A 72,089-nucleotide genomic window follows, 5' to 3' on the forward strand; every position below is an offset into this window, starting at 1 on the left:
ACAATGAACAAACACTGAGAGAATTTACCATGAACAGATCTCGTGATTCAAATTGCCAACATCCACTGGTTCATAGAAAAAGCAAGAGAATTCCAGAAAAACATCTACTGCTTTGTCAGCTACGCCAAAGCCTTTGACAGTGTGAATCACAACAAATTGTGGAAAATTCTTCAAGAGATGGGAAGACCAGACCACCTGACCTGCCTCCTGAGAAATCTGTATGCAGCTTAAGAAGCAACAGTTAGAACCGAACATGAAACAATGGTCTAGTTACAAATCGGGAAAGGAATATGCCAAGGATGTATATTGTCATCCTGCTTATTTAACGTATTTGCAGAGTACATCATGCAAAATGCTGGGCTGGATGAAGCACAAGCTGGAATCAAGTTTGCCACGAGAAATATCAATAATCTCAGATATGCAGATGACACCACCCTTATGGCAGAAAGCAAAGAACTAAAGAGCCTCTTGATGAAAGCAAAAGAGGAGAGTAAAAAAGCTGGCTTAAAACTCAAATTCAAAAAATGAAGATCATGGCATCCAGTCCCATCATCTCATGGCAAATAGATGGGGAAACAATGGAAACAGTGACAGACTTAATTTTCTTGGGCTCCAAAATCACTGCAGATGGTGACTGCAGCCATGAAATTAAAAGACACTTGCTCCTTGGGAGAAAAGCTATGACCAACCTAGACAGCATATTTAAAGAGCAGAGACAATACTTTGCCAACAAAGGTCCATCTAGTCAAAGCTATGATTTTCCCAGTGGTCATGTATGGATGTGAGAGTTGGACTATAAAGAAAGCTGAGCACCAAAGAATTGATGCTTTTGAACTGTGGTGTTGGTGAAGACTCTTGATAGTCCCTTGGACTACAAAGAGATCAAACTGTCCTAAAGGAACTGATGCTGAAGCTGGAACTCCAATCCTTTGGCCACCTGATAAGAAGAACTGACTCATTAGAAAAGACTCTGATGCTGGGAAAGACTGAAGGCAGGAAGAGAAGGGGACGACAGAGGATGAGATGGTTGGATGGCATCACCGACTCGATATGCATGAGTTTGAGCAAACTCTGGGAGTTGGTGATGGACAGGGAGGCCTGGCATGCTGCAGTCCATGGGGTCGCAGAGTGTTGGACACAACTGAGTGACTGAACTGAATTGATTCCATGAAGGAAATTTAAAGTATATTCTTCAAGAAGAAGAATGGTTGGAAATGGAAGAAGTAATGGTGAACCAAGATAGTGTTAAATGTATGGGTAAATCCCACAGAATATTTACTGTGTACATCATTATAAATCAAGTCTGATTTGTAGAGCTCTTAGACAGCAAGATAAGACTCAATATCGTGCAATAATAACAGTTTGGGGCAGAATGATGGAATGAAGGTGTTCTGAATATTTTGTGTCATTTAAGAAAAAGTAAAGATGTTGATCAGTCTTAGAATGTGGTGGTGGATTACATATAGAAATGATGCCAATTCTTTGCCCACTTGTATCTACATCCTTTGCAAGTTGGTTTCGTTGCTCTTGTCATTAAGCAGTGGAGTCTTATTTCTCCACCCCTGGAATCTGGGTGCATGCTGGGACTTGCTCTGGACATTAATAGAACATGGCCTAGGCCTCCAGAGGCCTTCCATCCTTCCACTTGCTCTCTTGGAAGTCACCCCAGCTGCCCAGAGACTGAGCACAGACTAGCCTGCTTGGTGATGACAGTACTCAGTCCAGTGCTCCAGTCAACAGTTAGCCAACCTCCAGGAGCTGAATCATCCAGCTGGCCTGTAGTGGACCCCAGACCCGCAAGGGCCCTGTAGGGAACAGTAGAACCATACGGATGACCCAGCTTAACTTGTGACCTGCAGAATCTTAAACTGAATGAACGATTGTTTTAAGGTACTAAGAACTGGAGATGATTGTTATGTATGAATAACTAACTGATGCACTTGTATTAGAGCTTCTCAGGTGGAGCTAGTGGTGAAGAATCCGCCTGCCAATTCAGGACACTCAGGAGATGTAGTTTCAATCTCTGGATCAAATAGATTCCCCAGAGGAGGAAACGGCAACCCACTCCAATATTCTTGCCTGGAGAATCCCATGGACAGAGGAGCCTGGCAGTCTATAGTCCATGGGGTCACAAAGAGTCAGACCCAGCTGAAGAGACTTAGCAAGCATGTATGCATTTGTGTTAAGTAAACATGTTAAAATATGTGTGGGGGGGCACTCCTCAGAAAGAGAGAGGCAGTGGAACTTCCCTCAGCAAAGCCGAGGGGTCCCGAGGAGAGCTGAGCCTGCTGTCCGCCAACCCAGCCCCTCGGCGAGCGAGACAATCAGATGCGACAGGGGTTCCATCTAAGCAGTTCCACTTTATTGCTACAAACTCTTGGTTTATATAGGCAAGCAGGGGGGTTTTGCGAGGGACTTTCTATAGTTGCACCAATCACGTTAAATGTCAAATCATAATATGCCATAGTTGCACCAATCATGTTAAAGGTCAAATCGTCATGTGCCTTCATTATAACAGGAGTCTATGGTGATCACGCACTGTCCATGTGCACGGAAATCAAGAGAGCCAATCAAAAACTAACATAGACCACACCCCTATCTCTTCCGCCAGGCGCCATGTTAGTTTCCGACTGCAAAGCTAACCCATTTTTAAGGTTTCCCATTTAGGGCCCCACAAATATGTTTCTGCTGACTCCCTATTAGCTGCAACAGTGAATATTTCCCTTACATGTATTTTTCCCCCAAGTTTACACACTCCATTTCTCCAAATGCATGGTGTAGCGTATGTAATTAGAAAAATCTGTATGTGTATGGTCGGATTTACATTCAAGTCTTGGTCCTATCATGAATTGCCTGAGAAGGGCATGCTAAAATTTGTGGACTCAGGGTCAAAGTACAAATGGAGGCATGGGTTGCAGGCTGGCTCCTCCACTTTCTAACCAGTTCCATCCTCCCCAAAGAGTCCTGTCCCCTAGCGGGAGGGTGCTCAGCTGCATCAACAGCCCTGAAGCTGTGAGTTGACATTTCAGGGGGAGGCTGTGTCTGTGACTTCTGGAGAATCCATTTAGCAGCTGCGTGGTCAGACAAAGCTATAAGAGAGGCCATGATTCCACGGGATTTTATTTTAAAATCTAGAAATTCTGGGGCCCTGGAGAGATGGAGAAACTAGAACAAGATTGCAAGATTCCCATTAAGTTTATGGGTCTTTGGTGCTTGAGACAAAGCAAGTCTAAACAAACAAGAAGGCAGTGAGGATGGAGACAGAAGACTCCCAGGAGAAGATGGAGGATGTGATCAGTAAGACTCTTTCCCAACAACTCTGGCTAACCACCTGCTCTTTGCACAGCTTCTGGACTCCATGGCATGGTGGCTGTGGGGAAGGGCTTAGAGAAAAGCAGTGGTGCTCACAGCTGGAGCAGGGGTGAGACTGGGCGAGGGGTGGCGGGGTTGGTGGGAGGTAGGGGGAGTGTCGGGCAGGAGACTTTGGGTAGCTACTGAGAGATAGGAGGGGGATTTAAGTCAGTCTTTCCACATGATGTGGAATAAGTCATGCTGTGTATAGAGAATTCATAAAGGATTAAATAAAGGATTTTCCTTCTTTTCTTTTCAGTTTTAGTCACCCGGCTGGCGTTTTCTGAATACCACACCTTACAAAGGTGAGCTGTGCAAGAGGAGCAGGAAGGTTCCAATTTGGAAACTTCACATGATCCTAAAGCCCCTGGCTGCCACACAAGGATGAAGCCGTGGGTGTTTTGTAAGAGTTTGATCACGGTGGCGGAGAAACTGTGTAGAAAGGGTCAAGGTCAGTGTAGGGAAGGAGACTAAAAGTTCATCAGATAGAGAACAGATTTGTGGTTACCAGTGGAGAGGAGGGAGGCAGAGGGAAGCAATGGGAGTTCGTCACTAGCAGCTTCTAACTATTATATGTTGGATGGATAAACAACAAGGTCCTGCTATATCACACAGGGAACTATATTCAATAGTCTGTCTGTCTGTCTGTCTGTATGTGTAACCATCACTTTGCTATACAGAAGAAATAAACACAACATTGTAAATCAACTATATTTCAATAAAATATTTTTAATTAATAAAAAGAATTGTAAAAAGTTCATCACGATAGTCCGGGGAAGAAGAGGTGATGGCTTGGATCAGGGCTGGAGCAGGATGGACGGAGAGAAGGGGAAGGATCTGAGGTCTGGAGGGAGCAACATGGGCATCTGATGGTTGCTGGGTTGCAGAAGTGAGAGACACAGGAGTCAAGGATGGTGCTGAGGTTTCACTGGAGCAGGTGGCACCTCATTCACTACAATGACAGGAAAGAGGAAGGCGTTTCAGGGGACCTGGAGCCCCATTCTGGACACGGGGGATCTGCCTTGATGCCCAGGAGCAGACTGGGGCCCCAGGAGAGATACTGGCCCCAGCTGTGGATACAGAGTTTTCATTAGACACAGAAACCCCCAGTCACCAGGGAGAAGTCCACATGTTTCCTAGTGACCCCCTCTGCTGCGTTCACCTTGCACAGAGCCAACCAAGAAAATGAGCCCAGAGCCAGCCAAGCAGCACAGGTACCTGTGCCACCCTAATTCCCCTTACGGGAGTTGAGCATGAGGTGCAGAGCCCTGCCGTTCCTCCAAGTCGTCTACATCTACTGACGGAACTGGTAACACTACTGTATGCTATCTCCTTTCCTTCAGAGAAAATGTCTACAGCATATACGTTTTAATCGCTTATGTTACCATGGTCCTCAAAACCCTAAAAATCTGTTCACTCCTTATGGTAAAGTCACTAATTCTTCTTTTTTTGAGTGCCAAGACACATATTAATTAAATTAAAAGACGCTTGCTCCTTAGAAGCTATGACCAACCTAGACAGCATATTAAAAAGCAGAGATATTACTTTGTCAGCAAAGGTCTGTCTTCCAGTAGTCATGTATGGATGTGAGAGTTGGACCACAAAAAAAGCTGAGCCCCAGAGAACTGATACTTTTGAACTGTGGTGCTGGAGAAGACTCTTAAGAGTCCCTTGGACTGCAAGGAGATCCAGCCAGTCAATCCTAAAGGAAATCAGTCCTGAATATACATTGGAAGGACTGATGCTGAAGCTGAAGCTCCAATATTTTGGCCACCTGATGTGAAGAACTGACTCATTCGAAAAGACCCTGATTCTGGGAAAGACTGAGGGCAGGAGGACAAGGGGATAACAGAGGATGGCATCACTGACTTGATGGACGTGAGTCTGAGCAAACTCTGGGAGTTGGTGATGGACAGGGAAGCCTGGCATGCTGCAGTCCATGGGGTCGCAAAGAGTCGGACACAACCGAGCGACTGGACTAATTGAAAACACATCTGCTCTCCTGAGGTCCCCTTTGGGCTCCAAGATCTTGGCCACCTTCTTGTCTAGGAACGAGGCCTGCCATGTGGTTTGCAAAATCAATGAACGGAGGCCAGTGTTACGTTCATCATATCTGTTCACAAAGGGTCCCTTCAGGGGCAGGAGAAGTGGAAACAGTTGGGGTGGGGTCTGGAGTGACTGCCAGCCACTCTGCTTTTCCTGAGGACAAGATTCCAGATAACATGCTGGGTCTCAGCTTTCCATATCAGCACGATTCTGCCCACAAAACCCACCAAACTCAGTGATGAAACCCCAGGAGAAGGGGATGGGGGTTAAGTTTCCTTCCTCGCGTCGGGCTGGTGCTGTGCTTAGTCACTCAGTCTGTCTGACTCTGCGACCCCATGTACTGTAGTCTGCCAGGCCCCTTTGTCCGTGGGCTTCTCCCACCTGGGAAATCCACTCCAATAGCTCAGGGCCCCCTGGTTTGCCCCCAAAGGTGCTCAGGTCTCTGGGTTCTCTTACAATAGACCCACACTCTGTCGGGCAGTTCCCAGGCTTTGGAGACAGACGCCAGCCTTGAAGGGGATAATTGATAGAGGCCACGTGGGAGGATGTGGAAGGGGACGAGGAGTCTGGGGCATCCTCCTTCGGTTCCAGGTGGAGGGCAGCAGACGTGAGAAGGGCAGAGAGGAGGCTTCTGTGGACAGGTCAGAGGACAGGCAGGAAGGAGGCTGGCCTGTTTCTTTATCTGTGCAGTGGGCTTCTGACAGCCCTCCTGCCTCCCCGCCACACTGAGGATGACCCAGTTCCCTCCCTTCCTTCAGAGTTCCTGCCCAGTGAGTCACCCAGGTGCAACCAGACACAGCACACCTGGGAAGGACAGAATGATGGGGCCAGTGGTGCAAGTGAGCTCTGCCTCGTGGGTGAGTCAGGGGAGTTGCCGCCAGGATAGCACCCCAGGACCACTTCCTCCACACCCTGCGAACAGGGAGGGCGAGTGCTTTCTCCACGCGCGGCACAACTGTGCACCCACCAGGAGTCAGGGAGCATCCCTCATCCCCCTCTGCCGAGTCACTGTCCTTGGGCGCTGGAAGCATCAGGAAACTGCCCTTGAGTCTACAGCGATGCTAGGCAGGATGGACCGGAGCTGGGGCAGCCCCAAAGTGGGCGATGAACGAGGCTGGAGCAGGGCCTCCTGGTCCATCAGGAGAACACTCCAAATGTCTCTATCTCTGTCTCTGTATCCCTGCGTCTCTGTCTGTCTGCACTTATAATGGTGACCTGAGGAAGCTCCACTGGAGAACCAGAACACATCCCCAAACCACCCAAACATAGAGCCGTGCTGGGCAGGTTACAGGAGGGCCAGCAGCCTGTGTGTACTTTCTGGGCAGGGAAGAGATCTGCGAGGTGCCTGCCTTTGACCCACTTGGCCTGGCACTGTGGTGACATGCCTGGCTTCCCCAAGCAGGGGACGTGCCAGGGGCCTTCCCCAAACCCAGGACTGCCTCTGTTTATTACTGACTTATCTTGCTCAGGGGTTTGTAGACGTCCAATAGCATTTGAAGATACAGTCAGAGCTGGAGAAGGGAGCAAAGACAGGAAAAGGAGGGAGCAGGGTTGTGGTCGGACCCCAGGCCCCTCTCCCCAGAGGGCCACCCATCTGCCTGTGAGGAGGCACAGACCCAGTGTCCACCCGGTGACAACGGATTCTTCAGCTGAAAGCAGCATTTCCATGTGACCTCAAGTTCTTCTGGCTCAGAGGTGCTTTCCCAGCTCTCCCCATGGGGGTCCCTCATTCCCAGGCATGGGCCAGTCTTGGGTTTGGAACCCAGACCCTCATAAAGGATGGAGGGTCCAAGAAGCCTGAGGCCAGGGAGCTGGAGGCAGGGCAGTGAGGCTTTGAGCTGGCCCCCAGAGCAGGAACCCGGGGCAGGTTAGGCCTGAGGCAGGAGGGACGGGTACCTGGTCTCAGGGTTGCTCACCACCTGGGGAGGCACAAGCTGACCTAGGCAGGAGACGGCAACACGCGCATTCAGATGGGTGGATCTGGGACCAACTCGGGAAGATGCTGCCAATTCATCAGCAGGCCCTTCCCAGCTCCCACCCCTCAGAGGACCCGGGCTCATCTGAGGCAGACACGGATGAACTGTGTATCCTTCCGGGGTGCTTTATCCCATCACTCATCTCCCATTCTGGGTTGTGTGACTCAGTTTATCAACACCTCGGCTTCCCCGCTGCCTCCAGAGACTGAGGTCGAGGCGTAGCCTCACTCTGGTCAATGACCACACACCTGCAGACCACAGCCCTGGGGGGACCCTTGCCACAGGTGGGTCCTGTCTAGGGGAGCATGTGACAGTGTGGCCTGGGGACTCACGGGGTGGCCAGGATCAGTGAGAGCTCCAGTTTCCTCCAGCATGCAGGGCGGGCCATGTCACAGCCATCCATGGCTGATGCGAGTCCCCAAGGTGGTGTCAAGAGTTGCCTCTTTTTGTCGTAAGTTTTCAACAACTGGAATTCCAGTTTACACTTCAGGGATAAAAGTAGGTCAGGGAGACTGTATCCAGAATGAGGTCACGGTGAGGGGTGAGGTCGCCCCACTGTGGTCAAAGCCAGAGTGCCTGGATTGAAAGCAGCACACAGCAGGGTCAGGCGTTGGGACCTGGGAGTCGGGGTGGGGGTCCCAGGGGACCCCCGTCCAGCCCGGAGACCCTCATCTGCATCCAGGGAAGCTGCCACGCTGCAGACACCCCACCTCTGCCTTTTGCTCAGAGTCTCCTGCACCTATCTCTCAGTTCCCAGTGTGGGGAATTCTCCAGTCATCCTGGACAGAATCGCATTTTGCCAAATACGCCAGCATCTGACATCGGTTCTTTATTTTTTTGGACCACGCAGCACGTGGAATCGGAATTCCCTGTGTGTTGAGTTGCTCAGTCAGGTCCGACTCTTTGTGACCCCATGGACTGAGGATGCCAGGCTTCTCTGTCTCTTGGAGTTTGCTCAGACTATGTCCATTGAGTCGTTGATGCTATCTGACCATCTTATCCTCTCCCGCCCCTTTTTCCTTTTGCCTGACCAGGGATCAAACCTGGACCCCTACTTTGGAAGCTCAGAATCTTAACCACTGGACCACCAGGGACGCCCCATGTTAATTCTTTTAGACTAAACTCCTCTGAACAGGCCTTGAAGAATGAGAGAGTTTTAGAAGTAAGACCTATAAATTTTCAAAACACAAAGCATACAGGGCCCAGTGGTGTGTGCAGCCCCTCCTCACAAAAAATTTACTACTTCTCATTGCACAGACCTCCCCACTGGGTGGAAATTCCTGTCTCCTCACTTAGCCACTGGGCAGGCACTGTTCATTGCCAGCCCAATATCCATTTCCCCACATCCCAACCAACAGGATCCCAATTATGCCCAGGCAGGTAACGTGACCAGCTAAAAGTATTGACCTCTTCAGACTCACTTGAAGCTACAGGTGGCCACGTGACACTTCCGGCAAACAAAGCATAGACAGAAATCTGCTGGTGCTTCTGGGAAAGCATTTCCTTCTCTGACTCAGGGACTACCCTCCCTTCTCCTGTTCTTTCCTCTTCCTTGAACTACAGAAGCAATGTCTGGAGCTGCTGCAGCTGTCTTGCTATCATGAAGCAATGATCTGGGGATGAAAGACAATATTAATGGTGGTAGAGCAGAGAGACAGAAGAACTAGAGTCCCTGCTGGCGTTGTTGAGCTTCTTGCCTAAATATGGGGCCTACCATTTTCTTATAATGTGAGACATACACATTATTAAACCTGGATTAGTTGGAGGATCTGTTATTTGTAGCTAAATGTGCCTAGGATGTACCTGAGTTTATAGGGGAGGCTTTGTGATATGATCAGAATAGATCTGGACTGAAGTCAGGAGGGCATTTTGGCCAGTCACAAGTGTACTGTTGCTCATAAAGACACAGGGGGCAAGCACATACAGGCTTCCTGGGCAAGTGTCCATGGCTGAAGCTGTGTGGCCAGGTTCTGGTGTCCCAGAGTCCTGCACAGTGACTGTACACCCTGGGGTGGTAACGGAGTCCCATGGAGTCTGCTAATGAGTCGGGCAATACTAAGGCAAAAACTCTGTTTCTTGGGAACCTCAGTTTTTGTCTTTCGATTGATTTTCTTTCTTTTTTTTTTTTTTTTTAGCATAAATTAAGTTCCTTTCTAACCTGTCCTTCTCTGTGTCTGGCCAAGACTGGCAAGATTGCCAGTAAGAGGAGATGGAAAGGGTAAAGAGAGATTTCATTGGAAAACCTTTTCTGACACTGGTAAGATAACCATGTATTGTTGGAGGTATAGGTTGGGAGATATTTCCACATCAGTTCAGTTGAATTCAGTCAAACAGTTGTGTCTGATTCTTTGCAACCCCATGGACTATAGCACACCAGGCTTCCCTGTCCATCACCAACTCCTGGAGCTTACTCAGGCTCATGTCCATCGAGTTGGTGATGCCATCCAACTGTCTCATCTTCTGTCGTCCGCTTCTCCCCCTGCCTTTAATCTTTCCCAGCATTAGGGTCTTTTCCAATGAGTTGGCCCTTCACATCAGGTGGCCAAAGTATTGGAGCTTCAGCTTCAGCATCAGTCCTTCCAATGAACACCCAGGACTGATCTCCTTTATTTATTTATTTATTTTTTTGATCTCCTTTAGAATGGAGTGGTTAGATCTCCTTGCAGTCCAAGGGACTCTCAAGAGTCTTCTCCAACACCACAGTTCAAAACCATCAATTCTTTAGCACTCAGCTTTCTTTATAGTCCAACTCTCACATCCATACATGACTACTGGAAAAACCACAGCTTTGACTAGATGGATTTTGTTGGCAAAGTAATGTCTCTGCTTTTTAATATGTCTAGGTTTGTCATAGCTTTTCTTCTAAAGAGCAAGCAACTTTTAATTTCATGGCTACAGTTACCATCTGCAGTGATTTGGGGGCCGAAAAAATAAAGTCTCTCACTGTTTCCATTGTTTCCCCATCTATTTGCCATGAAGTGATAGGACCAGATGCTATGATCTTAGTTTTCTGAATGTTGGGTTTTAAGCTAACTTTTTCACTCTCCTCTTTCACTTTCATCAAGAGGCTCTTTAGTTCTTCTTTGGTTTCTGCCATAAGGGTGGTGTCATCTGCATATCTGAGGTTATTGATATTTCTCCTGGCAATCTTTATTCCAGCTTGTGCTTCATCCAGCCCAGCATTTTGCATGATGTACTCTGCAAATACGTTAAATAAGCAGGATGACAATATATATCCTTGACTTATTCCTTTCCCGATTTGTAACTAGTCCATTGTTCCATGTCGGGTTCTAACTGTTGCCTCCTGACCTGCATACAGATTTCTCAGGCAGGTCAGGTGGTCTGGTATTCCCATCTCTTTCAGAATTTTCCAGTTTGTTGTGATCCACACAGTCAAAGGCTTTGGCATAGTCAATAAAGCAGAAGTAGATGTTTTTCTGGAACTCTCTTGCTTTTTTGATGATCCAATGGATGTTGGCAATTTGATCTCTTGTTCTTCTGCCTTTTCTAAATCCAGTTTGAACATCTGGAACTTCATGGTTCACATACTGTTGAAGCCTGGCTTGGAGAATTTTGAGCATTTTTTTGCTAGCATGTGAAATGAATACAATTCTACAGTAGTTTGAACATTCTTTGACATTGCCTTTTTTGGGATTGGCATGAAATCTGACCTTTTCCAGTCCTGTGGCCACTGCTGAGTTTTCCAAATTTGCTGGCATATTGAGTGCAGCACTTGAGGATTTGAAATAGCTCAACTGGAATTCTGTCATCTCCACTAGCTTTATTCATGGTGATGCTTCCTAAGGCCCACTTGACTTCACATTCCAGGATGTCTGGCTCTAGGTGAGTGATCACACCATCGTGGTTATCTGGGTCATGAAGATCTTTTCTGCATAGTTCTTCTGTGTATTCTTGACACCTCTTCTTAATATCTTCTGCTTCTGTTAGGTCCATACCATTTCTGTCCTTTATTGAGCCCATCTTTGCATGAAATATTCCCTTGGTATCTCTAATTTTCTTGAAGAGATCTCTAGTCTTTCTCATTCTATTGTTTTCCTCTATTTCTTTGCATTGATCACTGAGGAAGGCTTTCTTATCTCTCCTTGCTATTCTTTGGAACTCTGCATTCAAATGAGTGTATCTTTCCTTTTCTCCTTTGCCTTTCACATCTTTTATTTTCCCAGCTATTTGTAAGGCCTCCTCAGACAAACATTTTTCCTTTTTGCATTTCTTTTTCTTGGGGTTGGTCTTGATCCCTGCCTCCTGTACAATGTCATGAACCTCTGTCCATAGTACTTCAGGCACTCTGTCTATCAGATCCAATCCCTTGAATCTATTTGTCACTTCCATTGTATAATCGTAAGGGATTGGATTTAGGTCATACATTCTGAGAGAGATGGGAATACCAGACCACCTGACCTGCCTCTTGAGAAATCTGTATGCAGATCAGGAAGCAACAGTTAGAACTGGACATGGAACAACAGACAGGTTCCAAATAGGAAAAGGAGTACGTCAAGGCTGTATATTGTCACCCTGCTTATTTAACTTATATGCAGAGTACATCATGAGAAACGCTGGGCTGGAAGAAACAGAAGCTGGAATCAAGATTGCCAGGAGAAATATCAATAACCTCAGATATGCAGATGACACCACCCTTATGGCAGAAAGTGAAGAGGAACTAAAAAGCCTCTTGATGAAAGTGAAAGAGGAGAGTGAAAAAGTTGGCTTAAAGCTCAACATTCAGAAAATGAAGATCATGGCATCCGGTCCCATCACTTCATGGGAAATAGATGGGGAAACAATGGAAACAGTGTCAGATTTTATTTTTTGGGCTCCAAAATCACTGCAGACGGTGACTGCAGCCATGAAATTAAAAGACACTTACTCCTTGGAAGAAAAGTTATGACCAACCTAGATAGCATGTTCAAAAGCAGAGACATTACTTTGCCAACTAAGGTCCATCTAGTCAAGGCTATGGTTTTTCCAGTAGTCATGTATGGATGTGAGAGTTGGACTGTGAAGAAAGCTGAGCACCGAAGAATTGATGGTTTTGAACTGTGGTGTTGGAGAAGACTCTTGAGAGTCCCTTGGACTGCAAGGAGATCCAACCAATCCATTCTGAAGGAGATCAATCCTGGGATTTCTTTGGAAGGAATGATGCTAAAGCTGAAACTCCAATACTTTGGCTACCTCATGTGAAGAGTTGACTCATTGGAAAAGACTGATGCTGGGAAGGATTGGGGGCAGGAGGAGAAGGGGACGACAGAGGATGAGATGGCTGGATGGCATCACTGACTCGATGGACGTGAATCTGAGTGAACTCTGGGAGTTGGTGATGGACAGGGAGGCCTGGCGTGCTGCGATTCATGGGGTCGCAAAGAGTCAGACACGACTGAACGACTAAACTGAACTGAACTGAATGGTCTAGTGGTTTTCCCTATTTTCTTCTTTCCTATTTCCACATAGGACTGTTTTTATCAGAGAAGTGTTTTGGTTTTCTTCCTGTTTGACAAGATTGCACACCAAGTATCACTGACGTTGGCATGAACTCAGCATCCTGAACCCAAATATTTACATTCCACGTGAATTAGTCTGCTGGGTCAGCTGAGGTACCACCCTGCACATGGGAAAGGATGCCCTGCCGGATGCAAGGCTCAGGGCCCCTGAGGGCAGGCTGTGAAGCCTTGGCCCTCCGTGCCCGGTGAGCCTCCTGTTTTGTTCTGTTGCTCAGTCGCGTCTGACTTTTGCAACCCGATGGACTGCAGCATCCCAGGCTTCTCTGTCCTTCACTGTCTCCCAGAGTTTGCTCAAACTCTTGTCCATTAAGTCAGTGATGCCATCCAACCATCTCATCCTCTGTTACCCCCTTATCCTCCTGCTTTCAATCTTTCTCAGCATCAGGATCTTTCACACTGAGTTGATTCTTCACACCAGGTGGCCAAGGTATTGGAGCTTCAGCTTCAGCATCAGCCCTTCCAATGAATATTCAGGGTTGATTTCCTTTAGGATTGACTGGTTTGAACTCCAACAGATTCTCAAGAGTCATCTAACACCAGTGTTCGAAAGCATCAGTCCTTTGATGTTCAGCCTTCTTTGTGGTTCAGCTTTCACATCTGTACATGGCTATTGGAAAAACCGTAGCTTTGAGACTCCTGAGAAATCAGTGACTCTGTTGCCTTTGCTCTGCAAATACACAGCCATGGGCCAGACCCAACCTGTCTGCATTCTGTGAGCTGACTGCACAGCAGGACACAGGTCACAGGGCAAGCGGTGAAGCATCCACTGTCTCCTTCAGGAAGAGCTGCTCCCAGCTTCCCAGAGGGCTGGCGGCGCAGAGGAATTCAAACCCCATGGGTTCTGTAAGGCAGGGCTCTTGGGCTTCCGAGGAAGATGTCCTTCAGCCGGTTCCCTGCTCTGTCCTTCCCTCCCCACCCCCACCCTGGCATCCCAGATTCAGCAGTGGGGCCGTCTCATCCACCCCTGGTACTTGTCGTCAATAGAATTTGTGTTTCTGTTACTTCTGCAGACAAACCTGACTGCTGTTAGAGCATCTGGGGGCCAGAGATAGAGGAAAGAGTCTGGGGCTTCTGTCTCTCCAACAGCAGAAACTATGTTCCTGACCCCAATCCAGGTCAGCCAACCAGGCTGCACACCCCAGGGAAGTCAGGGTCAGGCTGTTAATCTGTATCTCTGGCTTTAGGCATAGTGCTCGCATACAGTAGGTGCTCAATGCTTGTTCAATTGAGCCATCCTTCTCCTATTTGAAATAAAGACATCATTCAGCTTTGATGAGAAGGGCATTCTTTGTTTTTTGTTTTTTGTGTTTTTTTTTTTTGCTTTTGAAACTCAAAAAGAGATCTGTAATGCTCTAATAATTTAAGCATCTTCATTTACCTGGAGGTTTTCAGATAATTCATGTTGCAAGCTGTTTGATGATGTTCATACTAGGTCCATCTGGGACAAAGTACTAAACAACACACGTACACACATCTTAGACAGGCCATCTTTTCTCAAGATCTTCCATAGAAGATACTCCATTATTTTATGGAATCTAAGCAGAAATAGTGGCTTCCAACTAAACTCTGCTATGCCATCATTTGGAAGCTGTCTCCCCATTTCAGAGATGTTAAAACTGGCCTTGACTTTCAACAGCTAAGTCAAGGCTCTCTCTTGGTAAATGACACCTTGAACTTGAAAATATGTGGGTTGGTTTCAAATATCTTTTAATATTGATTTCTAAGATAATTCTACAGTGATGAGAGAAGAGACTCTGTATGATTCCAATATGATTAGACCATGAAATTTTTGCACCTTGTTTAATGTCCTTGGATATGTTCTAGTGTTTCTTCATTTATAGTGTATGAGAACTTGAATAGAATTTGTATCCTGCTGTTGTGTGAAAATTACATAAATCTTAATTACTTTGAATTTGTTCATCGTGCTTTTCAGGTCTATCATATCCTTCTACTTTGCTGGCTATTCATTCTATTAATTTTTGAGGGTTTGATATTGAAATTCCAACCGAAAATCTTCAACTACTTACAAAAATAATTGTAATATATAGTGAAACTATACGTAACTTTGTTTTGTATTTTCCAAGTCTCCTGTAAATGTGTTATCATACTTTCATAATTTAAAAAATAAAAAAAGAAGAAAAGTCTGGCATTTAGTCAAGGAAGTATAGTAGTTATTTATCTTGACTTGACATGTGCTATGATTTTTATACCTGAAATAAATTTAAAAACTGAGATGAGACAGTAATTATGAACCATGAATTATGTGTTTGGGCATAGGTAATGTGGGAATTCAGAGGGGAGAAATGCCAGCTAGTGCTGAGTCATATCAGGGAAGGATTTGAAAAGAAGATGAAGTTATCTGGGCCCCAAAGAGTGAGACTCTAGCTTCAGGGAAACTCCAGGAAGTGGCATCATGGAAAATCCTCAGAGCTTAGGTGTGGGGAGGGGGTCAGGGTGGGAGGCAGGGGAGCCAGTCAGAGCCATCATACCAGTCAGGTATGATGCTGAGGACGCTCACTTGTGCACGCAGCTCTTCACACTCACCGTGTTGCAGCCCTGAAGGTGAGGCAGATTCCCCAGGAGCATGCATTATGTGCTCAGGAAGTGCTCCCAGGAGAGCCTGGTAAAGGGCTGGGACCACCAGATCTGGGACTGGAAGAAGGTGAAGCCCTAGCCGGATCCCACAGGGGCACTGAGTGCACATCCCATCTTGGAGAAGGAAGCTGGGTGCTCGCCTGTCCGTCTGGACGGACCTGTCACGCGAGTGTATGTTCCTCGGTTCTTTGTCTCGTCACAACAAAGATTTGGAGTGACGGACATTAAAGCCCCCTCGGCGTGTCACAGCTCTCAGGTCTTGGATAGACTGTGTTATAGCTCTCAGGTCTCGAATGGACCGTGTTATAGCTCTTAGACAAATCAGTGTTACAGCTCTATTTTATTTAGAAGACAGCAGGAGAATCCATCTTTGAGGTGCGAGGGCACGTCGATCCAAAGACGCTAAGAGCGCCCCAGCGCGGGAGAGAGAGAGAGAGCTGGCTTTGGCTCCTCTTTGATATGTTTTTTCCCCTGGGCCTGTCCTGTGTAAACTGGGCCAGCTGGGAGTGCTGTTTGTTTTCCCTGAGGTCCTCACTCCGGTCCTCCGACCTTCCTTTGCTCTATTTTTGCGGGCTTTTCCCTTCTTTGTCTTTTAGCCACCGCCACTTTCGACTCCTTTTCCCTATTCTACCTACCTACCTACCAAATCCCCAGGCACTGCAGGCTAAGATGTGTGGCAGAGTAGCTCCCCCAAGCAGTCCTGCAAGGAGACCTGCAGGTGAGGACTGCTCTGAGCAAGCCCAAGAGGTACACAAGCGTGGGAAACGGGTGGGGAGCATGCAGGCACAGCCCCAGTAGTGTCGGCCCAACAGGCTTAATTACCCCCTTGTACAGACGAAGATGACCATGGTATCCAAGGTGACACTTCTGGAAGCTAGAAACAGACTCTCTGACTCTGAATAAAGCACTTCATGCATTTATTTATCCATTCGCTGGGCAATTACTTATTTTTTTCACCTTTTTTTTTTTTTTGCTAAAGCTACTGCTGAGAAAAGGCTTTGATTGCACAGTAAAGAAACCTGAATTAAAATGAGAAGGACAGAACCATCAGTGAGCTGTTGAATTTTTCAACTATCTTTAGGTGTCCCTTTGTTCTACATTAAAATAGACATAGATAGATAATTGATAGATAGATGATAGAGTGATAAAAAAAAAATAATACCATAAGGAGAGTATAAGACAAAAAACTAGTTAGAGGACTTCCTGGTGGTCCAGTGGTTAAGAATCTGCCTGCAATGCAAGGAACATGGATTCAATCCCTGGTCCGGGGAGATTCCACATGCCTCAGAACAGCTAAGCCCATGCACCACAACTACTGAAGCCTGAAAGCCTAGAACCCACAAGCTGAAACCACTGAGCCCAGGTGCGGCAGCTACTGACGCCGGAATGCTCCAGAGCCTGTGCTCCACAACAAGAGAACCCACAGCGAGGAGAAGCCCGTGCATCGCAACCAGAGAGTGCCCTCTGCTCACCACAACTAGAGGAAGCCTGCGTGTAGCCAAAAAAAAAAAAAAAAAAATTAATGTTAGGGAAAAAATACATGTAACTTGTGAAACTCCAATACTTTGACCACCAGATGTGAAGAACTGACTCACTGGAAAAGACCCTGATTCTAGGAAAGATTGAAGGCAGGAGGAGAAAGGGACGACAGAGGATGAGATGGTTGGATGGCATCAGCAACTTTACGGACATGAGTTTGAGTAAGTTCCGGGAGTTGGTGACGGACAGGGAGGCCTGGTGTGCTGCAGTCCATGGGGTAGCAAAGAGTCAGACATGACTGAGCAACTGAACTGAACTGAACTTGTACCACAGAAAATGTGCTATTTTGCTAATATTTAAGAGCTGCCAAAATCAGGGGGGGAAAGACCAACACATCAATATTTGAAGTGGGCTGGAGATAATGACATCAACTCACAGAAAATGAAATGCAAATGGGTTTGAACATACAAAAGGATTCTCAAAGTCATGTTAAAAGAAAGGTAAATATTTTGAAAACCGCAAGAGATTCTATTTCTTAGCTATCAGAAAGACAAAAAGCTTGATGACACACGCAGTTGGAGAAGTTGTATAAAATAGACATTCTCACACACTACTTACAGGAGTGCAAAAATGGAACAACCCAATACAGAGGAGAACTTGATAGGCTCTACTAAAATTTCATGTTGATCAGGCAGCTCAGGAGTAAAGAATCCGCCTGCCAATGCAGGAGACGCAAGAGACATGGCTTCAATCCCTGAGTTGGGACGATCCCCTGGAGTAGGAAATGGCAACCCACTCCAGTATTCTTGCCTGTGAAATTCGATGGACAGAGGAGCTTGGTGGGCTACAGTCCATGGGGTCACAAAGTCAGACACTATTGAGCACCACCACCCTCAACCAGTGATAAACAGTAAGCATTAAAATCTAGAATTGCATCCCAAAGATATACTGGCAAAATTAGTACATGAGACCCTGATGCTGGGAAAGATTGAGGGCAGGACGAGAAAGGGGAGACAGAGGATGAGATGACTGGATGGCATTATTGACACAACAGACACGAATTTGAGCAAATTCCGGGAGCTAGAGAAGGACAGGGAAGCCAGGCGTGCAGCAGCCCATGGGGTCGCAAACAGTACGACACGACTAAGTGACTGAACAGTGACAATCTGTTCACTGCAGTGTTACTCAAAATAGTAAAGTACAGGAAGAGAAACAACTGTCCATCAACTAACTACGCTGCATTCATACATGAGTGTGGTGCGGCTCTAAGGAGTGAAGAAGGTCTCAGTACACTGCTCTCGAGTGGGCTCCAGGATATGCAGATGAAGGGAAAAGCAAGGTGCTGACCAGGGTATATGAAAGGCCAACCCTTTTGTAAGAAAGGAGAATAAACAAACACAGATTTTTGGTCACATTTGAGAAAAATAATGGAAAGATAAGCCAAAACTTAATAAACTATTAATCCATAAGGGGAATTAAAAAAACAGGTGGAGGGGACTGTGATGCAAGCCAGACCTCTGTGCATGAATCTTGCAGGGAGTTATTGAAGGTGGTTCTCAAAACACAGATTTCCACGGGGAAAGTGATATACAGCCAGTCAGATTACTGCCAGCAACCTCACTGGAGCCATCTGGAGCTGACTCGTACTAAGTGGCAAGAGTCAAGCATTTACTACTCAGGAATGTCACAAACTGGCTGTTAAACTACTGGTAAGTTGATCAAGGTGTTCTGGACATGATCAAGGTGTTCCTGCTTGAGGAACACTTAGATCCGGCTCGGATCTAGGAGCCGGGAGGGGGATCAAGCTTTCTATTGGGTTGACTCCCTCCCCTTCCCATTCAACCATCTTAGATTTCTGCTATTTTAGGGGGTTGGTTTGGGGGGTGGCTATTTTGTTTTACAGATTTTTGAAGAGTATATGAGTGATGGAAACTAGCTTCCCGAAAAAAGATGGTGATTTGAAGTGTTTGCCAATTTTCTTGAAAGTGCTTCCACCTCGGAAGAACCCTGCAGTCAAGAGGAGGGTGCATGCATGCATGCTCAGTCACTCGTTGTGTCCAGCTCTGTGCAACCCCATGGACTACAGCCCTCCAGACTCCTCTGTCCACGGGATTCTCCAAGCAAGAATACTGGAGTGGGTTGCCATTTCCTCCTCTACGGGATCTTCCCAACCCAGGGGTTGAACCTGCATCTCCTGCATTGGCAGGCAGATTCTTTACCACTGAGCCACCTGGGAAGCCCCAAGACAAGTTTATGTAGTAAGAATTATCCCAGTTTTCCCCCCACCCCCAGCATTCACCCATGCAACAACACAAGGGAAGAGAAGAACCCCAACATTTCAAGGATGGCTGAGCTCAGAGTTCAGTCCTGAAACATCATTATGGGCTCTGTGTCCATAGGACAGAGGGAAGGAACGTCTTTATTCAAGTCCAGGATACATTCAGCTCAGAGAGGGTCCACCAGGCCCACAGACCAACCCAGAGGTCATTCTCACGTCTCTGGATGTATAATTGGAATGGAAGTTCCTGATGTTTAAAACAACCCCACATTCATTCCAAGCTTTGGAAGGAATTCTCATATTAAGAACGATAAGCCTCTGAAACTGCTTCTTCCCCTGTGCCCCAGGTCAGGAGAGTGCTTCAAAACCAGCACTGCAACCTGGGAGCAGAGGCAGAAATTAGTGCTGTTTTAAAGACCTGAGGATGTGGGGGTGGTTCCCCGTAACATCTCCATTCACTAGTCTACAAAAACCAGTTGGATCCTGGGAAATGACAAAGAACTACTGCAAACCCACCAATGAGTAGCTGCTACACCAATTGCAGCTGCTACAACACATGTGCTGTGTTTGCTGGAGCAGCCAAACCCAGCATTCAGTGCATGGTAAGCAGAAAAATCAGATCTCATCAGCATTTTAAAAGTCTATCAAAGGACACTGTCAAGAGAGGGAAAAGACAACCCACAAGATGAGGGGCAATATTTGCAAAAAATAATTCTGATCAAGGGCCTAGTAGTCAGAGTACATAAAGAACGCCTATAACTGGACAACAAGACAAACAACCTAATTCAAAATGGACAAAGTGCTACCATAGACATCGTCCCAAAGGAAATACACAGACAAGCACGAGAAAGGAATGACAATGTCATTGGCCGTTAGGGAAATGCAAGTTAAACACAAGGAGATGCCACTTCACGTCCACTAGGGTGGCTATAATTTAAAACAAACAAATAAATGAATAGAAAATAAGTCTCAATGAGCATGTAAAGAAATTGGGATCCTTGTACATTGCCAGTAGAAATGTAAAATGGCACAGTTGCTATGGAAAATAGTCTAGCGGTTCCTCAAAAGTTTGCCATATAACCCATCAAATCTACTTCTAGGTATACACCCAAAAGACTTATTAATAAAAAGAGATATTCAAACAAAAGCTTGTACACAAATATTCATCACACCTTGTTCACACTAAGAAAATTGTATTGTTGTTGCTCAGTCACTCAGTCCTGTCTGACTCTTTGCAACCCCATGGACTCCAGCACCCCAGGATTCCCTTGTCCATCACCATCTCCTGGAGCCTGCTCAAACTCAAGTCCACTAAGTCAACGATGTCATCCAACCATCTTATCCTCTGTAGCCCCCTTTTCCTCCTGCCCTCAATCCTTCCTAGCATCAGGGTCTTTTCCAAAGAGTTAGCTCTTCATATCAGGTGGCCCAAGTATTGGAGCTTCAGCTTCAGTCCTTCCAATGTATATTCAGGGTTGATTTCCGTTAGGATTGACTAGTTTGATCCCCTTTCAGTCCAAGAGACTCTCAAGAGTCTTCTCCGACACCATATTTCAAAAGCATCAATTCTTTGGCACTCAGCCTTCTTTATGGCCCAACTCTCATATCCATACATGACTATACGGGCCTTTATGAGCAAAGTGAAGTCTCTGCTGTTTAATATGTTGTCTAGGTTTGTCACTCCAGCACTCTGGCCCAGAAAATCCCACGGATGGAGGAGCCTGGTGGGCTACAGTCCATGGGGTCGCGAAGAGTTGGACACGACTGAGCGACTTCACTTCACTAGGTTTGTCATAGCTTCTCTTGCAAGGAGCAAGCATCTTTTAAACCAAAAGGTATAAATGGCCCGAATGTTCATCAACTTACGGGTAAATAAAATGTCTATTTCTATGAGGAATGTTATTCAGTCATAAAAAAGGGTGAAGCACACATGTATGCCAAGTTGGAGTCAGACACAAAAGGCCAACTATTGTGTGATTCCTTTTACATGAAATGAGCAGAACAGCCAAAGCCATAGAGACAGAAAGCAGAGTGGTGTTTGACAGGGACTGGGGAGGGTCTACCCAATACTACAAGATTTCCTTTTGGGGAATGTCCTGGGACTAGATAGTGGTCATAGTTGTACAGTGTTGTGACTGTACTAAATGTCCTTGAATCGAACACTTTAAAATGGTTAATTTTATATTATTTGTTACATGTAATAAAAAAAGTACCTGCTAAGGATTTCTAACAGGGAGGCCCCTAGAGCTTCCCTGGTGATCCATTGGTTAACAATCCACTTGCCAATGCAAAGAACATAAATTTAATCCCTGGTCTGGGACTAGCCCACGTGCCACAACTACCAAAGCCCATATGTCCTAAACCCAGTGCTCCTCAATAAGATAAGCCATTGCCAAGAGCAGCCTGCCCACTGCAACAAAGAGTAAGCCCCGTTTGCCACAACCAGGGAAAGCCTACATGCAGCAACAAAGACCCAGCTCAGCGAAAAGTTAACTAATTTTTAAAGAAGAGTGAGGACCTCAGACTGTGCAGCACTGGGTATTACCAGTGTTGTAAATCTTGGCTGATCTTGCAGGTGGGATATTTGTGTTTTAATTTAGAGACTTTAATTATCAGTGATATCCAGTAGCTTTTCATATGTTGATTGGAAATTTGAATGAACTGTGTGCTTGTGTTTGATTCTATTGTATCATATCCTGCTTTAGTTGTAAAGACTTTCAAATTTTACATTGCAAATATTTACTAGCAGTTCAATATCTTCACTTTATATGCCAAAAATATTTCTTTTGGGTTCTGATTGAAGTTACATCAGGGATGGATTGATCCAGAAAGAGTGGTAATTCAGTCTGAGTTTCTTGCTTACACCTCTCGGGTCCCAGTGGATATATGTTGTGTGTGTTCTTTGATCAAGTTTTCTTTTTTTTTTTTTTTCATTTCTTTTATTTATTTTTTTTTATTTTTTTTATTAAATTTTAAAATCTTTAATTCTTACATGTGTTCCCAAACATGAAACCCCCTTCCACCTCCCTCCCCATAACATCTCTGTGGGTGATCCCCATGCACCAGCCCCAAGCATGCTGTATCCTGCGTCAGACATAGACTGGCGATTCAATTCTATTTCGCTCACAACTTATCTTCTTAGTAATGCTCTTAGGTATCGTTTGGGCTGCAGTAACACTAGGCATCTTTCCCTATGTATTCTCACACTGTCGAGGCTGGCGTGAAGTGGGGAGCGGCTGCAGTCGCTGGGAACTTGTCTCACGCTCAGCCCCTCCCTCCGTGAACGTGACTTAAGAACTCTGGCAGTTATTCAGCAGAAACTTGCGTCTTGCATCCTCCACAAGTTTTCTGGAGCCAAACAAAGAACAGATGGGAAAACAGACTCTTGCAACGTACTCACATGTTTAATGAGTAAAAGCTAATTGTAGAAAACACAGCAGCCCTAATGAGGGTCAGCTCCACACAGCAACAAGGAAGGGAGAGCGTGGGAGCCTCCAACCAGGGCCACGCGCATACCCAGGGCGGGTATAAAAGCAGACGTCCCCAGCACTTCACTCACACACTCACACACGCTTACACCTCCTCCAGCCCTACCACCTCCACCATGGCCACCTCCGCCCTGTCTGTCTGCTCCAGTGACCTGAGCTACGGCAGCCGGGTCTGCCTGCCCGGGTCCTGTGACTCCTGCACCGGCTCCTCCTGGCAGGTGGACGACTGTCCAGAGAGCTGCTGCGAGCCCCCCTGCTGTGCTCCCAGCTGCTGCACCCCGGCCCCCCGCCTAACCCTCCTCTGCGCCCCAGTGAGCTGCGAGTCCAGCCCCTGCTGCCAGCCAGCCTGCAGCAGCTCCTGCCCAGCCTCGTGTGGCCAGCAGTCCAGCTGCCAGCCCTCCTGCTGCACCGACTCCCGCTGCCAGCAGGCCTGCTGTGAACCTGTCTGCTGTGAGCCCGTCTGCTGCAGGCCCGTCTGCTGCATACCTGTCTGCTGCAGGCCTGTCTGCTGCACACGTGTCTGCTGTGAGGCCTCCCCCTGCTCAACCTCCTCATGTTGCCAGCAGTCTAGCTGCCAGCCCTCCTGCTGCACCTCCTCCCGCTGCCAGCTGGCCTGCTGTGAGCCCGTCTGCTGCAGGCCTATCTGCTGCACACCCGTCTGCTGTACACCTGTCTGCTGCAGGCCCGTGTGCTGTGAGACCTCATCCTGCTGCAGACCCTCCTCTTCCGTGTCCCTCCTCTGCCGCCCTGTGTGCCGCCCCACCTGCTGCGTGCCCGCCTCCTCTTGCAAGCCCAGCTGCTGCCGCCCAGCCTCCTCTGTGTCCCTCCTCTGCCGCCCTGCGTGCCGCCCCGCCTGCTGTGTGCCCACCTCCTCCTGCCAGCCAAGCTGCTGCCGCCCGGCCTCCTCTGTGTCCCTGCTCTGCCGGCCTGCATGCTCTCGCCTGGCCTGTGGCATCCCCACCTCAGCCCCGGAGCCCTGCTGCTGACCGGCCAATCACCCGCCCTCCACAAGCTGCTGTCTCTCTCACAAGCTCCAGGAGCCCCTCTGCTGGTGCCAGGACCTCCCCTCTCCCAAAGCTGGACATGCAGCTGCTGCCCAGAGGGGATTTGAACTTGGCATCTCAGAAAGCCCTTGACAGGGTGGACAGTGGGGCCCTAGGAGCCTCCTCTGCAGGACGGGCTGCTTGAATCCCATATGACAAACATCAGCTGCTCTAATGAATAAAGCGTTTGTGTCAGGAAATATGGACCCATGTCTGTTTTGCCCTCCTCCCTCGGGCCCCCTCGGCCCCTCCAAATTTAACCTGTAGGTGCTCTGCTGGCAGAAGCCAGGCAGTAAAGACGCATTCTCCCATCCGAGTTCAAAGCAGCTGAGAGACAACAGGATCTGAAAGCTGGTGCCATTCACACATTCCATGTCCCTTCCTACCCCAGACTCACTCTCCCTGGAGTGGACGGCCCTTCAAGGCTGGCATGGAAGCGGGTGTGGGTGCAGAAGCCTCAGATCCTGAGTGGGCCCTGGGTTCCTCCCATACCCACCCCCTGCCCATGCAGGTTGAAGGTGACGTGGGGAGCAGCAGAAACCCTCCTGGGTCTGGATCGGAGAGTCCAGGGTGAGTGCGGTTGGAGAGACGTGCCAACACTGAGGAGGCTTCCCTACATACTGGTCTGTGTATGAGATTCTGGGGGCTCCAAGGGGGTGCAGTGTCAATTTAGACATCACTCATTCTACTCAAGGTTTCAAAGCCTGACCGAGGAGGGACAGAACCAAAGAGACGCCTTGTGAACCAACCCTCAGGACTGTAGGGGAGAAAGAGCCTGCAGTCTTAGTGGGCACTAGCAATAGAGGAAGTGGGCACCAGTCAGCACCAGTCAACTATTTATCCCCCGACCAGAAACAGACAGATGAGGCCCATAGGAGCAGGAGAACAGTGGAGGCGGGGGCAAGAGGGGCCAGGAACTGAAGGCATCTCCCCAGGGGGTACTATCCCCACCCCAGCTCAGGTCCATCCAGGAAAGAGGGAATGGAGCAAAACCCTAAGAGGACCGGTAAACAGGTGTCCTGCCTCAACTCGTAAATCTCTTTCCTGAGTTTACTCAAGACAAGTACCATTTTTCTCCCTTGCCTTTAGCTTCTTTTCTTTTCTCACCTATTTGTAAAGTCTCCTCAGATAACCATTTTTGCCTTTTTGCATTTCTTTTGCTTGGGGATGGTCTTAATCACTGTCAAGTGATCAACGGCAAAGGAGAAAAGGAAAGACATACCCATTTGGATGCAGAGTTCCAGAGAATAAAAGGAGAGATAAGAAAGCCTTCCTCAGTGATCAGTGCAAAGAAAAAGAGGAAAACAATAGAATGAGAAAGACCAGAGGTCTCTTCAAGAAAATTAGAGATACTAAGGGAACATTTCATGCAAAGATGGGCTCGATAAAGGACAGAAATGGTATGGACCTAACAGAAGCAGAAGATATTAAGAAGAGGTGGCAAGAATACACAGAAGAACTATGCAGAAAAGGTCTTCATGACCCAGATAATCACGATGGTGTGATCACTCACCTAGAGCTAGACATCCTGGAATGTGAAGTCAAGTGGGCCTTAGGAAGCATCACTATGAATAAAGCTAGTGGAGGTGATGGAATTCCAGTTGAGCTATTTCAAATCCTCAAGTGCTGCACTCAATATGCCAGCAAATTTGGAAAACTCAGCAGTGGCCACAGGACTGGAAAAGGTCAGTTTTCATGCCAATCCCCAAAACGGCAATGTCAAAGAATGTTCAAACTACCACACAATTGTACTCATCTCACATGCTAGCAAAGTAATGCTCAAAATTCTCCAAGCCAAGCTTCAACAATACATGAACTGTGAACTTCCAGATGTTCAAACTGGATTTAGAAAAGGCAGAGGAACCAGAATTCAAATTGCCAACACCCATTGGATCATGGAAAAAGCAAGAGAGTTCCAGAAAAACATCTATTTCTTCTGTATTGACTATGCCAAAGACTTCGACTGTGTGGATCACAACAAACTCTGGAAAATTCTTCAGTAGATGGGAATACCAGACCATTTGACCTGCCTTCTGAGAAATCTGTATGCAGATCAGGAAGCAACAGTTAGAACTGGACATGGAACAACAGACTGGTTCCAAACAGGGAAAGGAGTATGTCAAGGCTGTATATTGTCACCCTGCTTATTTAACTTACATGCAGAGTACATCATGCAAAATGACGAGCTGGATGAAGCACAAGCTGGAATCAAGATTGCCAGGAGAAATATCAATAACCTCAGATATGCAGATGACACCACTCTTATGGCAGAAAGTGAAGAACAAAAGAGCCTCTTGATGAAAGTGAAAGAGGAGAGTGAAAAAGCTGGCTTAAAGCTCAACATTCAGAAAATGAAGATCATGGCATCCAGTCCCATTACTTCATGGGAAATAGATGGGGAAACAGTGGAAACAGTGTCAGACTTTATTTTTTGGGGCTCCGAAATCACTGAAGATGGTGATTGCAGCCATGAAATTAAAAGTCGCTTACTCCTTGGAAGGAAAGTTATGACCAACCTAGATAACATATTAAAAAACAGAGACATTACTTTGCCAACAAAGGTCCATCTAGTCAAGGCTATGGTTTTTCCAGGGGTCATGTATGGTTGTGAGAGTTGGACTGTGAAGAGAGCTGAGCGCCGAAGAATTGATGCTTTTGAACTATGGTGTTGGAGAAGACTCTTGAGTGTCCCTTGGACTTCAAGGAGATCCAACCAGTCCATCCTAAAGGAAATGAGTCCTGAATATTCATTGGAAGGACTGATGCTGAAGCTGAAACTCCAATACTTTGGCGACCTGATGCAAAGAACTGACTCATTGGAAAAGACTCTGTTGCTGGGAAAGATTGAAGGTGGGAGGAGAAGGGGACAACAAAGGATGAGATGGTTGAATGTCATCACTGACTCGATGGACATGAGGTTGAGTAAGCTCCAGGAGTTGGTGGTGGACAGGGAAGCCTGGTGTGCTGCAGTCCATGGGGTCACAAAGTCAGACACAACCGAGCAACTCAACTGAACTAAACTGTACGCTTTACCTGTTCATTTCAATTTTAATAAAATAGAACCATCTCCATAGATAAGTGGGCAAAGGCCTTGGTGGACTCTTCATTGCACAGAGAGTTAAGAAGACATAGAGAAGGTTTCACTTCACTTCAACCCAAGAAAAGTGAGGCGCAGCTACACTGACACACGTGGAGACCAGAATCTACAACCCACACCAAAGCCAGAGTCGTCCGTCGCGATGAGCAAGGCATCTGTGGGGTTCCTGACGGGACAGCAGTGTCGCTGTGAACAGCGCAACACAGGCACACATGAAGACTGCATGTGCTAAGCATGACACGACATGACATGACATGAAGACCACATGTGCTAAGCATGACACGACATGACATGACATGAAGACCACATGTGCTAAGCATGACACGACATGACATGACATGACACTAAGCACAAAGCAAGTGACTGCTGGTGCCGTGTGTCCACATGGGTCAGGCAGCAGCGCTGACCTGGGAGGAGAGAGTTGGTGAAAGACGTTTATGGAGTTCACCTTAGTAACAAAGTGACAATTCTAAATGCTCCGCGATTATTCAGATCTCAGGTGAGCCTCTCTATCACTGTGACGCCCTGATCATCCATGTGACTAAGACAGGGACCATCGCAACCCCAAAGACATCCTGTGAACCAGAGCAACCTGTGAAGACTTCCTCTCCCACCTGGTGGGCAGCACAGTGGTGCCCTCCTGGGGGTAGTAGGGAGGGCAGCAGAAAGGTGGGACGTGACATCAAATGCCTGGCTTGGTGAAGATAAACAGGCCTGGCGGGAGGTTTGGTTTCAGTGGAAGGATACTGACGCAGTGCCAGGCAGTGGGTGCGCTTAGAGTTCCCTCTTCACATCTTCACAGTCATGTGACATCAGAGTGATGGGAGTTTCTGGGTCTGTGCCTTCTGACAGGAAGGATGCCCTGATGGCACTCCTTTTAGACTCTTCCTTGGTTCCCAAATGGTTGTCCCTGGAATGCTGGTGTCCCAATGGCTTCCTTCTCTGGGGAGCCCCCACCCCTCCCTAGGATGGCCCCAGTGCCCTTTCTCTTCCAGGGCCTACATTCACACCACAGGGGCTGAGTTGCCACTTCCTGGGGCAGCTCTCTGGCTCCAGGGCCAGGCTTCCCCTTCCCGGAATATCACGGGCACCCCACATTTGGGCCTGCACATTCTTCCTGTAACTTCCAGGATTCCAGATGGGAGAGGATCTTTGTGCACAGTGAGTTCATCAAGTGTCCAGTAGGCAGAATTCTCAAATCTTTCCCAGCGTTAGGGTCTTTTCCAATGAGACAGTTCTTCACATCAGGTGGCCAAATTATTGGAGCTTCAGCATCAGTCCTTCCAATGAATATTCAGGGTTAATTTCCTTTAGGATTGACTGGTTTGATTGTATTGTTCAAGGGACTTTCAAGAGTCTACTCCAGCCCCGCAATTTGAAAGTATTAGCTCTTCGGTGCTCAGACTTCTTTATGGTCGAACTCTCACATCTGTACATAACTACTGGAAAGACCATAGCTTTGACTATATGGACCTTTGTCAGCAAAGTGATGTCTCTGCTTTTTAATATATTAAGATTGTCATAGCTTTTCTTCCAAGGAGTAAGTTGTGATCTAGTTAAAACGAGGCCAGTGGGGTCCGCTTTAATCCAGAGACACATAATTGTGTCCGCATGAACAAAGGAACTCTGGACACACAGGTACCACAGAGGGAAGATGCTGTGAAGATGACGGCAGAGGTCAGGGTGATGCCTGTGCAAGTCAAGGAACCACAGAGATGTCAGGAGCCAGGAGAGAGGATGGATTTTCCCTCATCACCCTGAGAAGGGACCAGCCTGCCCACACCTTGATTTCTGAGTCTGGCCTCCAGTCCATGAGACCACACATGGTGTTGAACATGGTACCCAGTCTGGGTGCCCTACAGCCACAGGAATCTTCTCCAGACCCTCCCCTGCTCCAGTCCCAACAGAGGGTGGAGAGGCCAAGAGGGTGCCTGTGCTACAGGGGTCCAGGCATGTGGGGGCCAAGGTCAAGAGCTGCCCCTGGAGAGAGCTGTGCCATGTCCCCCCACCCTCCTAAGGAGGAGGGATGGGCAGGTACGCCCTCTGCAGGCAAGTGAGGGGCTCTCAGGGGGTCACCAGGAGTGTGACAGAGTCCTCTAGGGAGGCCCACCCCTTCCTGGGGCCACGGCACTGAACTTTACTGTGGCTGCCCTAACAAGTAACCAGGAGCATATGGCTGAAAGAGCACCAAGGTGTCACCTCTCAGCTGTGGAGGTGGGCCCAGGAGCGAGTCTCACTGGCCATGGTCATGGATGGACTGTCTGACCCAACCCAGGGCCTCGGGGCAGAATCTCTTCCTTATCTCCCTCAGCCTCCTTATCTTCCTTCAGCCACCATATCCTCGGCCCATGGCCTGGCATCTTGCTTTCCTCTCCCCGTGGCCTCCCTTTCAGTGACCACATCTCCTGTACCCCCTCCCAAGTCCACCCGTATGACTCAGAACCACCTCCCATTACAAGGCCCTTAATGTATTCCCATCCACAAAGTTGCTGTGCTGTCCATGTAAGGGGATTCATCACAGGTCGTGGGGTCAGATGTGGGCATCTCGGGGGAATGCCCATGGACCTCACAAAGGGAGGGAGAGGGGCCATATTAGTCAGAGAAGCATCTGGTTTCCATTTAGACTGGCAGGGGCTGGAAGACTGGGGGTTGCATATCAGTTGCTGAGCAGAAAACCTTTTTACCTAGAAGGGGTCAGTTCAGGCAGTTGGTGACTCCCCTCAATCTACAGAGCACAATTGCACTCATCTCACACGCTAGTAAAGTAATGCTCAAAATTCTCCAAGCCAGGCTTCAACAATATGTGAACTGTGAATTCCCAGATGTTCAATCTGGATTTAGAAAAGGCAGAGCAACAAGAGATCAAATTGCCAACATCCATTGGATCATGGAAAAAGCAAGAGAGTTCCAGAAAAACATCTATTTCTTCTGTATTGACTATGCCAAAGACTTCAACTGTGTGGATCACAACAAACTCTGGAAAATTTTTCAATAGATGGGAATACCAGACCACCTGACCTGCCTTCTGAGAAATCTGTATGCAGGTCAGGAAGCAACAGTTAGAACTGGACATGGAACAACAGACTGGTTCCAAACAGGGAAAGGAGTATGTCAAGGCTGTATATTGTCACCTTGCTTATTTAACTTATATGCCGAGTACATCATGAGAAACGCTGGGCTGGATGAAGTACAAGCTGGAATCAAGATTGCCGTGAGAAATATTGATAACCTCACATATGCAGATGACACCACCCTCAAGGCAGAAGGTGAAGAAGAGCCTCTTGATGAAAGCGAAAGAGGAGAGTAAAAAAGTTGGCTTGAGGCTCAACATTCAGAAAACTAAGATCATAGAATCTGGTCCCATCACTTCATGGCAAATAGATGGGGAGACAGTGTAAACAGTGGCTGACTATTTCGCAGGGCTCCAAAATCTCTGTAGATGGTGACTGCAGCCATGAAATTAAAAGATGCTTACTCATTAGAAGAAAAGTTATGACCAACCTAGACAGCATATTAAAAAGCAGAGACATTACTTTGCCAACAAAGGTCCGTCTAGTCAAAGCTATGGTTTTTCCAGTAGTCATGTATGGATGTGAGAGTTGGACTATACAGAAAGTGCCGAAGAATTGATGCTTTTGAACTGTGGTGTTGGAGAAGACTCTTGAGGGCCCCTTGGACGGCAAGGAGTTCCAACCAGCCCATCCTAAAGGAAATCAATCCTGAATATTCATTGGAAGAGCTGATCTGAAGGTGAAACTCCAACACTTTGGCCACCTGATGTGAAGAACTGACTCCTTGAAGGCAGGAGGAGAAGGAGACAGCAGAGGATGAGATGGCTGGATGGCATCACTGACTCAATGGACATGAGTCTGAGTAAACTCCAGGAGTTGGCAATTGACAGGTAGCCCTGGTGTGCTGCAGTCCATGGGGTTGCAAAGAGTCGGACACAACTGAGCGACACTGAACTGAACTGAACACAGAGCAGAGTGAGGACTGACCTCATAAGTTCAGGGGACAGTGTGGTCCCTATGGCTGAGCACTGGGAGCTCGACCCTCAGCCAAGAAATCACCTTTCTGTGCTCAGTCACCAGCATGGCTATCTGTGACCTGGCCTTCTCTGCAGAAGGACTTTGAGGATCCTGGGGAACCACCCCCAGAGGAAGCATTTTAGGGAAAGACACTACAGGAGAGACATCATATGCTCGGTGAGCACTGCACTCTGATGTTTATTAGGCCTGTGATGCTGGAGGCCTCAGAACCTGGACCAGCCAGTGTGGGCACCATGGGGATGACCTGGGAAGGGGCTGGGGGATACTGATGGGTGAGTCCCTCAGCCTAGCTGGTTGGGACCAGGCGGCCTTGCTGCGACACGGTCTAGTCGGGTCTGGGAGGTGTGAAGAGGACAATGTCTGGGCTGCCTCGTGGGAGGTCAGAGGGCCCACTGCTTCTGACCCTGCACACGGAGCAGGGGTTTTACAGGTCATGGGCTCAGAAGCAGGAAGGGACGCTTCAGGGGACAGGTCTGCAGACCAGGGAAGGGTAGGAGGGCTGGCAGAACCTGGAAGGCTGGCAGGAGGGGATCACATACACGATGCGTTTGTAGCACACGGGGACGTACAGGACAGGCTTGCGGCTCAGAGGCACACAGCAGGATGCCTGGCAGGGGCTGGGCACACAGCAGGCTGGCTGACACAGCAGAGCCACGCGGGAGGCACCACAGGGGTTTCGGCAGCCCAGGGCAGGGCAACAGAGAGCAAGGCAGGCTGGCTGGCAGGAACTGGGCACACAGCAAATCTCCTGGCAGGAACTGGGCACACAGCAAGTCAGCTGGCAGCTCGCAGGGCAGCTGGTATCGCACATGGTGGTGTGAGGCTGGGAGGGGTCGGGACAGAGGACAGTGTTGGTCTGGAGGCTCCCTCCCCAGGGTGCCTTTTATACCCAGGCTGTGGCGTCCTGGCAATGAGGGACTGGGTGTCTTCCTCGTGGCCGCCTGTTGTTTTTCTTCCTCCTCCCCCCGAGGGTCTCTTCCTGGAGCATCCAGCTGCTGTGACTCAGTTCAGGAAGCCCCCTCAGCGGGAGGCTGATGGTGACCCAGTGGCCCTGGGATTTCTGGAATTGGAGCCTGGGTTGGATGAGAAAGGGCCATCAGGCCAGTACTGGGCCCCCGCATGGTGATTTTCAAGGTCTTCCCCCAATTTAACTACCCTGTCCTCTGTCCACATAAGCACAGTCACACTCACTGCACCTCGTCCAGAAGGTTCTTCCTTGGGGTGGGACTCCTCACTGGGGGCTGTGGCCATATTATTGCCATAATCATGACAACCGGGTTCCAGTTCATGCCAAGGCTGAGCTAAGCATTTTACACAGACTGTCTCAGAACCAATCAGTCATCAACCCTGCCACCATTCAAGGGGCCAGCAACACCGATATCCAGTCAGAAAGACCTGGAAGGTCCTGTAATGCATGCAGGTTCCACCCCTGCGAACGGAGAGGCACTGAAGCTCCTCGGTCTCACTCTGCAATCTGTGGTTTTTACATTGTGCCCAATGGAGTGGGACTTAGGGGCAGTGCATGATTCTTGGATCTGGAAATTGGAATTTTCCTAATCACATTTGGGGGATTTTATCCCTTATTTCTTCAAAATATCCTTAGGCTTCAGTGTCATTCTTTTCTCCTTCTGGGGTTGAAATTACTTGCATGTTAGCTTTTCGGATATGGTCTCAAAGACCCTCTTCATTTTTCTTAACTCTTTGTCCCTCTTCTTCAGATTGGGACATGTCTTAGGACTGACATGTCTTCAGGTTCACCGACTCCTTCTTCTTCCAGAACCCAGGCTGTGCTGTCTGGCCCTCGGGCTCTGTAATCTGAATCTGTCCCCCTACACTGGCTCCCTGGCACCCCACACTGTGGGATTTCCCACTGCTCCTGGAACATGCCCATTTCTGCAGCAGATTCTTCACCCCCCACAACTTGCTGCCTCTGCCTGGAACACCCACTACCCCTAACCCTTTGCTGTACCCACTGCCAGCTCAGCATCACCAGAGTCCCACAGACCACCAACCAGCACCCACTTCTCTGCTGAACTCACTTTCCGCTCTGGGTTTCGGCCCCCTCTGGAGTGATTTCATGCATTGATTTTTCATTCACTCATTTATCCATTGACCTGAACGGCTCATGAGCCTGGATGTCTCTATTGCCAGCACGCAGAATAACCTGCTGTCTCAGCAAATCAGTTCTTGCATGATTACAATAAGGCAGAAGCTGACAAATTTTCTGTAAAGGGCAGATAGTAAGCATCTCAGGCTTTGCAGCTACATGGTCTCGCTCACAACGACTCAACATTATAGGGAAAAGCGGCTGTAGACACATTAAATATATGAGCGTGTCTATGCCCCAGAACACTTCATTCACATGCAGGCAGCAGGACCGACTTGCCCCACAGATCGCAGTTTGTAGACTCCTGTTTCAAAGTGCAAATAAAAGCTCAAAATACACCATGGCCTCAAAGTCTTCATTGACGGCATGAGATAAAAAGGAGTAAAAGGATACAGTACTCTGAATTGATTCTGAGGTGCCCCGTGCACAGTGATGACCTGGAGAAACAATGTGAACCCCATGGAAAGGCAAACTAGAACATCCTGTTTACAGAAGGAGGAACTGGCCTCAAAGGCAAACGAATTTATGGAGGAAAATAGCATAGGAAAGCGTGTCCCAGGGTAATAAGATGTTGGGGAATCACTGTAGCAACAATCACAAGGAAGTCAACAGTTGTGTTTTTGTTGCTGGGACGCCCACAGCCTGGGTATAAAAGCTGCTGAGGGAGGCAGACTGCAGACATCCCAGCTCTCCTCCAGACACCAGCCAACCCCACACCACCATGTGCCACACAAGCTGCTCCTCAGGCTGCCAGGCTGCCTATGTGCCCAGCTCCTGCCAGCCATCCTGCAGCACGTCCAGTCCCTGCCACACGTCCTGTTTCACGTCCAGCCTCTGCCAACCAATCTGCAGTACGTCCAGCACCTGCCAGGCAACCTGCGTGCCCGTGAGTTACAGGCCAGCCATATGTCTGCCAGCGACCTACAAGCCCACCCTGTGTGTGACTCCTTCCTGCCAGTCCTCTGTGTGCCTGCCCGTGAGCTACAGGCCAGCCGTGTTGGTGGCCCCCTCCTGCCAGTCCTCCGGGTGCTACCAGCCCTCCCGCCCCACCCTGGTCTATAGACCCATCTCCTGTAGCACCCCTTCCTGCTTGTGATCACGCGCCTCCTCCCAGCTGCTCCCAGTGCAGACGGGGTCACTCCTGCACCCCTCCCAACATGAGTCCTCAGTGGGCCTCCAGGTTCTGCATGTGACAGATAAGAAGCATGATCGACCAACCTCTGAACCCAGGCAAGAACGTGGCAGGATGATCTGGACCCTTCTGTGAACTGGTGCATTCCCCCTACCCACTGCCAGGAAACTCTGGTTCCCAGGGTCCTTCTCTGTCTCCTGAAGGAAACCACACCCCACATGAGCCAAATAAACCATGCTATCTCAATGCAGCCTGTCCTGTTTTATCTTCACATATTCTGAAGTTTTCTTCTTGGAGGTGAATACCAATCTTAAGTACAGAGGACCCTCCTCAAAGAGCCCTCTTGATGGCTCAGCTGAAGGTGGAGGGTTCTTAGTGGGTGGTGGGTGGGGGAGGGTGTGTCCCCACCCATGGCTGCCACTCAAGACTCACATTGTGGATGGGGGTGGACTTCCCCTTTCTCTGAGGGAGGTAGGGTGGAAAACAGGTCTGGATTCAGGTCTTAGCTGGGGCCTAAAGGATGACCAACAGGGAGGCCAGAGAGACTCACACAAACCCACTGCACACAAAAAGGGGAATAAGGCCGTCCCAGCGGGAAGAGGCAGATCTGAGAAAGTCTCACCCCTCAGCCCCAGACACACAGGGCCTTCCAAGGCTGACCCTGGACCCAAACCAGAGAGAGCTCCACTTTCCTGGCTCCAGCCTGGCCAGCACAGCTCCCTGAGCAGCATCAGTCTTCACCAGGGATAGGCAGACAGGTGTAGAGGTCACTTCTGTGTGACAGGAATGCAGGGGAAGCTGAAAATGTAAGACAGAGCAAAAACACTGTGTCCACAGCCCTTCTCCTAAACACAAGGTGCTGACAGCTCCCCACAGGAATCTGAAGTCACTGGTACCCTGAAGTCCTCAAGGAGTAACAAAACCCAGACCAAGGTCAAGGCAGTGTGATGCAAACCACCGCCCTAACACTGATGACCTGAGAGAAGCAGAGTCAAGGCATACCCATTGCCAGAAGGAAACACTGCTTCTGTCCATTTAAAACCTAGACAGCGTATTAACAATCAGAGATGTCACTTTGCCAACAAAGGTCTGTCTAGTCATAGCTATGGTTTTTCCAGTAGTCATGTACAGATGTGAGAGTTGGACCATAAAAAGGCTGAGCACCAAAGAATCGATGCTTTTGAACTGTGGTGTTGAAAAAGACTCTTGAGAGTCCTTTGGATAGCAAGGAGATCAAATCAGTCAATCCTAACAGAAATCAACCCTGAATATTCATTGGAAGGACTGATGCTGACGCTGAAGCTCCAATACTTTGGCCACCTGGTATGAAGAGCCAACTCATTGAAACAGACTGTGATGCTGGGAAAGATTGAGGGCAGGAAGAGAAGGGAGCTACAGAGGATGAGATGGTTGGATGTCATCATCAACTCAATGGAAATGAACTTGAGCAAACTCCAGAAGACAGTGAAGGACGGGAAAGTCTGGGGTGCTGCAGTCCATAGGGTCACAAAGAGTCAGACATGACTTAAGAGCTGAACATCAGCAACAACAAATTAACACATGCTATCTGATATTCAAAGGCTTCCCTGCTGGCTCAGCAGTAGAGAACCTGCCCACCAGTGCAGGAGACTTCAGTTCGATCACTGGGTCAGAAAGATCCCCTGAAGAAGAAAATAGCTGCCCATCCCAGTATTCTTGCCTGGGAAATCCCATGGACAGAGGAATCTGGTGGGCTACAGTCCATGGTATCCCAGAGAATCAGACTTGTCTGAGTAATGGAGCATGCATGCATCTGATATTCAACAAAACTTGGAAGACATTCAAAAAAGCAGGGGAAAAATATGAATTCATTGTCAACAGATAAAGCAACAACACAACTAGACTCAAAGTGACCCAGATATTGGAGCCATCAGACTGAAAGCTTAAAATAACTGTGAGCAATAAAATAAATCAGAGAAAGAAATTCTGTATAATCACTTATATGTGGAATCTAAGAGTAAAAAAATCTCATAGATGCAAAGAGATTGGTGGTTTCCAGAGGTGAGAAGAGGTGTACGCAAAATGGGTTAAGGGGATCAAAAGGTATAAAGTTCTTCTTATACAACAATAAGTCCTCGGTGTGATGTACAGCATGTTATAAGAGAAAAAACATTTATTTTTAGTTATTTACTTGTATTTAGAGAAATAAAACAGAATTATGAAAATATGTAACCAGCCAGGAACCTATGGGGCATTCCCAGAACAGGACACACACCCACCATGTGTGCACATGCCTTTTGTTTGTAGAAAACCCTCAAAGTATAAATTTAATCAGAGCATAACTTTGTCAAAGTACAAAGAAGTGAGAAAATGCAAAAACAAAGGAAAGCAGTCAAGTAAGACAAAATAATAATAGTTTAGCCAATAAACAAAGTCAAGGATCTTTAGTTCCTCCTAAGGGCTATAGATGATATTCTGAGCCATGTCCTTTGAGCTGTTTTGCTGATTCTGAAACACCCAGTAGGTGGGAAAAGTTAACTGTGTGCTTCCCACAAGCATGGAGACCCCAGATCAGTTAGATCCAGAAGGCTGATGATGTTGACTCCTGATTACCTCACCACCACCATTTCTCAGAAGGTCATCCATGAGCTGATCACACCCCCAACAACCCTCTTCCCTCACCTTGTTTTTAAAAATATATTTTCCTCAAAGCTTTTGGGGGAATTGGGATCTTTTAAGCACTAGCTATCTGGACTGCTTGCTTGGCACACTGGACTTTCCTTCACCACAACCTGGTGTTGGTAGACTGGTCTTGCTGTACACAGGGTGAGCAGACCTGAGTTAGGTTCAGTAACAAACAGAGTGAATGTCTTTCAAAATAGAGAAAGGAACAGGCTTTGGGAAAACAAATAGCACTTCTAGAAACAAAAGATCAAGTAGTAGAAATTAAAAACTCATTCAAACAGAATATTAGACACTGTTGAAGAGAGAATTAGAAAAATTAGAAGACGGTTGAAGTCACCTGTCATCCCTTTCTGTGAGATGCCTCAGTTGAAGATAATTTTCTTGACCAAGGTCAGACCCCCTTCTCAGGACAACTCACATCTAAAGCTTTTATTTTTATTACTTATTTATTTGGCTGCACCAGGTCTTAGCTGCAACATGCAGAATCTTTAGTTGAGGCATGTGGGATCTAATTCCCTGACCAGGGATTGAATCTGGGCCCCCTGCATTGGGAGAATGAAGTTTTAGCCACTGGACCACAAGGGAAGTCCCAAAGCTCACATCTAATTCCTGATCCAGGGCAATAAAGGCCTGTTCTGGGTCTGCAACCCAGGACAGCACTGAAAGACCCTCCCAGCTGGAGAGCGGCCTCTGGAGTCATTGACTGCATCATAGGCTAACTTTTCCTGAGTCCAGTCCTCTCCCTCTCCCTCAACAACTGTTGATCCCAAGAGAGCTCCCTAGGAAGCCTAGGATCTGGGCACCTCCATCAGCAGCAAAGGACCTGGAAGCAATGGCATCCTTGTAGCCTTGTTGTTGTTGTTGTTCAGTGGCTCAGTCATGTCTGACTCTTTGTGACCCCATGGACTGTTGTGTTGCCTTTGCTTCCTCCAAGGGCTCTTCCCAAACAAGGGATTGAACTTGTCTCCTGCATTGCAGGTGGATTCTTTACCTGCTGAACCATCAGGGAAGCCCATCAGTTCAGTCTCTCAGTCGTGTCCAACTCTTTGCAACCCCATTGTCCCTGTCCATCACCAACTCTGGGAGCTTGCTCAAACTCATGTCCGTCAAGTTAGTGATGCCATCCAAGCATCTCATCCTCTGTTGTCCCCTTCTCCTCCTGCCTTCAATCTTTCCCGGCATCAGAGTCTTTTCCAGTGAGTCAGTTCTCCACACCAGGTGGCCAAAATATAGATATATACACACATAAATATACACAAGAGCATATATATATATATATATATACACAGATTTATAAGCATGTATGTGTATAGTTAGAGATCTGTAAAAGTTACTAGGAAACCAAAAAATAATTCTGTAAATTGATTGAAAGGACAGAATAAATCATGTATCTGGGCTTCTCTGTAAAAAGAGCATTTTGGGGTAATGAAACAGGCATCGAAGGAAAGTCCTTTATAGAAGAATTCCAGGTTAAAAATGTAGATGAGTTGATAAGCTTAGCCAGTCACCACCTTCCAATGCCCGGTGATGTAACAGATTAAGACCAGACTTTCAATGGTGACTGAAAGGCTGATGGGAACAGGTTGACAACAGTCCCCAGGGATGAGCCCCAACATCTCCCCACCGTGATGCACTTGGGAGCACACAACTCCTGTGAAGTGTTCTCACCACAGGAGTTGAAGCTGCATTTTAGCCTGTCCACAGGTCTCCCATTTTACAAGAAATATAGGGGATGGAGGATTATTTTAAAGAACAATGCAGAAAACTCTCCAGGACAATAACTGAGTTTCTTTAGTGATTGCATGCTATAAGAACTGCTATAAACCAGAAGGGACTTTTAAAACATGTCTTTATTTTTGCTTGTGCTGGGTCTTCACTGTTGCACACAGGCCTTCTCTAATTCTGGGTGGCAGAGGCTACTCTCTAATTGCAGTGCTCAGGCTTCTCATTGTGGCGGCTTCTCTTGTCGCAGAGCTGTGAGAGGTTCAGCAGTTGCAACTCTTGGGCTCCAAACTGTGGGCTCAGTAGTTGTTACCCCATGTCATGTGGAATCTTCTTGGATCATGGATCGAACATGTGTACTCTGCTTAGGAAGGTGGATTCTTTACCATTGGACCACTAGGGAAGTCCCAAAAGGGACTTAAGGGCAGCATCACCCATGTGCCTTATGCAAGCCTTGTTTGGATTCTGATGACAAACAAGTACTTTAAATGTCTTGTGTTAGACAATCGGAGTAAACTATAGGTATTAGTTAGCCACCACCTTTTATAGCTCAGTATTTCACACTTGTATAATTGCTCATAGTATATACATTGTTGCTGTTGTTCAGTCCCTAAGTTGTGTTCGACTCTGCAACGCTGTGGACTGCAGCACTCTGAGCTTCCCTGTCCTTCACTGTTTCCTGGAGTTTGCTCAAATTCATGTCCATTGAGTCGCTGATGCTGTCCAACCATTTCATCCTCTGCTGCCCTCTTTTTCTTCTGCCCTCAATATCTCCCAGCATCACAGTCTTTTCCAATGAGTTGGCTCTTTGCATCAGGTGGCCCAAGAATTGGAGCTTCAGCTTCAGCATCAGTCCTTCCAGTGACTATTCAGGGTTGATTCCCTTTAATATTGACTGGTTAGTATAATAGTGTCAACTGGAAAAAATGCACAACCTGAAAGTTGAGAATTATGCTTTATTCAATGGACATTCTGCAAACTTCAAGCCCAGGACCCAGCATCTCAGATCATTCTGACTACTCCAAAGAGGCCAGGCAGGGAGCCAGGATATGTAGGAGCTTTGCAACAAAGACCAGGTGGTTGGAACATCAAAAGATGACTGCTGATTAAAGAAAACCAGATGTCTCAGGTTAAGCAATTTAGCACTTTTCCATGTATGGGAGGATACAGGAGTCTGGGCTCCTTGAAATCATTCCTTTGATGGGAAACCTCAGCTATCTGAGGCCAGTATCCTGCTTTTCTCCATCCTGAATCCCCTCAGCATCTGCAGTTGGGAGCGGGGGTGCTGCAGTGGCTGAGGGCTTGGCAGTGGGCAGACCATTTGTCTCCATCCTGAGTCCCCTCAGGGCTCACTGTAGGGGCAGCTGTAATGAGATGATTTGACGGCTGTAACCTCCTTTGTTTACTGATACGGAAGGCAACATTTTTCATTCACAACAGACACATGTCTATCCATACACATATAGATCTTTTTCTTATTTATGTATTTTTAATTGAAGGAGAATTACAATATTGTGTTGATTTCTGCCATACATCAACATGAATAAGCCATAGGTATACATATGTCCCCTCCTTCTTGAGTCTCCCTCCCACCTCCCACACCATCCCACCCCTCTAAGTTGTCACGGAGCCCTGGTTTGAGTTCCCTGAGTCATACAGCAAATTCCCACTGGCTGTCTATTTACTGGCTGTCTATGTTAGTGTATATGTTTCCATGCTATTCTCTCCATTAGTCCCATCCTGTCCTTCCTACCCCTAACCCTTAGTCCGTAAGTCTGTTCTCTATGTCTGTGTCTTCATTATGTGCCAAGTCACTTCAGTCGTGTCTCACTCTTTGCGACCCTATGGACTGTGTAGCCTGCCAAGCTCCTCTATCCATGGGATTCTCCAGGCAAGAATATGAGAGTAGGTTACCATTTCCTCCTCCAGGGGATCTTCCCAACCCAGGGATTGAACCCATGTCTCTTACATCTTCTGCCTGGGTAGATGGGTTCTTTACCACTAGTACCACCTGGGAAGTCCTAGGCGTCTCCATTCTGCTGCTGCTAAGTCACTTCAGTTGTGTCCGACTCTGTGCGACCCCATAGACGGAAGCCCACCAGGCTCCCCCATCCCCGGGATTTTCCAGGCAAGAACACTGGAGTGGGTTGCCATTTCCTTCTCCAATGCATGGAAGTGAAAAGCGAAAAAAGTGAAGTCGTTCAATCGTGTCCGACTCTTAGCGACCCCATGAACTGCAGCCTACCAGGCTCCTCCATCCATGGGATTTTCCAGGCAAGAGTACTGGAGTGGGGTGCCATTGCCTTCTCCACGCGTCTCCATTGCTGCCCTGCAAATAGGCTCATCAGTACCATCTTTCTAGATTCCATATAAATGTGTTAATATACGAAATTTGCTTTTCTCTTTCTGACTTGTTTCAGAGTGTATAATAGGATCTAAGTTCATCCACCTCATTAGCACTGACTCAAATGTGTTCATTTTTATGACTGAGTAACATTCCATTTTGGTATATGTACCACAGTTTCTATATCCATTCATTTGTCGATGGACATCTATGTTTCTTCCATGCCCTAACCACTGTAAAAAATGCTGCAGTGAATATTGGGGTACATGTGTCCTTTTCAATTTTGGTCTTCTCAGGATATATGCTCAGTAGTGGGACTGTTGGGTAGACACATAGTGTTTTTCAATGTACTTAAAATTAATCTGCTCCCCTTGGTAAAATATTAAGGGCTCCTTTCCCATGTTGACACACATAGATATATCTTGTTCTTAATGCTTGAGTCGTATTTCATTACACAAGACATGCAGAGAAACAACATTCCTCTCCCTGGTGATTCAGAAGGTAAAGAATCCACCTGCAATGCAGGATACCCAGGTTTGATCCCTGGTTTGAGAAGATTCCCTGGAGAAGGAAATGGCAAGCCACCCCAGTGTTCTTACCTGGAGCATCCCATGGACAGAGGAGCCAGGAAGGCTACAGTCCATGGGGTCAAAAAAAATTGGACATGACTGAACTGTGGTGTTGGAGAAGACTCTTGAGAGTCCCTTGGACTGCAAGGTGATCCAACCAGTCCCTTCTAAAGGAGATCAGTCCTGGGTGTTTATTGGAGGGACTGATGCTAAAGCTGAAACTCCAATACTTTGGCCACCTCATGCAAAGAGTTGACTCATTGGAAAAGACCCTGATGCTGGGAGGGATTGGGGGCAGGAGGAGAAGGGGATGACAGAGGATGAGATGGCTGGATGGCATCACTGACTCGATGGACATGAGTTTGAGTGAACTCTAGGAGTTGGTGATGGACAGGGAGGCCTGGCATTCTGTGATTCATGGGGTCGCAAAGAGTCGGACACGACTGAGTGACTGAACTGAACTGAGTGACAAACATTTTCACTTACACTTTTATTAACCATTTTCATCTGGCCTCCTTTTCTGCTGTTGTTATTGGTACAGTGTGGTCACAAACACCCTCATGTATATTTCTGTGCGAGCATGTCTGTTGGGCTGTTTCCTAGGCAAAAATATCCACTTTTTAAAGGAAGGTGAAATGGCCTGGAATGACCCCAGCCCCAGGCTGCAGTCACTACATACATAGCAGAGCTGGATGGAATCCAAAGCCTGGCCTGTCTGTCCAAAAGCTGATCACATCTTCTGCCTCCTGCCCTGCCTCCGGCTCTGGGGACTCTTTCAGATGGTGTGGTGAACTGACTGTAAAAGCCTCAAGAAGGGGTTTCAGTGGCAGCCCACCAGGCTGACAGTCACTGCAAATGTCTAAAACTTGCAATCAGTGAATCTGGGGATCAAGAGCCACCCCCCTCCCTAACCCCCCAGGGTTGAGTGACATTTCTCAATCAGAATCCAGTAAACCAAAGGATCCCATGGCTGCCTACACGGGTCATCCTGGCAGTAACCAGGGGATGGCAGAGGACGAGACTGCGGATGTGGTGGGATTCCTCTAGGGCTTACACTTGGTAACACACACCTGCCGCACCCAGGGACTTCAAGGTCTCTTCCATTGAATTGAGGATTTTTGGATGAAAAAGGACAATGATGCCTCTTGAGTGGGTGGCCCCAAGGGAGGCTCCCCTGTCTTGTCCCCTTCCAGGGGGCAATGGGGCCGACCTGGAATCAGAAGGCTTCTTTTCTGGTATCTCTCCCAACCTGTTTTATCCATCTCTGCAAAAGAGGCATTGCCTAGCAACCAGAGAGGTGCAATGACGTTCTTGGACTATTCCATTCCACTCCTTTAACACTTAACTCTGGTTGATTATTAGCACCTGCAGTGGGAAGGTGGCAACCAGCTTTAAAGATAAACAAATTCTGTCAAGTCGCCAGAGGGCAGAAAGGGCACGTCTAGCCTGACTTTGGGAAGACGTCTGGCCAGTATGAGATTTTTCAGTTCTCAGAAAGAATCTTTCCAAACCTGCAAGATTCCCTGGGCAAGAAGACAATAGACGCTAAGAAAACTCTTTGAAATATGAGCCCTTCCATTTGCTTTCTAATCTGCAAAGCTGTGAGGCAAATTTGATCTTTGCTTGCCCGCCTCTCTTGACACTCATAGCCTTTACATGTTGTAAGTAAATTGAGCAACTGGAAAACAATATGGTGTAGGTAACTGTGAGATACCATTAATGGGCTTTCTGTGTCTTTCTCTGTAAGAATGTGTTAATAATTTACATTTTAACTCGGAGTCACTGTTGACGCAGTGGTAGAGAGACTTTTCAAAGAGTCATTTCTATCACCAGGTAAATAACCCTAGATAAGCTTTGCTTACCCCAAGAATCGGGTATCTTGGAAACTTTAAGGTATGCCTTTGGGAAAGTCCACTTGGCTGAGGTCCTACCATAGCAAACTGGCACCAAAAAATAAAAATAAAAAATCCACCCACACGCTCACACAGAGAAGATATCCGACACTTTTGCATAATGCAAGTTTCTAGACTTGTGGACGAAGAATGTCCCCTACCCTTCTGGTAAACGGAGGATGCTGTGGCCATCAAGCCAGCAGCCCCTGCAGCCATCCTGCCTGTGCCTCCCGAGGGGACTCAGGATGGAGAAAAGCAGGATGCTGGCCCCAGATTGTTAAGTGCTTGTGCGTGCTGAGTCTCTGAGTCACGTCCGACTCTTTGCGACCCTATGGACTGTAGGCCGCCAGCCTGGCAAAAACACTAAAGTGGATTGCCATTTCCTCCTCCAGAGGGTTGTCCCGACCCAGGGATCAAATCTGGGGCTCCTTTGGCTCCTGCACTGGCAGGCGGGTTCTTTACCACTGAGCCACCTGGGAAGCCCAATGATTGTTAAGGGGCACATCAAAGCAGTGGTTTCAGTGAGCCCAGACTCTCACATCTTCCCATACAGGGAAAAGCACTAAGATCATGAACCTAAGATGTCTGGTTTTCTTTAATTAATCTTTTGATATTCCAACTATATAGCTCTTTTTTTAAAAAAAAGATTTTTTTTCTTTGATGTGGACCATTTTTTAAAGTCCTTATTGAATTTGTTACAATATTGTTTCTATTTTATGTTCTGGTTTTTTGGCCCCCAGCTATCTTAGTTTCCTGACTAGGCATCAAACTTGCACCCTGTGCACCGGAAGGCGAATTCTTAATCACTGGACAGCCAGGGATGTCCGCCAACTATATAGGAGTTCATTGCAAAAACTCCTATGTATCCCGGCTCCTCCTTGACCTCTTTGGAACAGTCTCTCAGAGCGATCTGAGTAGCCGCCTATTGAGGTAAGCCCTCGGTATGTCCCCAGATAAAATATAATTCTCAACTTTTAGGTTGTGCTTTTTCAGTCGACAGACTCAATGAAGGGCAAGAGCCGTGCTTGCCCAGTGCTCAGGACAAGCCTCGAGCATTTCTTCAGCCTTGCAAGTCACAGTTCCTATTAAAAGGAGGGAAAAGAGCTTGCTCAACATTCTTGCTTCCTGGGGTGGGAACCACGGTTGAGATTTTGGGGTGTTTTTTTAAGAAATCCTTTTTCTGTATTTTGTGTGTATGTGTGCTGCTGGGTATAGCAGGAATCGTTTGCTTTTTATAAAGATGTGGTTATATTGTTGGTAGAACTTTGTTTCCTGCTTCTTTCTCTCTTGTCTTGTTTGTGACGTAGCTCTATTAGCAAAACAAATCGTTATGGTGGCCATCAGCCTCCCATTTGGGGTCCTTGATGCTGCGTACACAATACTTTGCTATTTATAATAATCTGCTATATGGGAGCGCGTGTTCAGTTGTTCCATTGTCTGACTCTTCTGCGACCCCATGGACTGTATCCCACTAGGCTGCTCGGTCCACGGAATTTTCCAAGCAAGAATACTGGAGTGGGTAGCCATTTCCTTCTCCAGGGGACCTTCCTGCCCCTGGGATTGAAGCTACACCTCCTGCATCTCCTGCATTGGCAGGTGGATTCTTTACCACTGAGCCACTTGAGAACCCTGTATGGGGAGAGGAGGACCTTAATTAATAAGGAGTCAAAATTTAGATTCGGAAGACACTGGACCACCATGGAAGTCCCCTCAAAGGGAACTTTTATCTCCCACTTTCAGGAGGAAAAGGGAATTCACAGGGCCTTTCTTAAATCAGCTTCTTGCACCTTCAGCTACATTTGACACTCAGGTCAACAGGGCAGTTCTGGGGTGACCTGTTCTGTCCCCACCAACAGCGGAGAGTCTTTACAAACTTCCTCCTGGTTAATTGAGATGCTATGTCTCACAGAGGTCACCCCTGTGCTGGACAAGGGCTTGCCTGGGATGTGAAAAGCCTAGCTACCTTCCCCTTGCTCCACCCAGAGTCCTGTGAATGCTTCTGCAAATAAGAGAAGATAACCCTCCCTGGGACATGTCCAGCCAGGCGGCCAGACGAGGGGGACTGGGTGTGGTCTGCCCAGTGGCTATATCCAGCTTGGTCACACACTGGCAGCCCAGTCATGGGCCTGGCATCTCTCTGTTAGCTGATCTGATGACTGCCAAGCCCGCAAAGCCTGTACTAAACAGCTGAATGTGAAAGAAAGAACATCCTGGTTTCCATCCCAGCTCAGCCACTAGTCACTCACTAAGGTGTCCTGGGAAATTCCCACTGTTTCTGGGGTGAGTTCCTGCAGCTCTGAGATGAAGAGAGCTAAGCCGTCTCAGTGAGTCTCAAACTCCTCCACTGAGCTCCGCCCACCCCTCAGCACCTCCTGGGGCATCCTTGGTCCTGTGTTGCCTCCTCAAAGTTCACAGTGTCTTCGGAGACTTCTGTTTTATCTTCGAGTCATGAAATATTGTCATTCTGTTACATGGTTGCTTCACCCACAGAGATGTTATGGGGAGGGAGGTGGGAGGGGGTTTCATGTTTGGGAACACATGTAAGAATTAAAGATTTTAAAATTTAATAAAAAAAAAAAAGGAAAAAAAAAAATAAAATAAAAATAAAACCTCAGCCCCATAGATTGCCCCTCTCAGATGTCTGGTCTGACCACCTGATGTTGGGGTACATCCCTGGCCAGCTGGACTATGCCTCAAGGTGGTCCCAGCCCTCTATCCCCCACTCACAGTGAGGAGGGGAGGGTCGAGGACTCCCCAGACTTCCCACTTCCATCCCCATGCCAGGCTGATGACTCCCCACTGAGCTCAAGTCCCAGCTTCATCACCATGGGTGTGTGGTGGTTGTTTGTTGTTCAGTCACCAAGTCGTATTCGCCTCTTTGAGACCCAAGAACTGCAGCATGCCAGGCTTCCCCGTCCTCCACTATCCCCCAGAGTGTGCTCAAATTCTCCCTCTACCTTCAAATTTGTGTCCATTGAGTCCATAATGCCATCCAACCATCTCATCCTGTCACCCCCTTCTCCCCCTGCTCTCAATATTTCTCAGCATCAGGGTCTCTTCCAATGAGTTGGCTCTTTGCATCAGGTGGCCAAAGTATTAGAACTTCAGCTTCAGCATCAGTCCTTCCAATGAGGATTCAGGGTTGATTTCCTTTAGGACCAGCTGTGTGACCATAGGCAAGTCACTCAGCCTCTCTGTGCCTCCCTTTGCCAGCACAGAAAGTGGAGGTGACAATACCATTGGCAGGGCTGTGGTGAAGGACACTCAGCACATGGAAATTGCTTCATGTGACAAGTGTCTCAGCCCCTTTCATCTCAAAATCCTCTTCCTTCCAGCCCGCTCCCCTCTCATCACCTTTCCTCTACCTTCAAGCTCAGGTTAATTTCTCTTCCATCTCATTTAACCTTTCCCCGACTTCCCCTTACCTGTGTCTCCCTCTTTTTTATGTTGTTCTAATTGTGACCCTAAGATGACCTCAGGGGCTGGGGCTTGGTATCAAAAGCCTTAAGGTCACGTGCCCTTGACTATTCGTCTTCCAGTGCTGGAATTTGTCCTCCTTTAAGCCTGCATCCAGCATGGGTGCATCAGTGATGCAGATGGTGGCCTCCTTGACGGTGAGTTGCTCAGGAATCCACTTAGTAAGCTCGCAGGGGCTGTGTGTGTTAGCAGACAGAGGTGGCCACGCTGTGCCCTGTCGGGACTACGAGGTCACTCAAGATGCATTCACAGCTCAGAGGTGAACATAAAACAGCATCTTCTAATATTCCAGCACTGAAAATCTTTATTGAACAATTTTAAATATTGTACAAAGGTCCCCAGACCAAAAGCCTAAAGCTGTTCCGCTTGCAGTATGGCAGGGGGAGCGCGAGCGCCAGCCCTTGCAGTGCCCCCGCCCTCCACCGTGGCCCACCTTGGAGTCCCAGCCCCCTTGGTCCGAGCCTGCAAGCATCACCGTGGAGACTATGTGGTGGGGCTTGGGTGTGCCTGCTGTGCCATCAGATGAGCAAAACAGGACCCAAATCTGACAGTAGATCTTAGGTTTTGAGATAGTGCACACTGATAGCCTCAGTTCATTTAGCAGGTCATAAGCAACAGAGGGCTTCCCTGGTGGTCCAGCGGTTAAGAATCCACCTGCCAATGCAGGGGACACGAGTTCAATTCCTGGTCCAGGAAGATCCCACATGTCGTGGAGCAGCTAGCCCGTGTGCCACAGCTGCTGAAGCCCATGTGCTCCAGACCCATCAGCCACAACAAGAGAAGCCACTCCCGCGGGAAGCCCTCACTCTGCAACTGGAGAGTAGCCCCCACCACCATAGAAAACCCGCACAGCAGAATGACCCAGTTCACCCAAATGTAAATAACTAAATAAAATTGTTTTTTTAAAAAAACAGACAACAGACATTCATTTCTCCCAGCTCTGAGGGGTATAGCGGGGTCAGTGAGGGTCCTCTTCCAGGCTTCACCCTTCTCCCTGCATCCTCACCCGGGGAGGGGACATGATGCTCTCTAGAGTCTCTTTGACAAGGGCACTGATCCCATGTACGTGGGCTCCACCCTGGGGTCCTCATTTCCTCTCAAAGACCCCACTCCCCCCCCCCCCTGCCCCGACATCATGTTGGGCCTTAGGAGCTCAGGATTTTAATTTTGAGGGAACACACAACTAAGGCCTAGCACTGACCTGGGCTTCCCTGGTGACTCAACCGGTAAAGAATCCACCTGGAGAGCAGGAGACCCAGCTTCGATCCCTGGGTTGGGAAGATTCCCCTGGAGGAGGGCATGGCACCCCACTCCAGTATTCTTGCCTGGAGAATCCCATGAGAGGAGCCTGGCGGGCTGCAGTCCAGAGGGTCACAAAGAGTGGGATACGACTGAATGACTAAGCACAGCACTTACCTGCAAAAAACACTGAAAGGGCACCTATCTGTTACAGATGATTTTCTCTGGATGGTGAGATTACAAGAGTTTTAAAGCTTTCTTTTTCCTTGGAATTTTCAAAAAAACTTAAGCATAAACACATGACTTTTATATTAAGGACAAGAGTGAATAAAAGTCTCTCTGGCAGCAGTAGGAGCTGAAATCAATGGCCTTAGTGGAGGGCAGAGAGTGCGGGGAGGCAGGACAATGCTGCAGAGCCGGGGACCCAGACCTGGACCTGAGACTGGACACTATGAACCCCATCTCAGGGCCCCCGGGAGCCAGTGGGGGTTAGGCAGGGAGGATGGACCATTCCATGCGGAGGACACTTGGGGTCGCTTAGAGTAACGGGACAGACAGAAGGGATGGAGCAGTGGGTGGGCCCCCAGCGTGCACAGCCAGCTTGCCTTCTGTGTGAAAGCAAGAGCCGCCCTGGTGGGGTGATCACTGTGCCCAGCCCACTCTGTATCCCGCTTTAAGGAGCCAGCAAAGCAAAGCAGATGCAGCATTGACGATCCAGGTTAAAACGCTGCCGGAGGCACCGTCCTTGGGAGTAGCTGCAGCCGCCTCTCTCCTTCTAGGCTTCCACAGAAAGGTGGAGAGATGGGAAAGAGGAAGAATCCAGAAGCAGGTGGGCGGGCCAAGGTCCGGATTGTGGAGGTGAAGTTGGCTGAGCCGTGCGGGAGAAAGGTGGGACCCTCCTCCCTCTGAGTGGAGGGAGACAGTGGAGACAGGGACGAGGTGAGCTTGGGATGGGAGTAAAGTCGCCGAGGACAGCCCTGAAGGTGGTGTAAATGGGGACGGAAAGGGTTGGTGGTTGGGGTGATATGGGGAGGGAAGGGGGCGGTGAAGAGATGGGAACAGGTGCTGTGATTAAAGAGGAGCAGAACCCTTCCATCACAGGTCCTGACAGGGTGAATTGTGTCCCCCAAAGATACACTTGAGTCCTACCCCCAGTACCCAAGAAAGTGATCTGATTTGGAAGTGATGGTCTTTGCAGACATAGTCAAGTTCAGATGAGATCAGGCTGCTTTAGGGTGGGCCCTGAGTGGTGACAGGTGTCCCTAGGCAAAGCTGGAGACACATAGAGCCTGGAGGAAGAGGCTGTGTGAAGACAGAGGCAGAGACTGGAGTGATTCAGCCACAAGCCAAGGGCTGCCAGCAGCTACCATAGTATGGGAGAGACAGGGAAGCTTCTCCCTGGGAACCCCAAGAAAGCAGGGCCCCGAGGACACCTTGGGTTCAACTTCCGGCTGCCAGACTGAGGGCACAGGGGTCTGCTGTTTAAGCCCCCAGGTTGTGGTACGTTGGTGCAGCAGCCCCGGGAAGCCCACACTGCCCACCTGGTTCCTGATGGACACACAATGAGCTAGAACCACCTGGACCCTCAGATAAGCCTTGCTGCAGAGTGCCTGCGCCTACCACACACACACACACATTCCCAGAGATGGGCTTCTGGCAGAGGCATCCAAGCAAAGCAAGACCAACAGGCAAGGTTGAGGGAGGCGGGGTGAGGTCAGGAACCCTTGCAGACAGCCGTCTGACCCCCGATAGCATGCCAATCCGGTGGAGGACGATGAGAAGCCATCCCCTCCATATGCATCATAGAGATGCACGTGCTCGGGGCAGGGCGTGTCCACATAAGTCTCCAGCCACCCTGCCCGCTGGGTAGCCAAGACCCCCTCCTCTTGCCCACCTCCCCACACCCAGGATGAGCCCCAGGGGCCTGAGGGGACAGAGAGGTCCTGGTTGGAGTGTCGCTGTGTCCTTCCTGGGACAGAGGCCAGGGACCTTTCCTGGGCACGTGAACACCTCTACTGAAGGAAGTGAAGAAGGCGCTGTGAGCAGAGGTTGCCGTGCTGGGCAAGGGAGGCACAGGGGACCTTGAGGTACTGCCTGGGTCACAGCCCGTGAGGCCAGCCTGGGCTGGGCAGTCATCCTAGAGGAACCAGGTGCTCCTCACAGAGCAGAAGGGCCAGGGCTATCCTGGAGACTGGGGTGTCCTCCATAGCAGATATTAAATGAATTCAACAAGGAGGCCATTAGATGGATATGGCTCTAAGGCAGTGACAGCTGTGTAAACAAACCAAAATCCAAGCCTGCAAATACCTCATGATTCTGAAATCAAACCCTCATGACAACCACTCCTAACAGCCACGGAGGCCTGCTTCCCCGAGTGTAAGTTTCCACCTCCACAGCCCGTGTGGCACCACCTCATTCCCACTGACTTTTTGCTCAGATATACTCTTAAACTGTTCACGATGCCTCTGTTTAATTTCTCACGAGGAGACAAGCCCAGCCTGCTGGTGGAGCAGGCACTCGCCCCAGGGAGGGGAGCAGGTAGCCACAGGCCCCTGGAAGGGATCCAGGTTCTTCCATTCAATATGCAAATGAGTAAAACGAGGCCAAGAATAATAAAAGGTACAGCATCATTAGTTGAGAGCCAGGCTCTGGGCGGGCACGCTGTATCGTTTAACCCTCATAGCCCTGTGGAGTTGTTCCTATGGGCCCACTTTGCAGATGAAGCAACTGAGCCAACACAGGGCTGAGGACCCTCCCCAAATTCTTGAGGCTGCAGAGGCAGAGTCAGGCTGGAATCTGAGCTGACACTGGAGGTTGCCTGTTGCCTCCATTTCCCAATCCTCTCCTCTTGCTCCCTCGCCCCACCCCCCGCCCTCCGCCACCACCCCTCTACCCAGTCCCGAGCGGGGACTCTAACCACGAGGTCCTGATGTCTTTCCCTGGTGGGGAGCCAGGCTGTGGTCAGGCCCAGGCTATCCCCCAGGACAGGAGAGCAGAGGCCCTCAGGCCAGGCCCTGAGCGCTGAGCAGGAGCTGCATCAAGGCCGCCGTGCAGTGGGCGAGGCCAGCTCCCGACGAGGTCCCCCGGGGCTTTTGGCTGACCTGGGCACTGTGGTCCCGGGGCTTCAGCTAAGAGCCCAGGGACACTGGAAGTCTCAGGCACACACGGCACCGGCAGGAGTTAAAAGTGGCTGAGGTCGTCCGCATGCTCAGGACTGACACGGGAAAAGACACCACTAGCTCCAGGCATTGTTCTTCGGATGCTTTTGATTCGGGATTTCTCACTGTCTCAAGTTAAGGAAGTTTGAGGCGCTGCATTCTTGAGGTTTCACAACTCTTCCCTGGAAGGGGGGCTGGGCTCTCCTCACTCCCCGTTCCCTGGGGAACCTCTCTTGTTTTTGCACATGAAACAAGGTGTCCTAATGCTGTGCTCGCCTCACTGTGTGCGGGTTTCTCCCTAAGTGTGTACCCCCAAAAGCCATGTCCCTCCCTAGCACCTGGATGCACATTTGGAAATATGCTTTTGCATGCATGCTCAGTCCCTTCAGTCATGTCCAACTCTGCGATCCCATGGACTGTAGCCCATCAGGCTCCTCTGTCCATGGGCTTCTCTAGGCAAGAATACTGGAGTGGGTTGCTATCCCCTCCTCCCTCCTCCAGGGGATCTTCCTGACTCAGGGATTGAACCCGCATCTCCCCATGTCTCCTCCATTACAGGCAGATTCATTACCTCTGAGCCACCAGGGAAGGCCAGGTATAACTAAATTGAGATGAGTTCAGACTGGAGTCGGGTCCCACAGCCCCTCCTGACCAGGCCTTTCTCGTCTGACCCTGGGCTCTTCCCCACTGCCCCACTCCACCCCACCTAGCCCTGACTGTAGTCCTGACTGTGGTCACTGAGCAGCTCGGCCCAGACCCCCTTATCACCCTACCTGCTGCTACTCCTGTACAAGGGAGAGCCCTGTCCAGCCAGAATAATGCCATTCTGCAACTCGTGCCCACCCACCCCCATTAGCCTGCTCTCAAAGTCTGGAAATGCCCATTCATACATTGCCTCCTCCAGGAAGCCTTCTGGAAAACCTCCGTGTTCTGAAGGAGCCCTCATGCTGGCATTTCCCACACTGTGGGGTTGATCACTGTCCATATGTGTGTGTCCTCCACTGGACAGTGGCCTCCCTGCAGGCAGGGACTCTGGCCATACTCATGGAGCCCCTGATTAGCACGGGGCTGGTGCTGACAGGGACACTGTAAAAGTCAGGGGAACAGACAGAGAAGGGATTCCACACGGGCAAGGGGTTAATTCACTTCCACTGTCCACGAGCTTCCCATCTGGGGCCCCGAGGCAGCGTCCAGAGTTCCTGTGCTGTCATTAACGATGGAGACGGCAATGACAATGCGCATCCCTGCAGCCAGGTTCTGACACAGAGGCCTGAGGGAAGCAGGCCGGCACCAAGCAGTGCACGGAAGGGGCGAGTCAGGAGGCAAGTGGGTCAGGATCGCTGTCTGGGAACAGGCTTGTGGGGGACACACAGAGCGGAGGTGGCGGGGCGCCAGTGGGCCCCGGCGGGGCGTCTCTCCATGCTGTTCTCTGGGCTCCAGTCTCGGGACCCCTCCCCACGGCCGGTTCTTGACAACGTCACCACACGGCGTCCCAAGAATCTAATGTCACCGTGCAGTGGCTCTAAGCTACCCTCTCCGGCTTGTTAGCTGAGGTAAGCGTGGTAAAGTTTCTGTCCTAATTATAACGCCAGCAGTACAGGGATTGCAGACAGCTGTGAGGGATCCAGGGCTCCCCTGGAAGCTCAGCCTGCAATGCGGGAGACCCCGGTTCAATTCCTGGGTCAGGAAGTTCCCACAGAGATGGGATAGGCCACCCATTCCAGTATTCTTGGGCTTCCTTGGTGGCTCAGACAGTAAAGAATCTGCCTGCAATGCAGGAGACCTGCGTTCAATCCCTGGGTTGGGAAGATCCCCTGGAAGAGAATGGCAACCCACTCCAGTGTTCTTGCCTGGAGAATCCCATGGACAGAAGAGCCTGGCAGGTTACAGTCCACGGGGTCACAGAGTTGACACAACTGAGCGAGTTTCATGTTCACATTCGTGTTCACGTAAAGGATCCAAATTCCCCCAAATTGCTTCTTCGACTTGAGGGGAGTTGAGTGAGGACAGGGTCCCTGACCTGCCTCGAGGGGGCACTTTGGCAGGGCCGAGGGGGAGGGGATGTGTCTGTGCTTCCAACCCTCATGGGAGCTGCTGGCTTCCATCTGCAGGTCCCCCAACACACGGAGCCCTGCACCCGCCAGCCACCCCCAGGTAGAAATTCTCTCAGCTGGTGACTCCAGTCACTGTTCTGCTCTCAAAGGTTAGAAATGAATGGATAAAGAAGATGTGGTATGTATATGCAATGGAATATTACTCAACCACATTTCATTTGTAGAAATGTGGATGGACCTAGAGCCTGTCAGAGAGTCAGAAAGAGAAAAATAAGCATCGTATATTAACGCATGTATGTGGAATCTAGGAAAATGGTACTGATGAACTTATCTCCAGGGCAGGAATGGAGACAGAGACAGAAAACAGACACGTGGACATAGGGAGGCAGGGAGGGGATGATTTGGGAGATTGGGGTTCATATATACACACACACACACACTGCCATGTGGCTTCCTGGTGGCGCTAGTGGTAAAGAACCTGCCTGTTGATGCTAGAGATGTGAGAGCCGAGGTTCAACCCCTGGGTCAGGAAGAGCCTCAGGAGAAGGAAATGGTAACGTATTCCAGTTACTCTTGCCTGGGAAATCCCATGGACAAAGGAGCCTGGCGGACTCCAGTCCGTAGGGTCTCACAGAGTCAGACATGGCTGAAGCGACTTAGCAAGCACGCATGGACCACGTGTGAAATAGTTGGTGGGAACCTGCTGTCTAGCACAGAGAGCTCAGCTCAGCATTCTGTGATGACCTGGAGGGGCAGAGTTTTGGGGTGAGGGTGGGAGGGAGGTCCAAGAGGGAGGAACCCAAATACATATGACTGCTTCACTTTGTCATGCAGCAGAAACTAACACGACATTGTAAAGGAACTATACCTCAATTTAAAAAAAATTTAAAAAGCTTAGACATGTTGGCTTTTTCCTTCTCCGTTACTATCTTTTAAGAAAATTGTATGTGCATATGTGTATATAAATATATGTATGCGTGTTGCTATGGGTTGCATTGTGTCCCCTTAAAATTTTTATATTCCAGCCCTGCCCCTAGTACCTCGCCATGTGACCTTATTAGGAAATAGGGTCACTGCAGATGTTATTGGTTAAGATGAGGTCGTACTGGAGTGGGGTGGGCCCTCTAACCCAATATGACCAGTGTCCTTTTAAGAAGGAGAAATTTGTACACAGACAGGCACACAGATGCCATGTGAAGATGAAGACAGAGATCAGGGTGATGCTCCTTACAAGCCAAGGAGCAACAGAGACTGTTAACAAAACCCCCGAAACTTGGGGAAAGGCCTCAGAAAGAACTAACCTTCCCGAAACCTCCATCTCCAATTCTGGCCTCCAGAATGAATCACGAGAGAACAGACTTTTGTTGTTTAAGCCACTCAGTTTGTGGCACTTTTTTACAGCAGCCCTAGGAAATTAATTGTTGCTGTTTAGTTGCTTAGATGTGTCCAGCTCTTTGCAACCACATGGACTGTAGCCCGCCAGACTCCTCTGACCAGGGGATTTCTCAGGCAAGAATACTGGAGTGTGTTGCCATTTCCTCCTTCAGGGAATCTTCCCAATCCAGGGATCGAGCTCTCATCTCTGTACTGAAGGTGGATTCTTTACCACTGAGTCACCTGGGAAGCCCAAGAAACTAAAGATGCCTATTGAGCAAATACAGAAAATACAAAAATCATAAAGAAGAAAATAAACAACCCTAGTTCTCAGAGATATTAATAGCACACATTTTAGTGGACATCCTTCCATTTTTTTTTGCCCCATGTGAGTAGGTATAAAGTTGAATTCACACTCTGTAGTTTTCCTTTAAAATATGACTGTTTTCCTACATTATTAGTTGTTCCTTGAAATGGTTATGTACATCACCAAATAGCTAAGCAATTTTATTTCATTATTTCTAATTGTAATTTAAAATAAATAGAAATGAACATCCTTGTGCGTAAATCATTTCCTGCATTTCTGAGCATTTTGATGAAACTTACCCAAGCTGCAGAGAAGGCCTCCATTGTTTTAACTCAATTGGGTAAGTTCACCCTCTTCCCTGGTGGCTCAGAGGTTAAAGCATCTGCCTGCAATGCAGGAGACCTGGGCTCGATCCCTGGGTCGGGAAGATCCCCTGGAGAAGGAAATGGCAACCCACTCCAGTATTCTTGCCTGGAGAATCCCATGGACGGAGGAGCCTGGTGGGCTACAGTCCACGGGGTCACAAAGAGTTGGACATGACTGAGCGACTTCACTTTCACCCTCTCAGCCCAGGGATCAGAGTGACCTTGTTTTCAGGTCGTGCATATGAGATGGGTTCAGAAATGAACCTGCAGCCTGTCTCCTGTCTTTGAGGCATGAGCAATATCTACCTTCACAGGAGCTGAGGGAGCATGAGGCTCTTGGCTCCTCTAGAAGGCATTTGGGAAACCAGCCGGCATTTCTCTTGGATGGTGTGATGTGATGCTTGGAACCACCACAGCCTTTTTGTCACCACGAGGGAAACCCCTTAGGGTAGAGCCAAGAGACAGAAGGCAAGCAGGTACTCAATGATATCCATTCCCAGACTTTCCAGAAGTGACAGCCAAGGATCTTGTTTTACAGCCGGATTGAGCCAACACTTGTGTTATAGAGAGCTTTGATGAATGCAACCTCTGACAGCTGCCACAAGTGAGCAGAAAAGCTAATAAAACACACTGGCCCATCTGTTCGTACTTGGCCCTTCACACCCACTTTGTCAATACTTGTCTCACCGTCATGTGGAACTTGAACTTGGTGATATTGATAAAATCACTGGGTAGACACACTTGAACATTAGTTCACCAGCCCAGGTGACAGACTCAGGTTATCATGGGTGTCTACTGAGACCCATTCATGTGGAGGGACCATGGGTCAGTCTGGGTTGCAGAAACCTGGGCAAGTACCAGGAAATAATTTGGAATAAGGCTGTGTAAACAGAAAAACATACAAATGTGGGGCAGTCCAGTCTATTCTGCTTTTCTAGAATGTAGGTGTTCACTGCTGTAGTGGATTGAACATTGTCTTGCCCAGAATTCATGTCCATCCAGGACTTTAAAATGTGACCTCATTTGGAAATAAGATCTTTGCAGATGCATAAGAATTGGTTAAGAACCTGGAGATGAGCTAACCGTGGATTATCCTGATGAGCCTTGAATCCAATGCCTGCTGTTCAGGTTAGAAGAGGAATAATCCATGGGAATGGACAGGAATGGGAAGATGGGGGAGAGACCAGAGTGAGGTGTGTACAATCCAAGGGCTGCTGACCACAAGTAGGAAGCTGGGAGGGTGGCCTGGATCAGACTCTCCTTTGGAGACAAGGGACCAACCCTGCCCACATGCTGATTTCGGAATTCTGGCCTCCAGAGGGTGAGGGGAATAAACAGTTATTTCAGTCACAGAGTTTGTGGTCCCTTGTTCTGGCAGCCCTAGGAACCTGGCACCTGGGAATTCTAACTCTAAATCAACCCCCATTTCCACTGCCACCCCAGTAAAGAACCCCTGTGATCATGAAGTGTTGGCGGGTAACATGTCTCAAGAACAGGTCCAGCCTCACTCACCCTGTGTCCCATGGCACCTAGCTTCCCTTAAGATAGGAACAGGTGCTCCGAGAGAAAAATGCCAGGTTTCATGTGTAACAGGGAAGAGCTAAAATCGGACCCCATGTTGGATCTGTTTATTTCACTTTACCTTTTTCTTTTCATTGCTTTACTATTATAAGCATACACTCCTTGGAAGAAAAGTTATGACCAACCTAGATAGCATTTTCAAAAGCAGAGACATTACTTTGCCGACTAAGGTCCGTCTAGTCAAGGCTATGGTTTTTCCAGTAGTCATGTATGGATGTGAGAGTTGGACTGTGAAGAAGGCTAAGCGCTGAAGAATTGGTGTTTTTGAACTGTGTGGTGTTGGAGAAGACTCTTGAGAGTCCCTTGGACTGCAAGGAGATCCAACCAGTCCATTCTGAAGGAGATCAGTCCTGGGATTTCTTTGGAAGGAATGATGCTAAAGCTGAAACTCCAATACTTTGGCCACCTCATGCGAAGAGTTGACTCATTGGAGAAGACTTTGATGCTGGGAGGGATTGGAGGCAGGAGGAGAAGGGGACGACAGAGGATGAGATGGCTGGATGACATCACTGACTCGATGGACGTGAGTCTGAGTGAATTCCGGGAGTTGGTGATGGACAGGGAGGCCTGGCGTGCTGCGATTCATGGGGTCACAAAGAGTCAGACACAACTGAGCGACTGAACTGAACTGAACTGAACTGAACTGATGGTCTGTCTCGGAGAACCCCTGTTCCTCTGCCTGAATGTTTAACTAAACATTTATTTAGCTCACAGAGAGACAATCTGACCCAGCCCAGAAAAGAAGAAAGTAACATATCCCCTCGGCAAGACTGGTCATTCCAAGAAATGTTTGCCAGACTGATGTTTCTTTTTTTTACTTCCTCACTGCCCTCCTCCCTCAACCCTGCATCTCTGTTCTATAAAAGAACCTGGCATCAGACTCTGATAAGATGGTTATTTTGAGAAATTAATCTGCCATCTTCTTAGTTTGCGGGCTTTCCAAATAAAGTCATATTTCTTGCCTCAACATCTCATCTCTCGGATTTATTGGCTTGTCCTGTGGCAAGCAGAGCAAGCCTGGATTTAGTAATATGTGGAGCTGGTGGCCACCTCATGTTGCCCTAAAGCTCCGTGTTGTAGGGACATTCATATTACCACGTCATCAGCTCGGAGATGCTCTGGAGGAAATAAACAACTTGGAGAATTTTTCCAGGCAGAGTTTCTGTCCATAGAATCTTTCCTTTCATTCAACACTTACAAAGACTTCAAAGAGCCAGGACACACAATGGGCCTCGAGGCCATCCTGCACTGTGATACACTGTCTTCCTGGTGAGAGAGGGAACACCAGAATGCCTGGCAGATCTGAGTTAAATTCATGGACCAAGGAAAGTCACATTTCTTTCTTCAGCACAGAGGTTAGCTGATGCAGTGGCATGGGAGGTAGATTTGGGGAGAGGGACGTTTCTACCCAGAACACCAGTTTCTCCAGGCCAAGTGGCTGTTACCAGGTCCAAAAGGGAAACCATGGCTCAGCCCCAAGCCATAGATCCAGGGCTGCCTGAGATTCAGCTGATCTGATGTAAAATGCTGAGTCCGTATAGCAGGCACACAGTGCAGGGCAAGGAAAGTGAGATGTCTCATCCATGACATTTTATATCATTATGCTGAGTCCGTATAGCAGGCACACAGGCCTCTAAAGACAGTGCAGAGCCAAGAAAGTGAAATGTCTCATCCATGACATTTTATATCATTACATAATGAAGTGTTACTATTTTGGGTATATAGAGTTAAAATACACTGGTGAAATTAATTTTAATACTACATTTTAATTTTTGAAATGTTTTGAAGTGGCTCCCGCTTGCATCTAGAGCTGCATTCCCCACCAGACAGAGCAGTGGGAGGGGTTTGGATGTTCTGACCTGCCGCATTGTGGTAGGAGGGGCTTCACCTTGGCCCCTCCCAGGCTTCCCAGGAAGAAAGATTGCAGCTTGCCCGCGCTGGGCAGTTACGATATAGTTCCCAGGGATTTCTGGAGCTCACACTTGGGGTACAGGGTCTAGATGGGGCCTCATGAGGAGAGGCAGCTCACGAATATCTTTGGTTACGATGGCCCACAGCTGGGGAGCCTTCACTCCGGCCTAGAAACAGAATCCCCACGTTTCTTCTCTTCCCACTTACTGTCCACTGACTCCACCTTCTGGAGGGTGGCCTTCACGGGCCACACATCTTTTGCTGGATGACCTTGTGGACAAACATGTGCTCAGGTCATAAATTCCCAGCCAGTAGAAGCAGGTCTGCATGCTGGGCTCGATGGGTAGAAGGTGGTGGAGTCCTTGGCGAGTTCCTAGAGGATGCAAGCGGGATCCCGGGTTCTAGGATCTCGTCTGGCCCAGCACAATGCTGAGCGCATGGTTGGTGGTTTCAAACATCTGTGGACACTGTGAATGAAGACTGTTGCTGCCAGGTCAGTAAACAAAGGATGTCAAGCCATCACTTTACAGTCACCCTGAAGGTGCCCCCCAGGAGATTCAGGATGAGAAAAGACAGGATCCCAGCCCCCATAAAGCAGGTGTTCATCAAAGGAATGACTGCAGTGAGCCCAGACTCTTGCATCTTCCCATACATAGAAAAGTGTTAAATTCATTAACCTGAGATGAAATCTGGTTTCCTTTCATTAATCTTTTGATCTTCCGACTACCTATTCTTTGTTACAAAACTCCTATGTATCCTGGCTCCTCCCTGACCTCCTCAGAACAGTCCCTCAGAGAGATCTGAGATGCTGTGTCCCGGGCTTAAATCCACAGAAAGTCCCCAAACTAAAATTCATTAATAATTCTCAACTTTAGTTTGTGCGTTTATTTTTCAGTTGACAACCGAAAGCATGGGTTCGCTGCTTTTCTGCCACTTCTGCTCATAGTTTGTGCAGCTTACCTCCCCAAAAGTGGTGGTGTGGAAGAACCCTCTCTGATCACAGTCTAACCTTCCTCTATGAGTTAAGGACATTCCTTCAGCTGTCCGGGGCTGAGGTTGGAGGCAGTGCAGTCGCAAGAAAGATGGGGGAGATCTGGTCAGCAGGGGGCAGTGTGGCACCCAGGGCCCTGCTTCTAAGGAAAGGATTGCTCGGCAGTGAGTGTTGATCCCTCATTTGGTTCGACTCTTTGCAACCCCAAGAACCATAACCTGCCAGGCTCCTCTGTCCATGGAATTCTCCAGGCAACAATACTGGCATGGGTTGCCATGCCCTCCTCCAGGGCATCTTCCCGACCCAGGGCCTAAACCCGTGTCTCTCATGTCCCCTGCATTGGCAGGTGGGTTCTTTACCATGAGTGCCACCTGGGAAGCCAAAAAATACACAAGCAAATGTAAATAAAAGTACAAAGACAGGTCTCAGGGGAGTTTCTGAGAGGTCCTGGCAGCAACCTGCCCTGGCAGAGGAAAGGAGCAGTCCTTGGCATCTCCCCAAGGGCCAGCTTCTGCCCACGTGGAATGACGCTTAGGACTTCAGTCCTTGAAGGGGTGCACACACATGACTTATTCATTAAGCTATCATTTCATATAAGCTATCATTTATTGCACATATATTAATTGTCCCCCTAAAGCATGAACCTTGCTCTGGGTATTTTCTCATTGGTCCTGGCTGTTGCGTGAGCCTCCGCCAGCAGAGGCATGTCTGGACCCTACCCAGAAGGGGCTTGGGGGTCTCCGTGTGAGGCGGGAGGTGCCGCAGTCCATGGGCCAGAGAGGGATGCCCTGGGGCAGCGTGTCACCAGGTGTCGGCCCCTCGGGGGCAGGCAGGCAGTGGGCAGCTGGGGCTTCACCACGTGTGTGCTCCGCGTGGACCTGTAGGTTCTGTGGACCAAGAGCTCCTTGCCTCAGACCAGAGACAAGCGTCTCTGTGAGTGCGGTTTGCCGGAACCTGGCTCAACCTGAGCTGGACAGACACCTGGGTCCAGAGCTGCAGTGTCCAGACGAGGGCGCTCTCTCCCTTGCTTTGAAGGAGCCTCCACCTTCTATGCCTTCTGGAGTAAGGGAGTGGGGACGTGGCCCTCCGCCCGGGGCAGCCGGCCTCAAATTCCACAGGCCCAGAAGCACAGGACACTGCAAGGTGGGCAGTAGAAATCCCGAAGCCCTCCTCTCACTCTGTCGCAAACACATGCTCTGTGTTTGGAGAGATGGGGCAGAGGGTCCGTATCACTGTCTTGACACTGCAACTTTTAAAGAGGCAAGAAATATAAAATTTTTCTTTTCTTTTTTTTTTTTTTTAGCAAATTTGATGTTGTTCAGTCGCTAATTCATGTCCGATTCTTTAAGACCCCATGCACTGCAGCATGCCAAGCTCCCTGTCCTTCACTATCTCCCAGAGTTTGCTCAAATTCATGTCCACTGAGTCAGTGATGCTATCCGACCATCTCATCCTCTGCTGCCCCCTTCTCCTTTTGCCTTCAAACTTAACCAGCATCAGGGTCTTTTCCATTAGCAAATCTGGTCCCTGCTGAATTCCTCAAATTCTGTTGCTGGGGTCTGACCCAACCTTCCTGGGGTTTCTGAGGGTGACCAAGCCTGAGCAAAGCAAGGACTGTAGACTGAGTTCTCCAGGGACTCTGCATGGGGCAGGGCACGGCGGCGGCGGGGGATGGGGGGGGAGTCTTTTTTACTGACGTGCACCTCCCTGCCCACACACACTCTAGCCCCTAGCCCCAGCCCCCTGGGCCATCCATCGGGGGGAAGGCTCTGCGTCGTGGAGGGCATCCGTGCAGTGGGTTCAGAACGCATCCTCCTGGTAAGAAAGGCAGAGCCGCCCAGATTCCTCTCCTGCCCCTCTCTGCCAAGACGCCCAGGAATGAGAGTTTGCCAGCAGCAACTTTAGCCTCAGGACTTGAACGGAGCTTTGATCTGGATCCTGGAGCCTCGAGTGTGGGAAGCTTGCAGCTCCTTGGGTCTGGGAACAAGCCCGGACAGCTCCGCTCCAAGCCTCACCTCTGCCTGGCGCCCTCCCCTGCTCGCTCCCCTGCCGAGCTCCACGAAGGGGCCACCCTGGAGGAAATTCCCAGGAGGAGGTCCAGACCTCTGCGTGCAAGCTGCCGTGTACCTCTGGTCTCCACGCTCCACGGTACGGTGGACATTTTCATGAGTTTACATGGTGGAAGCCTCTCCTTTTACCTCTCAGGTCACTTATTTAAACCAGCCCGTGTCTCCTAGTCATTTATTCACTCACTGAGCCTCCCTGATGGCTCAAACAGTAAAGAATCTGCCTGCAGTGCAGGAGACCTGGGTCCCATCCCTGGGTCGGGAAGATCCCCTGGAGAAGGGAATGACAATCCACTACAGAATTCTTGCCTGGAGAGCCCCATGGACAAAGGAGCCTGGTGGGCTGTGATCCATGGGGATGCAAGAGTCAGACATGACTGAGCAACTAACCCTTTCATTTTACTTTCACTTCATCTCACAAATGTGTTCTGCATCCCTCCCTCACCCCACTGCTGAGCTTCAGTCTGGGACGGAGGATTTGTCCTTCTGAGGCTCTGGCTCAATGGATACTCCGAGCCTGATCCAGAAAACACATGGGAAATGAGGGCCGGAAGAGTGAGAACTTCTAGCCTCTGTAGTTGATAGACGGGAGAGACAAAGCATCCTTAAGAATGTCATTTTTAAAAACAATTTTGCTTGTTTATTTTCGGCTGTGCTGAATTTGCATTGTTGCACGGGTTTTGCTCTAGTTGCTGCGAGTGGGGGCTACTCTGTAGCTACAGTCTGCATGCTTCTCAAAGCAGTGGCTTCTCTTGCTGTGGAGTAGACTGTGCACCCAGGCTTCAGTAGTTTCAGCACGTAGGCTCAGTAGCTGCAGCTGCCAGGCTCTAGAACAGTCTCAGTAGCTATGGCGCAAGGGCTTCATTGCTTCAAGGCAGGTGGGATCTTCCCAGATCAGGGATCGAACCCATGTCTTCTGCACCGGCAGGAGGATTCCTTACCACTGAGCCACTGGGAAGTCCAGGATGGCAATGTTTTAAGATTTATTTTTTAGAGCAGTTTTAGGTTTACAATAAAATTGAGAGTCTCACCTAGAGTGTATCGTTCCCATTAGGATTCACTCTCAGTGTTTTATGTCCTGTGGGTTTGGACAAATGCATAATGACTTGTGTACATCATTATGAAGCTTCCCAGGTGACTTGGAGATAAAGAACCCGCCTGCCAATGCAGGAGACACCGGTTTGATCCCTGGGTGGGGAAGATCCCCTGGAGGAGGAAATGGCAACCTGCTCCAGTGTTCCTGCCTGGGGAGTCCCATGGACAGAGGAGCCTGGTGGGCTACAGTCCATGGGGTCGCTAAGAGTCGGACACCACTGAGCAACAGGGCAAGCACGATGCATCACTGTAATATCACAGAGGATTTTCACTGCCCCAAGTCCTCTGTGCTCTACCCACTCTCTGACAACCACTGATTTTTTTGTAATTGTCTCCATAGTTTTGCCTTCTCCAGAACATCATATAGTTGAAATTACACTGTCTTTTCAGATTGGCTTTCTTCACTTAGTAGTCACATGCCCTTTGGGCTGAGAAACACTTGTTCACACGATTCCATAGCTGATCTTATTCTAGCCCTGGACAATGTTCCACCATCCAGATATGCCTCCAGATATCCAGATTTGTTCACTTACTGAAGGACATCTTGACTGCCTCCAACTTTCGGCAATTATGAATAAAGCTGCTATAACCATCTACGTGTACGTTTTTATGGGGACATAAGTTTTCAACTCTTTTGGGTAAATCTTAACACCAAGGAGCACAATTGCTGGGTCGTATGATAAGTCTGTTTAGTTTTGTAAGAAACCTACACACTATTTTCCAAAGTGACTGCACCATTTTGCATTCTCTTCAGCAATGAATGAGAGTTCCTGTTGCTCCACAACCTCACCAGCATTTGGTAAAGTCCATGTTCAGAATTTTGGCCATCTTAAGCTAAGTCACTTCAGTCATGTCCAGCTCTGTGTGACCCCATAGAAGGCAGCCCACCAGGCTCCCCCGTCCCTGGGATTCTCCAGGCAAGAATACTGGAGTGGGTTGCCATTTCCTTCTCCATGAAAATATTCCATAAATGAATTTCAATAACTCTAAAACATTCCAAAAAATTTCCTAAGAACCTGGGAGAGTATAACCATCTTAATATGTGTGTATTTCATCGTTGTTGTTGCATTTCTCTGATGACATACAATGTGGAGGGAAATGGGAATTTGATTAGCAAACCAATTGAGTCTGTGAAAGTCATCAAAAAAGTTATCCCTTCATTGAATACATTTTTGTGGAAAGTCAAGTATTACTCTTGTTGTTCGGTTGCTAAGTCATGTCCAACTCTTTTGCAACCCCATGGGCTGTAGCCCGCCAGGCTCCTCTGTCCATGGGATTTTACAGGCAAAGGCACTGGAGTGGGTGCCAGTTCCTTCTCCAGGGGATCTTCCTGACCCGGGGATGGAACCCACATTTTCTACTTTGGCAAGTGGATTCTTTACCACTGAGCCACTAGGAAAGCCCCAAGCACTACTCTAGGTTATATTTAAATCATATGTGCACATATGTGAAATAAATAGGCTATTTGACACATACAAAGTGTATTTTTATAAATGCAAAAATATAAAAGGTCCTACTGTATAGCACAGGGAACTATATTCAGTGCTTTGCAATGGCCTATAAGGGAAAAGAATTTGAAAAAGAAAAAAAATATATATAAGTATGACTGAATCACTTTGCTATACACTGAAACTAAAACAACATTATAAATCCACTATACTTCAATTTTTTTAAAAATGAAAAACAACCAGAAAAAAATGGGAATGTAAAAAAAAAGAGAAAATCTTAAAAAGAAAATCAAGAATAATCTTGTTTTGTAGTAACTATAAATGGAATCTAACCTTTAAAAATTATGAATCACTATATTATATAGTTGTATATATTAGAAATTTACTTCGATAAAAACCCTAAAATCTCATGACCCAGAGGTAATCACTGTAAATTTTGATAAACTATCTCCCAGTGAAGGAATGAAAATATTTTAAAAATCTTAAGCATATCTTCTATTCTTCAAACATCAAATTTTTATATCTAAAAGTAAAAACAAGAAAAGAAGGTTGTACCACTTCACAAAAAGATCAGAACAGAACTTTGCATTACCCATTTTTCAGTGTGCTTTCAAAAAACTTGGGCCTGGGTATTCCAGAAAATGTTAAGTAAACAAATATTGCAGTCTGAATAGTGCTACACTAAAAAGCAGAAGTAAATATTTATAGAAACTTTAAATTCAAAGATATTTCTATGGGAAGATTGGGATTCCCTGGTGGCTCAGACAGTAAAGCGTCTGCCTGCAATGCGGGAGACCCAGGTTTGATCCGATCCCCTGGAGAAGGATATGGCAATCCACTCCAGCACTCTTGCCTGGAAAATCCTATGGACAGAGGAGCCTGATAGGCTACAGTTCATGGGGTCGCAAAGAGTCGGACACAACTGAGCGACTTCACTCACTCACTCATGTAGCCATATGAATATGGCAGAGTCCAGCAATCCCTGTTGGGCGTCATCCCTTGTATGTAGTCAGCCATCCTTTGCTACTGGTATTTAATGTCTTTTTCTTACTGAGCCCAATAGAACAGATTTATCTCAGAGTTGATAGCAATAAGAAATTTTCTTCTGTGAGAAAATGTGGGACAATGGAAAATAAAGAATTCAAGGGAAAAATTTAGCTGTGAAATTATATATAAAATCCTGAAAGAGATAAAGACATCATAGAAAGTCAGGAATAGTACCAGCATATAACAAAATTTTTTGGTAAATTTAAAGCAAATATTTAGGGGAACATCCCTGGTGGTCCAGTGGTTAAGAATCCACCTTCTAATGATTGAGACTTGGGTTCAATCCTTGGTTGGCGAAGTAAGATCCCACATGCTATAACCAGAGTCCATGAGCCATAACTAGAGAAAGCCCATGCACCACGATGAAGACCCAGACAGCCAAAAATAGAAATAAATAATAAAACAAATGTTTATCACTTTATTTAAATACGTAATTTTCCAGCTCTGATTTCATGAGTTATAAAATGAAAAAAGACACGCAACAAGATAAAGGATGCTCTATGGAGCATCAGTGAGACAGAAGCGTGCCACATGGTAAGCGTGCAGGGGACAGAATGGAGAGCAGGCTGACCTCTCCTATCAGATGATGCTAGGATGGCCCAATAGCCTTGGAACCACGTAATGAACCATATTTGGGAGAGTTGGGGCTTCCCTAGTGGCTCAGATGGTAAAGAATCTGCCTGCAATGCAGGAGACCTGGCTTCGATCCCTGGGTTGGGAAGATCCCCTAGAGGAGGACATGGCAACCCATTCCAGTAATCTTGCCTGGAGAATCCCAAGGACAGAGGAGGCTGGAGGGCTACAGTCCATGGGGTCGCAAAGAGTCGGACTCGACTGAGCAACTAACACTTTCACTTTCCGAATGTGATCTATAAATGTGAGGTCTGACATTGTCCTCGGTTTTGCTGATTGGCGGCCTGATCAGGGCTGGATGGACTGAAGTTTGGGCTGAGCGTGGTCATTGTCTCTGGAGCCTGTGGTTCAGGAAAAAAGATAGTAACCAAGGTAAGAGCATCAGGAACTGCAACCTGAGAGCCCACCTGGAAAGGACAAGTGGGAAGTGCCGAGACCTGGAGAAGCCCTCCTGCACAGAACAGAGACCCTGAGTGGGGAGGAGTCTGGCTTGTTCCAGTCCCTGAGGGACCCTACATGTAGTCAGAGGAATGACACCTTCTCCCAAAGATCTCCATGTCCTAGTGCGCATCACCAGGAACTCGGTACAGAACACGTCAAAGGGAATTCAGGCGGCAGGCAGAGCTGACATTGCTAAACCACTGACCTTAACTTTAGGAGGTTTTCCTGGATTATCCAGATGGGAGACTAATGTAAATACAAGAGTTCTTAAAAGTGGGAAGTTCTGACCCAGAGTAGCTGCCTGTGAAGAAGGATGATGGGGCTCCAAGTCAAGGAGTAAGGGTGCTCCTAGGAGGTGGAAAAGGCAAGGAAACAGCTTTTTCCTGCTGGAGCCTCAGGAGGATTTGTGCTGCTAACACCTTGGTTTCAGCCCAGTGAAACCCGTTGCAGAGTTGTGATCTCCAGATGCTTAATATGGTCATTTTCTATGCACTAATTTTTGGTAGTTTGCTACAGAATCTGTAGTAGGAGTCTGGGAACACCTGATAAAGCTGCTTTCCCCTTCTCAGCCTTAGCATAGAACCATAGAATAGACAAGCATGCTTATGACCAGGGACATTCCGAAAATCATCAAGACCGGCCATCTGTGTGAGCTGCTGCAGTAGGAATCCAGTGTGTGGTCACCTCCTTGCCTTGCAGGGTGGGTGAGGCAGGGCGGGTGGATCCACCATCAGCCACTTCTCTAAGCAGAGGAACCTCAGGTCTCTGCTGACCAGCTGTGCAATTCAAGGTGGCTCCTCAGCCTGGCTGGGTCTCAGTATCCTCCTCTGCTAAACAGGCATAAGAATCTCAACTTTAGGGTCACTGGGACAATTACGGAGGGTAAGCACAAAGCATTTCACACTGACTGGCTTTTAATGGGATCTCTAGCAATGGGTGCTCCTGTTAGTTTTGCACGTTTATGTATTTAAAATAGAACGCTCATCATCTGCTTTAAGAGGACTTGGGAGTATATGTCAGAACAATTACATGAAAGTTATAAAGTGAGAACAGAAACAATTTAAAGAGCGTGTTCCAGGTGTCTGCGATGAGCTCATTCCTGCAGGTGAAGCCGCGCTTGGCTTGCACTTCCCAGGCACAGAGTGGAGAACAGACCAGGTGGCAGGAGCCTCCTGTCGCCTGCAGAACACCCGCCAGCTTTGCCAAGGGGCTGACTTCTTCCTGCTGAGAAGCTCCAAAAGATTCTAAAGACATATCACGTCCATTGACGCGCATGCATTTTTAGAGGGATCACATTCATATGGCTTAAATAGTTTCAAATGCGCACATATATTATAAAATTCATGTATACATAGCCATATGTACTCACCACATATTGTATAGACGGTGAAAATCCCTTCAACTCTCCTCCGTCAGATGCTTCCCCCACACCCCCACCCCCTCCTTAAACAACCATGTTACTAGTTTTCCTATGTATCCTTCAAGAGTTTCTTTAGGGAACTACAAGCAAACAAAAAATAGACATTCTTGGGGCTTCCCTGGTGGTCCAGTGGTTAAGAATCTGCCTGCCAGTGAGGGGACAAGGCTTCAATCCCCGGTACGCAGAGATCCCACAGGCCTTGATGTACCACAAATACAGAGCCCACAAACCACAATTAGGGAAGCCAGTGCACTCTGGAGTTCGCGTGCCACCACCACTGAGTCCACATGTTGCACCTGCAGAAGCCCACATGCCCTAGAGCTGTGCTCTGAGACCAGAGAACCCACACAGCACCACTAACCTCTGCAACTAGGGGAAGACTCAGCACAGCCAAAAAAAAGACGACACAAAAAAGTAATACATAAAAATTATTTGAAAATAATAGACATTCTTGGTCCCCTCCCCATCTCTTTTTACACGTAAAGTGTTACTATTACGATGCAGGCTAACATTTACATGGTGCTTATATGCCAGGCATGGTTCTAATGTAACCTTCACAATAGCCCTGGGTGATGAATAAATTATTGGCTCTGGTTTACGAATGAGGAACCCAGGCACAGGGAGGTTAAGTTACCTCCCCAATGCCATGCAGTCAGTAAATGATCCAGTGTCTGGGAGACTTGCTGTTCCTGGACTCCCTCTCTGAAGCGCTCACCTGGTCTGAGACAGCACCATTTTCACATCTGGTTTGGCAGGAGTTGAGGAAGTGTTCTTTTATTAGCACTGGAGAGAAGCCAAGGGTGTTCCACTTGCTTATTACTCAGTGATGTAGTTTATTTGGAGAAAGGGCAAAACTAAAATTGTTAGCTTACTATTTTATGATTTTTAACTTTAAGCAGTGTGGAACTTGGAAAATAAAAATGCGTGGTAGGATTTTTAACAATATATGTTCGGTCATAGATATCGCAAACATTTTGGGGGAAGGGGGCAGGAACTAGAAATCAATCAATTTAGCCCAAGAATGCCAATTCTATATTTTGTGTTGCTGATAGAAAAGAGAACAAAACGCTCCAGTTACCTGTTGAGAAAATAGCTATCGGCATTCAGATATTTTCATGGAAGAGTAGAGATGGCCTCGTTCAAACACAGGCCACCCTTTCCTGTGCACTGGGCATCTCGCCTGTGGGGAGACCAGAAGGTTACCTCAAAAGAGATTCGAATCTTCTTAAGTCCCAGGACAGGCTTCCCGGGTAGCACAGTGGTTAAGAATTTACCTGCCAAGGCAGGAGACCCAAGAGATGCGGGTTCGATCCCTGGGTTGGGAAGAACCCCTGGAGGAGGAAGCGGCAAGCCACTCCAGTGTTCTTGCCTGGAAAATCCCATGGACAGAGGAATCTGGAAGGTTACAGTCCATGGGGTTGCAGAATCAGACACAACTGAAGTGACTTAGCCCTGCAGCACAAATCCCAGGACAAACACTTAATTAAGAGTCCAAAGTTCTGCCGAACAATGAGTAGAGATTTTGTAGGTCTGGAAAATTCTGAGAAAATAAGCTGTTTATTCATAGTTATAACAAATGAAAAACAACCCACATGTCCAGTGAGGGCAGAATGGCCAACAACTGTTTCATCCAGCCATGCCTCCCTGGTCCTCAGGGTCACAGACTCCTGGGACTCCTACAGCATTCCCAGGATTGAGAGCTCTCTGGACCAGGGTGAGAGCTCTCTGGCGGGTGACCATCTTCCTTCTAGCCTCTGGGCTCGTGGTCAGCTCTGGGGGCTGGCATGACCCCTGCATCACTAATCTCCCTCTGACAACAGCTTCATACCCCAATACTGCGCTGTGGTCTTCTGCTTCGGTTTCCCTTTATAGTCCTTCTGAGGTTTGGCAGGGTCATTCTAGGATCCCGTCAGATCCTGTCTAGCTCTTGTGAGCCTTTGTCTCTTGCACTGGATTCCCCATCTCTCTGCCAACTGCACTTAGGCCCCATTCTATAAGTGAAATAAGTCCTCCAGAGGCACAATAAGCTATGACCAAGAATCTCACAGCACCTGGAACCTTCCACCAGCTCAGATGTATATCCCACCTCTCTATCCAACCAAGCTTACAAGTAAAACATTCATCTGGGGCTTCTCGGTGTTTCTAGAGCTTGTATTTATGAATCCCCTAAAAGAAAAAGTGTGTGGACTTCCAAGTTTTTGTTGAATCATTTTAATGTTAATATAACTTATATGTGTAGCAACGTGAGACTGTGCATAAATATATTACATTTATAGCTCTTGTGTAACTAAAACCCAAGGAGGTTTATAAATAAAATGAAAGAAAACGACAATATCAATACCTTTCAAATTAGCAATAGAAGCTTAATGTAATGGATGATGCTGCTGTTAAAATTAAATCACCAATGATGGATTTAAATTCTTCTTTTTAAAATGTATATTTCTGTTTTATATTTTAGTTCATTCCTTTGGGTTTGAAAATAATGATCCCTCTTTGGAGTTACGATTATTATAATTATTATTTCTCTTTTTAAACAAAAAACTGTTTAACCTCCAATCCGTCACTTTGATGGCCCTAAATATATACGTTGTTGATGTTGTTCAGCAGCTAAGTCATGTCCAGCTGTTTGTGACCTCATGGATTGCAGCACTCCAGGCTTCCTTGTCCTCCACTATCTCCCAAACTTTGCCCAAATTCACGTCCACTGAGTCAGGGATGCTGTCTAACCATCTCATCCTCTGCCGCCCTCTTCTCCTTTTGCCTTCAGTCTTTCCCAGCAACAGGATCTTTCCCAATGAGTAGGCTTTTCGCACCAGATAGCCGAAGAGCTTCAGCTTCAGTGTCAGTCCTTCCAATGAATATTCAAGGTTGGGTTCAACCTAAAATATAATAAAAAAACAACTTGCAATGTTAAAGTCTGTACTGGATGGTTTTTTTCCTACTGTATTTACTGCTAATGAAATGCTGGGAGTTTATATGAAGAGAAACAGGATCCCCACCATTCGTTCACCACCCTCAGAACTACAGTGCAAGTGGGAGTCTCGGTGGTCCCCACTCCTCCTCTGGTTCAAGGTGACTACGGCTCACTCAACTTGGTTGGCTGCAAAGCCTCACTCATATATTTGGCTAGTTGATAATGATTACAAATCGAGTGTAAGTAGGTAACAAGGGTTTGCGGCTGCAGAGAATTTAAGGTGGTCATTCAGATCATCTTTTTTTGCTCTTTTGTGACTCCATGGACTGTAGCCCACTGGCTCCGCTGTCCATGGGATTTCCCATGGATGCGTGCACACATGCACACTCACGCACACTTGTAAAAATCAGTGGAAATTTTGTGAAAACACAAAATTAAGACGGCACTCTGAGGCTGACCTGTTTCTGAAACAACATGCTATAAGCCGAGTGAGTAAAGATCTGGAAATGTGATCGCATTTGCTGGTGAGCTTATGAGCAGAGCCACACTCCCATACAATGTTGCAGGGAATGCAAAGTGGCACAGCCTTAGGAAGAGGAATTGGCAAAATCTAACAAAATTTAGAGCTTTCATACACTCTGACCCAGCTCCTAAAGTATGTCCATCATTTACTCCAAGCATCAAAATATGCCACCACATTGCTTGTAAGAGCCAAGTTTGAAAACAACACACATTTCTAGCAGCAAAGGTTTAATTAGTGCAATATGGCATTCTACAGGCTGGAATAGTATACAACCAAGGAAAAAATGAGGTTAACTTGTACATATCTACAGGAAAGTTGTCCAAGTCATGTTGCTAAGCAAGTTGCAAAAATTCTACATATGAGATCTCATCATTGCTTTAAAGAATTAACATGTGTTTTAAAATACATAAGAATTTATAGTAAATGGTTAAAATGGTTCATTTGGTCTTTTCCCCAAGATACCTTTGTCTAGTCAGGGTCTTTTGTGGTTCCATACAAACTGTAGGATTGCAATTCCAGTTCCAGAGTCTGGGGTATTTTCATAGGGATCACATTAAATCTGTAGATTGCTTTGGGTAAGATGGACATTTTACAATATTAATTCTTTCAATTCATGAATATGGGATATCTTCTTGGTCATTTCTACTGTTGTCAACCTCCTGCATCAATGTCTTGATCATTTTCCAGAGTACAATCT

At 47.9% G+C, this 72,089-nt stretch overlaps 2 protein-coding genes across 2 annotated transcripts; both read left to right on the forward strand.

Annotated features, from left to right (window-relative positions):
- Positions 1 to 22,845: 22,845 nt before the first annotated feature.
- On the forward strand, positions 22,846 to 23,715 carry LOC138079797 (keratin-associated protein 10-8-like). The gene has a single exon (XM_068972472.1). The coding sequence runs from the start codon at positions 22,846 to 22,848 to the stop codon at positions 23,713 to 23,715; it is 870 nt and encodes a 289-aa protein (XP_068828573.1).
- A 10,031-nt stretch (positions 23,716 to 33,746) lies between these two features.
- On the forward strand, positions 33,747 to 34,121 carry LOC138077032 (keratin-associated protein 12-2). Its single transcript, XM_068969408.1, has one exon. The coding sequence runs from the start codon at positions 33,747 to 33,749 to the stop codon at positions 34,119 to 34,121; it is 375 nt and encodes a 124-aa protein (XP_068825509.1).
- Positions 34,122 to 72,089: the final 37,968 nt, after the last annotated feature.

The sequence above is a fragment of the Capricornis sumatraensis genome, chromosome 1 (genome assembly GCF_032405125.1).
Source record: "Capricornis sumatraensis isolate serow.1 chromosome 1, serow.2, whole genome shotgun sequence".
NCBI classification, from domain to species: Eukaryota; Metazoa; Chordata; class Mammalia; order Artiodactyla; family Bovidae; genus Capricornis; species Capricornis sumatraensis.

Coding starts and splice junctions, on each gene's coding strand:
- LOC138079797 (XM_068972472.1), top strand. CDS start 22,846: ATGGCCACCTCCGCCCTGTCTGTCTGCTCCAGTGACCTGAGCTACGGC.
- LOC138077032 (XM_068969408.1), top strand. CDS start 33,747: ATGTGCCACACAAGCTGCTCCTCAGGCTGCCAGGCTGCCTATGTGCCC.